At 41.2% G+C, this 55,047-nt stretch overlaps 2 protein-coding genes across 3 annotated transcripts; both read left to right on the top strand.

The window, feature by feature from the left end:
• Positions 1-388: 388 nt before the first annotated feature.
• edem3 (ER degradation enhancer, mannosidase alpha-like 3) lies at positions 389-16,650 on the top strand. Of its 2 annotated transcripts, XM_079245433.1 has the most exons (21): positions 389-1,305; positions 1,425-1,470; positions 1,758-1,858; positions 3,264-3,303; positions 3,678-3,790; positions 3,962-4,115; positions 4,720-4,854; positions 9,656-9,761; positions 9,978-10,075; positions 10,713-10,838; positions 10,930-11,013; positions 11,268-11,351; positions 11,653-11,777; positions 11,918-12,089; positions 12,185-12,330; positions 12,513-12,657; positions 12,845-13,036; positions 13,300-13,465; positions 13,824-14,009; positions 14,398-14,445; positions 15,433-16,650. In XM_079245433.1, exons 1-21 carry the CDS (start codon positions 1,217-1,219, stop codon positions 15,813-15,815), a joined length of 2,739 nt encoding a protein of 912 aa, XP_079101559.1. In that variant the 5' UTR covers positions 389-1,216; the 3' UTR covers positions 15,816-16,650. The 2 variants fall into 2 exon arrangements, with proteins under 2 accessions (XP_079101559.1, XP_079101560.1); XM_079245434.1 differs by lacking the exon at positions 14,398-14,445.
• A 1,302-nt stretch (positions 16,651-17,952) lies between these two features.
• Positions 17,953-49,285, top strand: LOC306758985 (uncharacterized protein C1orf21 homolog). The gene is made up of 6 exons (XM_079244454.1): positions 17,953-18,089; positions 31,246-31,369; positions 43,677-43,762; positions 44,923-44,990; positions 46,749-46,809; positions 47,840-49,285. The coding sequence occupies exons 2-6, from the start codon at positions 31,279-31,281 to the stop codon at positions 47,885-47,887; spliced, it is 354 nt and encodes a 117-aa protein (XP_079100580.1). The 5' UTR covers positions 17,953-18,089; positions 31,246-31,278; the 3' UTR covers positions 47,888-49,285.
• Positions 49,286-55,047: the final 5,762 nt, after the last annotated feature.

Raw genomic sequence — 55,047 nt, 5'->3', positions numbered from 1 at the left:
AACTGAACCTATGTAATGTGTTAGCACGCGTAAATAAAATACAAACAGTTAATGAAGCGTAATTAAGGTTTGTTTTTCCGGGAAATGACGGCTTAAATGGTATTTATTTCCTGAACACAGACTTACAGGTAACTTTTGCGCTTTGTCAGTGGACTTTAATCTAAATTAAGTTATACAGCTTCGAAAGAAATAAATAAAAAATTTGCTTAATATATATACGTGCTTATCTTGCTTCTTATTCTTATTTTAAGGACACAGCTAAGGAATATGTTGCCTGATAAGTAAAGTTCAGGGCGAAATAGTGTTTGCACAGGAAGCGGATGTTGTTACGTTTTCATCAAAGTGTCATCCGGTTCCTAAGACCGATAGCCTTTCGGCCAAACACAAATATACTTTATTAATTATATAACCTGAAGGACAGAAAAGCTAGTCTAGTACGTCTGATGTTCAACCATGGAGACAGCTGATTTCGACTTGTTTCGTGTTCCTGGTTTGCCTGTTGTTACTAACCGGACAAGTTAGCATAGTTAGCTAATTAAACCCTGACAAGTGCTTGTCTAACTAGCTGACGAAATAGATCTGTCAGGAGAAGGAAATGATGAACTATTTTCAAACAAAGGCTTAGAAAGTGACATCGGCGGGTGGTACGTACAGAAGCTTCAATTAAGTAGTTATTTTATTTTTTATTTCTTTTTAAAACGAGCTGTTTAATGTAAGTAGAGAAAATTGTCAAGACTTAACTTAGCTAAAGGTAAACAGGTGTGACACGCTACAGGACGTGGAACAGTTTGCACTTTAATACCTTGTACATTTTTTGCCAGATGTGAGGCTCCTTGAAGTAACAACATTCCTTTCAAACTATTTGGTTGCACTTTTAGCTGTGTTGGAATACAAATGATGTTTATAAGACACACAAATAATGTTTATAAGTCAAATTTTGACACTTTCTTGTCTCAGTGGAACACAGATTGTGTGTTTGGTAACAAACTTAACAAAGCCTAGATCATCAGCTTGTACCTGGTCAAAGCCATAACAGTGATTTAAAATGATCTCACTGGTATAGATTATAGGAAAAGTGTCCGTTCATGTTGCTTGGCTGTTTTGCAAGTCTGAGCTGTTTTGTTGGGGTAGTAATGGGTAAATATATATGCAGTGACAGACTGGAAGCTGAGGTGTAGTTGTGTGCACATTGCTGCGATCTTTCCCCAAAACCACAATGCCGCCAGTCTTTTACTTATTATTGCTGTTTGGAGCTTTATGTGGCCTTGGACAAGCCATGTCCCGGGAGGAGAAGAACAGGTTGAGGTAAATTTAAAAAAAAAAAAAAAAAAAAATCTCAACATATTAATGTGAGAAAAGTTTTTTTTTTTTAGTTTTTTTTTTAACCCTGGATATCTAATGCTGTTTCTGTACTTTCATCAAAGGAACCAAGTGGTTGAGATGTTTGACCATGCCTATCAGAATTATATGGTAAGTACTCCATTTTTTACTAACCTATGTTTCAGGTTTACAGAGTTGTTTTTTTCTTAAATTGTATTTGTTTCATGAAATTAGAGCTACTTATCCTTGTACAGCAGGGATTTAGAAATACATTGATAGATATAAATACCACACATTGATTCAATGACGAGTGATCCAGTAGCATTGATCCAAATGGAAAATATTAAACGGTGAATGATTATTGAACTGGTGTAATATTGTTGTGCTTAAACAATGTGTGTGGGATTATGTGTCAAAGTGTGTTTGTGTGCCTCTAGGACCATGCATATCCGGCAGACGAGCTGATGCCTCTCACATGTAGAGGAAGAGTGCGTGGACTGGAACCCAGTCGAGGGGATGTTGATGATGCTCTTGGAAAGTAAGTGGTGCATTGCATCGCTGTTTTTTTTTTTTTGACATCTAGCATATTGAAATTACATTGTTGACAATTATCGCACAGGAGGAAGCTGTGTGTTTACATGTGTCAGTGAGCCGAGTGCTGAATTTAAGATACTGCAATATCTCTATATAATGAAAAGGATTGTTGAAAAACATCTTTGTTCAGAGCCAGTTGATCTTGCTTTCAAGTTTTTATTTATTTATTTATCTATCTATCTATCTATCTATCTATCTATCTATCTATCTATCTATCTATCTATGTTCAAGGTAGCTTAATCATATTATAAAATATTATGATATACCTTAGATGGAGTGGCGACCTGCCCAGGTTGTACCCCGCCTTTCGCTCTAAGACTGCCAGGATAGGCACCAGCTACCCTGTGACCCTTAATAAGACAATAAGACTAAGCAGTTCGGACAATGAATGAATCAATATGATATGATATGATATGATATAATATAGGGCTGCATGGTGGCACAGTGGTTAGCACTGTTGCCTCACAGCAAGAAGGTCACTGGTTCGATCCTTTTACTGTTTGGTCAGTGGCCTTTCTGTGTGGAGTTTGCATGTTCTCCCCTTGTATGCGTGGGTTCTCTCTGGGTACTCTGGCTTCCTCCCACCATCCCAAGACATGCACTTTAGGTTAATTGGTTACTCTAAATTGCCCTTAGGAGTGAGTGTGAGCACGAGTGGTTGTTCGTCTCTGTGTGGCCCTGCGATGGACTGGCGAGCTGTCCAGGGTGTACCCTGCCTGTCGCCCAAAGACAGCTGGGATAGGCTCCAGCTTCCCCGCGACCCTGAATTGGATTAAGCGGTTCAGAAAATGAATGAATGAATGAATAATATAATATAATAGTCAAGAGTATTAATCCTTGGTGGTCTGGATTTAGAATTATTTTAAAAATAAGTGTCGTTCTTAAACTATGTGTAATGGATTATGTGTCAAAGTGATCAGATCACAGGCTGACTTCTGTGAGGTTCAGGAGTGTGTGTGGCCTCCAAGTGCCTGAAGGCACTCCCTACAGCGTAAGTTGTAAGTTTTATGTTTTAGGTTGTTGGTAAGTCACACCTGTGTTTTGACCCAAAGTTAACTGGTTGTGACGTGAATTGCAGGATTGTCGCTTAAAAACAGCCGTAATGCAATCTGTACTTATTTACAATAATCTAGATAAAAGCATGAATTATTTAGTCTAAATCTTGTTTGGACATGAGACTCATTGCCGATGTGACATCGGAGTCAGACCTGTTTGGATGACTGATTTCTATCTTTGGTTTTCATCTGTACAATTCTTTAATCTACCTAAACTTTGACTTTTATTCATTTTGACAAATATAAATGATCAGTGTGAATATACATTTAACAATGTCTATTTCTTTGTGCCAGGTTTTCTCTGACACTCATAGACACCCTTGACACTTTGGTGGTAAGTATGGTTTCTATTTGCTCTTCATATTTGCTTTTGTCTCTGTAACAGTGAAGATAAAATTATGTAAATGTCATATACGTGCTGAATGGCAGGGTTATTCATCTTGGTACCACGAGGGCCACAGTCCTGCAGGTTCTCAGTGTTGCTCTTCTCCAACACACCTGACTGAAACAATGAATACTTTAGCAGATTTTTATAGGTTGTGAGAACCATTTAAGTGAATACATTAAAAACCTGCAGGCCTTTGTGAAACTGAGCTGAATAGCCCAGTGGTGTGTAGAAACACATTCATACAGTAAAAGCCAAAAAGTGCTTTAATTAAATGAGAACCTACATTATTCAGCCTCCTCTTTGCTGTTTCTGCCTGACAGCTTTTAAATAAGACGACAGAGTTTGAGGCTGCAGTGAGGAGAGTCCTGGCAGATGTACGGCTGGACAATGACATTGTGGTGTCAGTGTTTGAAACCAACATTCGAGTCCTTGGGTGAGACTGGGCCGGACTGGTAACATCTAGTTATTATGAAGAAAAAAACAACTCTAGTAGTTTTTCATACAAACATTATGTGAAAGGAAAGCTTCTTTACTGACAAATGGACAAAAGACAGAAGAAGTCAGTGAATTATATTGAACTTAATTTTGTTTTGGGTGTTTTCAGAGGTTTGCTGGGGGGCCACTCCATGGCTGTGATGCTGAAGGATGGAGGGCAACATATGCAGTGGTACCAGGATGAACTTCTTCACATGGCCAAAGACATCGGACTCCGACTTCTACCGGCCTTTAACACCAGCAGCGGCCTGCCGTATCCCAGGGTGAGACAGACACACTGGAAGTTATGTGCACTGTAAAATAAAGTTTTGCAATTCAGCTGTCTAAAGCCAAAAAAATGTAGATTTTCCTAATTTTATACTTAAATTTGCAAACGTTTTTAGCACCATTTGGTGGTGCTAAAAATATGCTGCCAAATGGCTGCCATTGGTTGGCAGCATATTTTTATATACAGATTTCCTATTAAAGTTTTAGGAAATATCTGAAATGCAGTAAATATATACTTTGCATTTAAAGCTATTACCGTGATTATTGGACCATAAATCCTCCCCCAGCTGTTGAAACAGTTGATTAGTTGGATGAATAACTGAGGAAATTAGTAATTTATATGGCAATCAAACTTTTATTATGTCAGGATTAAACTTTTTTTGACATGACAAAATTTTTATCTAGATTTTCTGATGGAATTATTTCAGATTATGAGCAAATATTTCCATTGTCTGCTTCACTGCTCTCCTCACAGCCTTTACATGCTGGTGTTTTCATGGCTGACTTGTTTTCTTACAAACTCACTTGTAAATCTAATGTGACTATCTAAATACATATATTTAATGTTTTATTAATTTATTTTTTATTTCTTTGTTTAAGGTAAACTTGAAATATGGTGTCAGGGGTCCTGAGACTCGAACGGGCACAGAAACAGACACCTGTACGGCATGTGCAGGAACCATCATCCTGGAGTTTGCTGCGTTAAGTCGCTTCACTGGGGACCCTGTGTTTGAGGTATCTTTTAATCCGATCCTGTATTGTAAATATAGCCTACATTAAGTAAAGTGAGTAAGTAACTAATTATTTGGGACACAACTACTTTATTGAACTAAACCAAACGAAACTAATTGTAGTAACCACATAAAAAGAGCAAAGAATTTCTGAATATGTCAGCATATTAGCAATCATATTAGAAATCCTCTAAAAAACAACAACAAAAAGGAATAATGATAGGAAAAACTAAAAACTGTCAGTAGGCTGACAAGGATATATTGTAAGAGACCCCTTCTTTCTTTTAGTTTATAGCCAATTTTCCTCATTTATCCATATTTTCTGTGTAGGAATAAAAATTTCCATGTTTTTCAAACAACTCTTAAAATACGCAGGTGATGGATTCTTCTGTTCTATCAAGACTTATGTATATGTCACTACCATATTGAGTTTCATATTAGCTAGAAAACACATTGATATTTGTACAGGCAGAACCAACCTGCCACACCCTACAACAACTCCGGTTCCTTTTGGATCACATTGCAGATATTTGCTTTGTGAAACCACCCTGTTATGTGATGAGAGGTAAATACTGCATCTGCCAAGTAACAAATGTTCACGCTGGCATCTCATTCTTTTCTTTTTATAACTGAACCTGTCACACTGCTTATATCACAGGTACGGTAGGTAGGTATAGTATTCTAATAAATCTGAAGAAAAATTCTGCAGCAACATTGGCAAGAGTTAGGGTTATGTGTTAACCCTATGTTCTATTGGACATGGTTAGGGTGTGTGTCCAAATAGAAGAATTACGCTGACCTACTGCTACCATACTCAGTATGTGGTTAACTAGGTTGAAAACTGATAATCTTTTGCAACTTCAATGCAGCTTTTTCTACGACCCACTCCGATCAACACAGACGTAAGATGAAATATTGCAAATTTCAGATAGTTTTGTGAAAGGAAATATTTAACGAATAAGTCTCAAGTCAAACAATGATCTTACTGGGTTTTATTATGAAGCTGATAAGTTGTTTGGAATTGTATATGACAGAAAGCAGTTTAGTATTTCTGGCTTGAAGTATCTTCAGTCTGTCGCATTTCTAACACAATAAATGAAGACCTCGGCATTCACACAAATGGTTATCATCATTTATCAGTAGTTACGTAATCAGCTAAGCATTCTTCTTCTATCTATTACTCACTGGCCTTAATTATTATCCTGAGCCAAACTGAGACAACCTTGCAATGAGGATCATAATTGAGTATGCGTTGTATTTACATAGTAGAAAGTATCATCATTCACATCATATCTAAGTAAAAATCATATGAACTGAAAATGAAATCACCCTCAATATGTTCAAATAATCAATCCACCAGCAACTTATTTGTCTGTGCATGGATTATTAATAAAAGATATGAAAAAGTTATTTTTAAAAATACTTTTTATGCATTTTATGCTGCAGGGTTAAGCTTTGTAATACTTAACTGGGACCTTCACAGTGTAAAGATTGTAATTTCCTCACCTGTAACAGACTTAATGAGCGAGTTTGTGTTGCTTGCGTTGTGGCTATTACATCTGTGAAATCTGACTTGATGAGTGTCAGCGTTATATCTATTTTTTTTCACAAAATTATTTTGATTTTCAACTAAAAAGCTTGTCAGGGGTTCACACTCCAACAGCTTTCCCTTTGTCGCCTAATAAACACTGCTCCAGCTGACTGCTTATCTTAGCAATAATGAGATATTAGTCTGGTAATGCTTCTCCTCTAGGTGGCACAGTGGTGCTATGGTTAGCAGTTAGTAACAATCATCTAACAATAAGTAGTGGTGTACTGAACCTGCTGACTAACTGGGACCTTTCTGTGTGGAGTTGGCCCAATTTAACCATGATGAATTTGACCGGTCTCAAAGCATAGGGGATGAATGGATGGATGGTATTTTCTCCATGCTGGTGTAACCCATGATTAAAAATGGGTAAAGATGAAGAACAAATAGAAATCCAGTAGCTAATTTTAATTAAAATTAAGTTGATATGACATCATGCAAATATTTATTTGTGCGTATTTCATACTTCAATCTTGATTACAAATAAACAAATGAATGTCTTCATTTGTTTCTGTAAGCTTTCATAACTAACTTGTGCCAGATATCTCTTTCTGTTTGTAATAGACCTGTGATGGAGATGAAACTATTTTTTTTCTGATTAGTTTAATTAAGAATAAACATCAGGTAAAAATTGCAAATTAATACAGATATTTAGCTCATTTCTTTCTGGAGTCTCTGGCATCTGACAGCACATAAAAATATATATATAAACTATTTACACATTCTAGATACTGGTGAATGAAACATTCCAGTTGAAAATCTGTACTCATTACTGACTGGAATGAGTTCAGTACAAAATAACATAAGAATAAACTGAAATAACAGAGAAAACTCCGCCCTATATCCTACATGCAGGCTGCGTCTGATTGGTTAACTGCTAGGAGTAGTTATACTGACCAGTGAAGGTGGGTGTGGCTTTCTTCTCATGAACACTCACAACCTAGAGAAGATGACCAATCACTGAGTCCCTCCCCCAGGACGCCATGAAACTTTCAGAGTTGAAAAAACTCTCTAAAACTAATTATTTGTTATTTCAGTCGCCATGCCAGAGTGCTGGAAAACTCAAGCATGCATTTAGGTGATTAAAAAACGATGCCACTCATGTCTGATGAGTATTCAACACTATATCACTGTAGAAAGCTCAGAAAACTAGAAATAGCATAATAGAGCCCCTTTAAGACGATTGCAAATGATGGTCAGGTGTGTGTGTGTGTGTGGGTGTGGGTGTGGGGCAGGCATCCACATGCCTGTACGCCCTCCCTACAATGTCTGGGCATGCTCTTGTTAAGATAACAAATGTTCTCTTAAGTGATCTCCCAGACTTGAATCAGGACACTAGTCTACCCTGGACAGTCTGATGGGGTGTGCTGGCGAGACATGGTGCTCCAGTGACTTGACTGGATTCAGGTCTGGTGAATGGGCAGTCCAGTCCATAGAATCATTGTTTTAATCATCCAGGAACTGCTGAGACACTCGAGCCACATGAGGGCGAGCATCGTAATGCAACAGGAGAAACCCAGTTCCCACTGCACCAGCATTTGATCTGGCACATGGAGGCCCATGCATCCCTCCAAGGAAATGTCTCCGCAGACCATCTCTGAACCACTGCCAAGCTGATCATGCTGAAGAATGTTTTAGGAAGCAGAATGTTCTCCACCTTGTCTCCTGACTCACACATCTGTCATATGTGCTCAGTGTGAACCTGCTTTCATCCATGAAGAGCACAGGATGCCAGAGGCGAATCTGCCAATCCTGGTGTTCTCTGGCAAATGCAAGTCTGTCTGCATGGTGTTGGGCTGTGAAAACAGGTCCAGCTTATAGACATCAGGCCTCATGGAGCCTCTGTCTGACAGTCTGAGCAGAAACATGCACATTAATTGCCTGCTTGAGGTAATTTAGTAGGTGCACTGGCAGTACTCATCTCGGTTCTCTTTCCACAAAAGAGCAGATAACAGTTCTGCTGCTCGGCTGTTGTCCTCCTCCAGCTTCCTCTACATCTCCTGGCATACTGGTCTGTTTCCTGGTATCGCCTCTATGCTCTCCGCATAATGCTCAAAGATACAGCAAATCTTCGTGCCTCAGCTTGCATTGATGTGTCATCCTGGATGAGATGCACAATTTGAGCAATTTGTGTAGTTTGCAGGCATGACTCATGCTACCTGTAGTGGTGAAAGCACTGGTCAAATGCAAACATGACCAAAAATCAGACAAAAGATGAAGCCAGGGAAATGGAAACCTACTTGCAGGACCGTTTCTTTTATAGCAGTTGTCTTGCTAGTTGCCTTTCATCTCTACTTGTTGTTTCTTCCATGTGTACAAATGCAGATGAAATTGATTTACAATCAGTCTTACTGGACAGATTAATTTGCCAGAAATGTCATAGACTTTGAGTCACACCATAATGATTATATGTTCCTTTTTTTTTTTTTTCCCAACGGTGTAAAAAAAAAAAAAATCTAAAGCATTTAAATAGAGAAAAACTCATAAAAGCTAAAGCAAAAAAGGGTAATATTAAATGTAAAGAACTTTAACAGAAGCATGAGGGCATACAGAAATAGGTAAAGATGAGCTGATTTTAGGTAGAATATGATGCAGTTTTTTCTAAGCTAAAATTAGCTGTGTTCACTGGTGTCCTGTCCAGGGTGTATCCTGCCTCTCGCCCATGATTACTGGGATCTGCTCCAGCTTCCGCCAACCCTGAATTGGTCTAAGCCATTAAGAAAATGGATGGATGGAACTAATTGTGGTTGTAGTTATATTTCCCTTAAAGTTCAAATTTCATCACAGCCAACATTAGATGTGCTACATTGTGATGGTTAAAGCTACTGTGCTGTTAATTATGCTTACTATGAGAGCATAACTCATGCGATAGTCAAACAACATGCACTTTATAGGACCCTGGCACCGGAGTCATCCTCCATTATTAACTTTCTTTCTGTGGCCTGCCTTTGTGGAAAAATGCTATATAATGAAGTTTAAATAAGGACATCTGATTGACTTCTTAACCAAGCTGTCTCCAGGGTTAAGAACAAAAGAGAAAGGTTGGGTATTTCTGCTCGAGTCTGAAACGAGTGGTTAGAATCCTGGCAGCAGGAAACTGCTGAGCAAGCACAGAGTCAATACTGTAATCATTTAAGCAGAGAAGAGCAACAGCAGATTGATTTTTACTTTTTTTTTTTTTAAAATCAATAATGCATCTGTCTTCACACTCACACAGGACCATGCCCGGAGAGCCCTGGACTTTCTGTGGGAGAAGAGGCAGAGAAACAGCAATCTGGTGGGAACCACCATCAACATTCACTCAGGAGAGTGGGTCAGAAGAGGTGAGCGAAGAAGAGGAGGGTTTGGTTGGGACTGAGTCACGGGGATCAACGGGGAAAGGACATCAGATTAGTGGCTGGTAAATGGGAGAAGTTTGAAGTGCGTTGGTTCAGTCAGAGAGTAGAGGAGTACAGACAGAACACTGTTTGTCTCCGCTGGTTTCTATTGTTCTATAAGGCAATGGATTATGGATTACAGATTATTTTGTTTGTTTCCAGATAGTGGAGTTGGAGCTGGAATTGACTCGTACTATGAATACCTGCTGAAGGCCTACGTCCTCTTGGGAGATGACCTGTTTCTGCAACGGTTCAATATTGTAAGGACACACACTTCAGACTCATACACACAGTTCCAGTGTAATTAGATGCCTCTTTGTGTGCATGATGACATTTATCACAACAACATGCTGCAGTTGTTAACGCAGATTAAAATACTGTTGGATTTATAAACTTTCATGAAGTTTTTATAAAAGAAGCTGAGTTTTACCATTCTTTTCCGAGCTAAATACTTTTTAAGGCCTTGCAGGATTATTTCTTTATATGCTTACTGTGATGCTTATTATAATATAATAAGTTTATTTATATTTATTAACTGTTTGTTTTTTTTCTTTTGCTTCTCACTGTCAGAATGAGAAAAATATAATTTGTAATGTTTTTGTTTAAATCTAATAGGATGTGAATGTTTTTTTCAATTCAAGTCATCTCAGATTTCTGATGTTAATCTCTTTATGAATAATGTACTTTTATTGATTATTTCTTACTTTGCCATAAATATTTAATGATATAAAAATACTGTTAAGGCTTGATGTCAAGTTTTCAGAACATTATGTCTTCTGGCTCATATGTGCAATTTCAAACACCATGTATGTACTTTTTTTTTTTTTTTTTTTGTATTCCACCCTCACCTTGAGTTAGTTACACGCTCATTATGTCAACTGTTTATGTCCCATTTAGCACTATGCATCTATAATGAAATACATCAGCCAGCCTCCTTTGCTGCTGGATGTCCACATCCACAAACCTCTGCTTCCTGCTCGCACCTGGATGGATTCTCTCCTGGCTTTCTTTCCTGGTCTGCAGGTCTGATTGGATCATTTAATCAGCCAGATTTGCTGCTTTGATGAAATCTTTGACCATTTATTTCACTTCTTACATATTGTTTCTGCTTCAGGTGTTGAAAGGAGATATCCGCCCTGCAATTGAGACTCATGAGATGTTGTACCAAGTTACAAAAAAGCACAACTTTCTCCCAGAGGTACTCTGCCTTTCTGTGTGTGACTTAAAAGTGTGAAAACTTTGGCTTTCATTGCAGCTTCAAGTACAAACTCTGTCACTTGGCTGTAGAATCAGATTACCACATAAGGCTTGTGTTTCCAGACAAAACTTTTTTTTGGAAATAAGCAAGCTTGTAATTCATGTGACACGGTTGCACGCAAATTTCCGTGGTTGGGTTTCATTGCAACTTGGGATGGGTGTGTTCACCCCTTTGTCCTTCCCTTCTGTCCTCAGGCCTTCACTACTGATTTCAGGGTACACTGGGCTCAACATCCCCTGAGGCCCGAGTTTGCAGAGAGCACCTATTTCCTTTATAAGGTAATTTACTGAGACGCAGACATAAATCATATAGTCTTGATTCACAGACACAACAGAGGGACAAAAGTTTGTATCTTACATTGCTTTTTAGCAGTTTTAACTTTCCCCCATCGTCTTCCATCAGCTTGTAAGAAAAACATTTCAACTGCAGTCAAGCAGCTTACAAAATGCTAAACACTGGTTGCTTATTATCTGATCAAAACAACATAAATCTTTGAAGTATTTTTGAAATACTCGACGTATCTGTACTGTCCTTTCCTTTGTTGCTCATAATCACCTCATTGCACTCTTCTTTCTCCAGGCCACAGGAGACCCTTACTACCTGGAGGCAGGTCGCACCATTATGGAGAACCTCAATCGCTTTGCTCGTGTCCCCTGCGGCTTTGCTGCCATGAAGGACGTCCGCACAGGGAGCCACGAGGACCGGTCAGTGTACAGTGATTGATTGAACAATGATGGTAGATGTACACGGATTAAACTGGAAAAAAATGCCCATAATGATTAATTACAGAAAGAAGTTGAATAAAATTTGACTCCATGTTTTGACATGTCTTCTTTTCTGTCAGAATGGACTCTTTCTTCCTTGCTGAGATGTTTAAATATCTCTTCCTGCTGTTCGCTGAGGCGGACGAACTTCCATTTGATGTGGAAGACTACGTCTTCACGACTGAGGCACACCTGCTGCCTCTGTCTCTTTCCACGGTCCCGCTCTCCTCATCCTCTTCCTTAAACAAAACAGTAATATGTTTGACTCATTATAACTCATATATTTCAATTGATCAAAGTGTTTATGTGGATTCCTTGTAACAACCTAATCTGTCCTTCTGTTATAGACAGAGGACGAGCTGGATGACTCCAACTTTGACTGGACGTGTCCGAACACTCGCCTGCTTTTTCCTGACCCTGCCTTCCCTCGTAACCTGAGAGAACCAATCCGTAGCGCCGTTGACAAGAGTTGTCCGCGTCCTGCTCCTTACAGGTGTGTAAACCTCCATGTTCAACCTGGTCATCAGTCTTGTTTAGTCTGTTTTCTTTAACAGCTGTTAACATTATAACTTATTATTTTCCATCGAGCTTCATTTAAAATCTAAGGTTTAAATGTGCTATAGAGGGACAGACAGGATATTTAACGTTTAAGATTCACCATCTCTTTCCTCTCAGGGAACCCGGTATGGGTCATCCTCCTCTGAGAGCTCAGGATTTTATGGCAAACAACCCTGAACATCTGGAGCTGCTCAGGCGGATGGGAGTCAGTCTCATCCACCTAAAAGACGGCAGAGTGCAGCTGGTCCAGCATGCTACACAGGTGAGCTCTGCAACAAGAACACAGCAAGTAGCAGACTGAATAAAAATACATGCATAGCTGAAGTCTTTTTTTTTTTTTTAACAGTTTGTTCATCCTGGTAAATTGGCAGATAGAGTGTTTATTTCTGGTTTTCTTCCATCTCTATAAAATGCTTTCTCCTCTCCCATTCTGTCACACCTACATCTAGGCGGTGAGCGCGGTAGCAGCAGAGGATGGGGTGCGTTTCATGCAGGAGATGATGGAGCTGTCCAGCCAACAGCAGAAAGAGCAGCTGCCTCCCAGAGCCATTCAGATCGTCTCACATCCATTCTTTGGCAGGGTTGTGCTGACTGCAGGTCCAGCACAGTTTGGCACAGACCTGTCCAAAAGTTCCACTGGGGTGAGTCTGTTTTAGCTTTGCCAAAAAGATATAAATGAATCCTCAAATCTCCTCCTGTGTTGTTTTCCTAAGAGAGAAACTGTCCTTTTCCATGTATTTTTGATCAGAAACTCTCCAGGAATAATGTGTTGTTTTTTTTGTTACTGGAACTGAAGAAAATAGAACAGTTTTTCTGAAAGCTCCTGAAGCAAACATGTTGAATCAAACTGCAATGCTGTGTGTCGTTACAAACGCTAATTCTGCCTTTTTCCTCCCACACACAGGTCCGAGGCTTTGTGACTGTGGCTGAACCTTACGGCGGCTGCAGTGAGATCACCAATGCTGAGTACGTCCAGGGCCACATCGCTCTGCTCCAGAGGGGTCAGTGTATGTTTGCAGAGAAAGCCCGGCACATCCAGAAGGCTGGCGCCATCGGTGGCATAGTCATCGGTCAGTGCTCACAGCAAGCGACACAACACAGAACATCACTTCTCAGTGACTAGATTATTATTCAATAACTAGATTATATAGAAATGTATTTGTCCAGTAGAGCCTTGCTTACTAAATCATGGCTCAGAACATCTCATATGCATATATGGATGACTTCTTTAGTTAGAGTTACACATTCCCTTTAAATAAACTCTGGACAAATTCCTTTTTCACTTTATTAACAGTGTTCCAGGATGTCCAAAATGTATCTGAGGCAATGATATGAAACAATTCACATTCTGCTTTAGTTCTTCTGACAGTGATGAAGTTGTAGTCTGTTAACTGTTATTTTCTCCTTTCTCCCCTCTGGTCCATCCAGATGATAACGAGGGCAGCAGCAGCGACACGGCTCCTCTTTTTCAGATGGCCGGAGATGGCCGCAGCACAGATGACATCACCTTGCCACTCCTCTTCCTCTTCCACAAGGAGGGCAACATCCTGTTGGAGGCGCTGAAGGAGTACAGGGAGGTGGAGGTGCTGCTGAGCGACAAAGCCAGAGACAGAGGTTTGATGGTTTTCCTTTAGTCCACACCCCATCATGTCAAATGGCCATGAGAGAGCCTCTCTTCACTCCACTCTTCTCTCCTCACAAGATTGATGACGTTTGTTTTCATATCTCTCCACTGGCTCAGTCTCATTATATGCTTGGCTTCATAAAATAAAGATTGGGTGTTGTCGTTACTTGAAGCCACCCACCACCTGTGGTTATAATGGGGTATGATGAAGGTGGACACCCTCATTGACATTTCATCCACATACTTTTCCTATTTTTTTCCTTATTTGCCATATCCCTCTATTCCCTGTAACCATACCTTTCTCTCCTCTCTTTCTTGGTTTCTTTCTTTTTTTTTCCCCCTTTTTCTTTTGTGACCCTGTCCCCTTTGGATGAGCAGCAGCCATATTCAAAGGTAAACCTCTTCCAGGAAGCCTAATTGAAGACAGTAAGTATTCTCTTCTTTTCCCTCCTCCTTTTAATGTTACCCTTCCTTTGTCTTAATCTTTGTACTAATATCTGCATCCTACATCCTTCCTCCTCACTCCTGCTTCTAATTACAAGATTTTGTTTGGATTTTACTTGCAAAGCTTAATATAGTCAGATTATTATTTCATTGATTCCTCCCCTCATAAAAAGCTTTTGGAATAGCAGCGCTTTGTCTTTTGTCAAGGGACAAACTGGGAGTTACAGCACTGGATTGGACCATGTGTGCAACCATGTGTTTACATGGTTTTTGGTTTTAATATATAATGCTAATATATATGCCTAGACAGAAGCTAAGTATCTTCTGCATAACAGCACAGTCAGAGCTGTAAAGGATCCCTCTGCTCTGGATTCTTCTTGCTGCAGCAGACGTTAGACCACAGAACCTTTTGATTAATGGGCAGTTTCTGTAACCTTAAAGCCATCATTACAGCACGGAGACCAGACAGCCAGTACCCATCTGTACATGAATTATGAAAGCCTTGAAGTTACAGGCTTACTGTGGTAATTATAGCAGCCCTGGATGTATTCCCTTGGTTGTGTAATAAAATGTGCAAACTCCTCCCTAAACTCATTTACAGTCTGCAACTACATTTTTAGAAATGGCTCAAATATGCTTTCTCTCCTGCCAGATCTGTGCACAATTCACAGTCCAGTTTTTTTTAATGCCAGAGTCCTTTTGTCAGTTTGTTCTGCAGCGATGTGTTTCCTGTGGGAAACATGACTCACAGTCGGCACCATGCTGTTATAGTTGACAGCCTCTCGATGAAAACCGTTCTCTTTTTTTTTTTTTTTATTATTATACTTGAATGACCAACAAGAGATAAGTGTAGATTACTGGCTGAGAAGGAGGAAAAGAGTGTTTTCCATGTGTGTGTGTCCTTTGTGGTTTTTTTTTTTTTTTTTTACATAAAACTCTTTCGGTCTCACACCCCTGCTTCTTTTTCAGGTGTGGACATGCAAGAAACGGAGGAGGACTGTCAAACTGAGGCGACGACTCCCACTTCATCCGAACCTGTCAGCCAGTCACAGATGAGCACGGTGGAACTTGATGAATCTGCTCCCAAGGATGTGTCTCCTGCACAGGAGGAAGTCAGTCCTGTAGACGAAGACACTAGTCCTGCAGGGGAGGAAGTTAGTCTGCTACAAGAGGAAGTTAGTCCCAAAGAGCTACAGTCTGACGTGGTTCAGACTAAAGAGGAGAGAGACTCTGTGAAGAATAAAGAGCCCAAAGGCAGCACAGACTCAAGCAGTCAGTCAGTGGATGAGCTGCTAGCTGATTGGCAGGAAGACTTGGAGGCATTCAAGCAGATGGAGAAGGACGAGCTCTGACAGTAGTGAGACACTTCACGCTCTGTGACTGTGGGATTACCCCATCTTGGGCAGGGAGCTGGATCTGAGGTGTGTCTCCACATTTCCAGTCTCCATCTGATGAACTCTGGGGAAGCAGTCATGGTCGTTTGTCCTCTTGTCCTTGTGCTCTGTTAAAGGTATCACTTGCAAAGGCAGCCTGCATACTGCATTTCTGGACCACAAGGGAGACATCCTTAGGTAAATGACTGATGAGACAGCGGGGTTATTACCTCACCCTGACATCCAGTCTCTGTCTGATCATAACAACCCTTACTGAATGACTTGGACCAGCCTGGTTGTAACCATGGTTTGCTTTACATCTCATACTGTTTTAATCTCTATGCATTTCTGACTTTAGCGCAATCAATGCTGGTTCAATGATTTCTTTCTCTCTCACTAATCCATTGACCAACTGATTTTATTATAATGTGAAAATTTGTAATGGTAAATTAATGTTTTGATGGTCTTGGATCATATGAGGGTTGTTGGTAAAAAAAAATGTCTTCATTGCTTTTAAGGTGGATGAAGTCAACACCAAACTTAATCAGTCTGGAAGATCATTTGTAAATATGTATTTGTTCAGATATGTTGACTGAAATTATATCGAGATGTTTGCTCAGGTTCTGGCTTCCATCACAGTCTCCAGACCACATCGGGACAGACACACCCTCACTGAGCAAAGGGCTGTGTTGCACATCCACAGGCTGCCACGTGGGGGTGCTGTACGATCTGTTTATTATACTGTGGTCGCTGACTGGCTGGAAGGAGCAGAAACCAGCCAATGAATGAACAGGATGAGAACCAATAAAGATTGGAAGGGGAGTCAGGAAGAAGACTTTCTTAATTATTTTGGTTTATAACATTTGGATGACTTTAGTTTATTTGGACGTTGCGCTTAAAAATGAAACCAGACATCCGGAGGAACACTTGGTAAATTTAAAAAAAAAAAAAAAAAAGTAGTGAATGAAGATGGAAAAGCTGTAAGACTTCAAATTGTAAGTGAACATTAAACGGGTGTTAACTTGTATAAGAAAGGAAAATGTTTGAGTGAAAAGTCAAGATTTTGAAATGGTCTCTTTTCAAACACAGTGGGTGGATACCCACATCAGGGCTCTTGAGTCACCATGTCAGATCTGTTACTGGAACATTCTCAGAAAACGCCATAGTATTACTGTATAGGAACATGTTACTAAGTCACAGCATAGCTTTTGAAGCTGAATTTACTCCTACTTGTTTGAGGTGAAATTGATAACTGCAGAGTAGAGGTGCATTTCTACCTCTAAAGTTATATCAAGCGTTTGGAAAACATATAAGTGAACAGAACGAATAGTAAATAGAACATGCACATTTTAAAGGTATTTGCTAATACATATAGGAGCTTCACAGCTCCAAAATAATACCTTAAGCGACAAATCATGAATACTGTCAGTGGGCAGTAATGGTAGTTGGGTTTACATTTCTTATGTTAAAAACTTTGTGACAAAGCAGCTTGATATAATTAGAAAAACATTTGATCATGTAATAGTTTCACTGGAAATGATGTTTTGATTTAGCAGTTTTTATGTAGATCTTTATAGCAACATTTTTGTCACGACAAAGGGTTTTCTTTATCCTTTGTTTGAATTGATAAATATTTGCAATAAGTGCTGATTTTTATTTTTTACAGGGTCACCACCGCGGGCAAAAACTAACACACTGCTGCAGTTCCCTTTGTTGCAGAATAAAGTAATGGGAATTCGATTTTATCAGCTAAAAATGTTCAATATAAAAATGCTTTGTATTTGCACAAAAAAATGCTATTGTGCTAATTATGCACAAGTTTATTGTGATGTGATCTAAAGAAAGCAACAAGTATTTCCATTATACTCTCACTCTTCTTGTAAGTGGATGCATTTTGTCACTGTTTACAAAAAAAAAAAAAAAAAAAAGAGCATGTGATTGAGCAGCTACGTGGGAAAGTCTGATCCAGCCCTGCAGACTGGATCACTGTCACTGCTGGGCTCAAAATACTTCCAGCAGTTCTGATCCAGCACTGATTGGTGAGCTGCTGGGGCACTCCTCAGCAAGATGGCTGCATTGCTACGCGCAATAGTGGCATCCTGTTGAAATGACGCAAGCCACAGTTTACGTTCAGTCCTCGAGGCTCTGAGCTCTCCAGTCTCCATAGCTCAGATCCCGCCCGGCATACAGCCCGGAAGACCGACCTGGACCTGCTATCCTCCAGTGGACCGAAGGGGAAAGCGGTTCATCTGAGTAAGTACTAGCATGGATCACTTTCCCTGTCGGTTCTTGTAAAGGTGCCGTTTATCTTCGAGGTAGATCCACGTCCCTGCTCGCGTCTTTACTCGCTGTTTTCCTGCGTGACTAACCCGGCGGTCTCCCTCCAGCTTCACGGGGTTCGCATCTGTCGAGGTTTTGTTGTCGGGTGAGGCTCGCTGCGGCCATACCGCAGCTTTTCTTTTTTCTTTTTTTCTTTCTTTCTTTAATTAATTCCTGTTAGAAACGCAAGTGGAGTGGAAAAAGTGAGACGTGTTCGTGTCTGCCGTGGACCGTGTTAGTGTGCTGAGCTGGCTCGGCTTGGACAGCCTTGGCTCAGCGCGTTTCAAATGTTCCACACATCCTGGATGGCTGTGCCACCCTGTCCTGTCTGAGGCCGTTTGTCTCTGGAGAAACGGTCCATTGAGGGAGGACCAAGGCCACAGACCGTTCACCTTTTCTTTCTTTCTTTTTTTTTTTTTTTTTTTTTTTTTTTGAGGAAATCAAAACTATGTTTGTGCACACAGAGACGGTTTGCGCACCCTGTGCCCCACTGCTTTACCTTTCCCCCTGTGGGGAAACAAAGCGCCGAGTGTCTCCCTGGAACGCAGCTGGACCCAGCTGTTGGGAGGTGGTGGTGGGGCTTGAGCCTCCTGGACAGGACAGGACAGGACTGCGTGGGGCTTCCTGCAACTCCTGCTGCTGCTTGCACAGACCATGTCACTACAACTTCTGTGGAGGCTTTTTTTTTTTTTTTTTTTTTGGCATGAAGTCAGAAACTGCTGTCTTTGTTCCTCATTCTGGTTGTTGCATTTATGTGTCCCAGAGGAAAGACTAAAGCTGCTGGATACTGTTAACAAAGTCTCAACAGCCACAATTAGATTTGATGCACTTATTATTAGCAGAATTCCTACTTTAAAAGGTATACTTCTGTTACACACTCCGTATTGCCTCAGAGTTTCCCAAGTCTACCTCACAGCTGCCTTTTTACATGTGCAGTTATGGTCATGAGCTGCTGTAGATTCCAGCATGTGATGAACTTCACCTGACCTACACGTTTATTTGTTGACCGTGCTGCTCTGTGGTGTTCGACTAGGCTGGTGTGGACAGCATGTTGGCTCGCATAGCCTTCTGTCACCAGCAGCTTACATCAGGGTTATATAGGTTAACAGCAATCCTGTGGGTGGATGTTGCAAGCCCCCCTACTTAAAGCTTTATTTATCTATCTGTCCTCATCCATCTGCTTCCATCTGCCTACCTCTCACAGCCTCCCTAACCTGCTTATCACATGCATTTGCTGTGTTTATTGCTCTCATATGGCCTTTTGATCTAGTGGCTTGCAGAAATGACTGAGACACGAATCTCACTCCTCCTCTTTCTCTTTCTCCAAGGCAAGCTGGTCAATTTTATTCCCTTTTCCTTCTTCCTCACCCTCTCAGTCGTCACCATTATGTAGCCTGTGCCCTCTTAACCCTCAGCTGATGACAAGCAGTTTAGATGAGCATCTGGTCCCTGTCAGGGTCGTCATTTGAAACACCTGTAATGTCACTGTGTGAAGAGGTGGAGGGTTTCCATGGTTACCAGGATGTCTTCCCTGTCTGCGGGCGTGGGAGGGAGTTCCCATGGCTGTCTCTTGCATCCACCTTGTGTTTGCTTTGCAGCCTCTGTGCTCGGTGCTGCCAGGTGTCATGAGGTTGTCTGTATTGCGGTGCAGAGAGCGTGAAGCCAGCGCAACACGATCCTTCCAGGTTCTGTTTGTCTGTCAGCTTCTTTGAGAGCACGGCTGGGCGATCGGACTGTCTGCATGACCCCCAACAATAACTGGAGCTTGAGGAGCAAATATTGCAGCGCCAGATGTGAAAAGGTGCACTTGCTTTCTCCTTGCTGGTGTTGTGCATCACTGACGTGAGTGTGAGCCATTTTTTGGCCCTTTTGCAGATTCTGCCTTCGAATGCTCGCTTTTTGATTCAGCAATGATTGGCCGCGAAGTTTGCATGCATGCTGTGTGCGTGTCGGTCACATGATGAGCAGCATCTCTGTGTCCCTGACCGTGTTTACATTTGGGCTCTTGTTCAGAGTCCATTTGGAGTCAGAGACAGAGACTGAATGCAGTAATAGAGCTTTTTTTTTTTTTTTTTTCTTTCTTTTTTCTTCTTTATTCCTAATCTTCATTCATGTTCTACCTCTGAGTTGGCAGATTGCATCTCTTTTCAATCTTAGCTGCGGATAAAACTATGTGATGTGATCATTACTGGCCTATACCTTGATAATAACAACATTGTTGTAAAATCAAATGCTCCAAAAGAAAAAGAGACTTCTCAGCATGTTTAAATACACAACTTTGATTGGAGTTAAGATATCTTCAAAACTGAAAAATGTGGTATAATGTGCTGATGCTTCCTTTTAACAAGCTCCATTTCTCACTGGAATGTTTATACACGGTGTGTATAGAAACACCAGTACAAAGTGTATCACTACTGGTAAAAAAAAAAAAAAAATGATGTGAAGAAAATGAACCAAAGAAGAGGCAAAAAAACACCAAAACAAAAAGAATAACAAGAGCGCACGAAGACAATAAATAAATAAATAAATATTGTGCAGCTCTACCAAAAACCAAACATCATGGTATAGTTGTGAAGATGAACATGGTGTGGATCTTCTTCCTTCTGACAGCCAGCAAGATATTCAAAGTCGTGTTTCAGTGGGAGGTTTATTTTGCGTTTGTATTTACATCTGGCAGGTGGGGCAGGATTCTTCACCCACTGAGGCCAGAAAAGGACATTTCTGACATGAAGTAATTTCACCGACACGCCTCCAGCTTTTGAATGCAAACGTTCTAACCTGTAAAAACTGGTAAACACCCCTTACCGGTTGTATGACTGCTCCCAGGTGGAGAAAGTCCAAGAGCATAAATCAAGAGATAATGTTTGGACAGTTTTAAAAGCTGCCGTGAAGCTGCGATATGGACGTGGTTATTAAGCACATCTCATAGGCAGAAACTATATGCTGTATTTGAGTAATGGCAGTATGATAACTAAATTCATGACAGGAAGAGTTGTGTATGGATTTTTGTGGGAGGTGATTTCCTTCTTTGCCGATGTGTGGCTTATGATGGATCACTGCATCCACGGTGAGCCACGTCTAATATTAAATTCTTTCTTTCATCATCCTTGTCTCCATACATCGCTTCTCTTTTCCCGTGTACAAACTGCATGCTACGTGTTATTAGGACAACGCGTTGAATGAAAGGTTTTGTTGCTCTACAGGGAAGAGCAGCGATTTGCATGTGAAAAGAATAACACAGTGCATATCACAGCAGCCGTGTTCAGATGTGAGACACAGGCTGATCTGCAGCTTCTTAAGCGAGGAGCTAGAACGGGGAAACACTTGGTGTGTTTTTCCTTCGCACACATCATCTGAAATGGCTTTGCCAGTCATCCTGCAGCATGCTTCTCAGATGCACATAAACTGATATTTATTTTCTTCAGTTGTGTTAATCACTCATGAATATTAATGTGGGCATCCTCTTATTTTACAGCTTGTGGGCTGGTTTGTTTGCAATTCAGATGGATCTGGGTGAGAAAACGTAAACAGGTTTGACCTTGCCTTTCTGCTGTCTTAAAGCAGTCCCACGCTGTCGACCATGCAGCTGTTTCTTAGTAAACATGATAAGCATGCGCACCCACGCTAAGAGTAATTGTATATGTAAAGACGATATAAAGATGGCTGCTTGGCTGAAAGTTGACTTTTAATGACTCTCCTCAGGCTTTATATTATTAATCTTACCAATTTGACATCACTGTAGCAATTCCTGCTCATCACTCCACTCAGTTGCCTTGTACTCTGACCTTCTTCTTCTTTTTTTTTTTTTTTTTTTTTTTACCTCTGTTAACATTAGAATCAGCAGAACAAAATACTATCTGAAGGAATAAAACAGCCGTGACTACGAGCCCTTCGCGCTTTTGGAGAATCTGTCTCGCTCTCGAGAATTCAGTGGTGCAAATGCCAGCCATTAATAGGCCTCAAAGGACATATTTTATCCTCTACTCTTGCCTGCATTAGATGGAACAATCCATTTTTGTATGTTTTGGTTCTACCTGCACCAAAATGTAGCCCATTACAGCTCAGATTTCTATTTGGCTGCTATACTGGTCCCTGGGGTTAAGCTGCTAATGGTATTCTAGAAAGGTCCCCTTTCACCACTTTCTGCTTTCACTTTTGTGACAAAAATCTGTCTGTTTTAGTGTTTTTAGCTGGTTTTTAACCTACAGTTGTGTAAGGTTTTGGTAATGGCCATGGCGATTGCACAACTGCAGCTCTACTGGTTTTATAGACATGAATGTGTGCATCAGCTTGTCTCAAACCTGCTGAGTTTCTTTAGCAGAACATTATTTAGTTACATGCAGCGTGCCTCTTACTGTTAGCCACAAGGCCAGGCTGAGGTCTCATTTGAAAGAACAGAGGCGCTCCTGTTCAAGATCCGTCTCCTCCTCCTTCCCTTTGTTTTAACATTAACCATACCCCCCCCGACAGCTTATCATCTCATTACAACAGTGGAAAAGAAGAAAGAGACACTCAACAGCAGACAACAGGGAGAGAGTGTGGACGAGGAGACTGAGCGCACCACTCGAAGGAAACCTTTACTGTCCATCGGCCATGTGTGTGTTGGCGTGGCTGCCCTGGCTTGTCAGGCTGATGAAGTGGTTAAACTGGAATAAGAGGGGAGGTGAAGCATTTGCTGCCTTGCTTAAGTAAATATTATGTTATATTTGTCCAGGACTTGTACTGAAACGCTTTTCTGTCAAAGAGATGCAGAACGACATGAGGCAGCCACATCAGAAAGCAGCCTAGATTCCATATATGCCGTTGTAGCCCTGTAGTCCTGCGCCGTTTGAAACCGATTTTTCTGTAGTTTTGTTTTTCAAAGCTAATAATATATTTGCTTTAATATGATACGTATGCACGGTCAGTTTGAAGTGTCGTTTGTGCGTGTCCTTGCTAACCGAAGCTATGTGTTCAGAAGCAGCAGTATATGCGTAACCAGCAGGGGCCAGTTTGACCAGACGTGAGATCAGAGGGCCAACGGTGGTCAAAATCACAGAAAGTTTATGGCAAAACATGCCATGCTTGGTTTAGGGGCCTGACAGTATAAACCGAAGGCGAACCTCCTCTATTTTCCCCGTTTGTGTAGTTTTGCCAAAGTCCTACAAATTTAACTCTTATCTGTTCTGACTCCAAGGTGCCCCCAAGTTGAATCTTAGGATAGTAAACGAGCAAATATGGCTTCCATTAAATCCATTAAATGCATCCGACAGCCAAATAAGTTCCATACAATGAGAGATTAGTTTGAGTCAGGTGTGTTGGAGCAGGGATACATGGAAGGAACCTGCAGGATTGTGGTCCTCGAGGACCGGAGCTGAACACACCTGGTTAAAACTCACAATATACCTTGTTTCCTGTGTGAACACAAGTTTTTTAACCAAGTATGTCCTCGGCCCAAGCTGTGTCTACAGTGCAGTATACAGTAGATTTAGTCGACCTCAGTGTTGGACTGATGCAGCATTTTTAGTTAAGCATTAATCGTTGAAAAGACGCATGTGGTAACTTCTCATGACCTGTACTTTGTAGCCGCCTCTGGTGGCTTCTGTAATTGTAATGACAATGAAGGGGGAAAAAGCGTTAGGGGGAAACGTTAGCTTTAACGTTGTGGATTTCAGGCTTACTGGTGTGCAATTTTCACCACCGATAGTCAGAGCACATAGTTTACAAAAACTCCACAAAGTTCTCACAATTCATGGTTTTGCTTTGCATCAAATAAAAACTGGGTCCGAATAGCTGGCCCGCAGATTCTCCCAGGTGTTGACATTTTTGTCCCGGTAGTTGACGAGAGTGCATCTGAGCTAACTGTATTGTCTTCCTGGTAAACCGCGTGTCTGCTCCTTCCTCTTGACCACATGTGGAAATAAAGTCTGATTGGATCTTCTCTGGGCTGTGACGACATGCTTTTGTCCCGATTCGATTCTGATTTTTTTGGTTGCTGATTTGATTTAAATTGTGATTCTCACAATTCTTCGATATTGCTGATTTTCGTAGATTAAAAACAAAACAAAAAAAAAAAGCACAATTTCTTTTTGCTCATTATTTTTCTTGATTTCAATTAGGAAACACAACACAGACCATCATTCTGCTGCTTCATGCCCAAGAAGACAAGTAAAAAGATCAATAAAAATGACCAAAATTTTATCACAGGTTATTTTTATTGATTGAAAAATAAATCCTTTTTTTTTTTTAAATAAAAAATGTTTTTTTAAATTGTGAAGCAAGAAATCCCAATATTCGAATTTTCGATTAGATTTTCCCACTTTAACCTTTCCCCAACTTGTCTTGCTAGTCTTTCAACGCAACTAGAAAAAAGTCATTAAGTCGTAGAGTGAGGCAGTTTTTCCATCTACAAGGACCAAGTACATTGATTCCACCAAGTATTACAGTATGTTAAAATATATTCTACATCACAGCATGAAAAGATTAAATCGATTGTAAAGAACTAAAAATGTACACCAGTTGTATTTTTTTTTTTGGATTACATAGATTCTTTTTCTAAAAACAACACATTCACACATCATGTTACTTTTACTATCGGAGCCCTGATATCACCTTCAAAATTGTAATACTTTAAACTTGTAAGTCAATGGATAGTTTCTGCCTGGATTTCATTAGAGGACATCAGATCCCCCAAAACTGCTGTTTTGTAGATCTTCCTCCTCATGTTCTCAGTAAGAGTTAGGCCAGGGTGATGATAGTGACCACACCAGAAGTTTTTCTCCCTTTTATACCCATAGCAGCCAAAGATTGAGTTGAAAGCTTTGCATTTATCTTGTGTGGTTTCGTTGTAAGGTGTAGTTCTTCCTTATCTACCATGGCAGGAAGCGGTCTGCTAGAAACGGCTTGTTTTACTGGTTATTGTGACACTCTGACTGCCCAAAGAAGCTTAGCTTCTCACTTCCCATATTCCAACCCAAAGCATCACTTCACCACACTGCTGACGTCACAGCCTTATTGGGACATAGTGGCCATCCTCCATCCATCTGAACCACCAGTAGGATGATCTTTCTCAAGTTTTTGTGTTTTTATTCCTTTCATTGCATTATTTCCCACTTTCCATTTGTGTTTAGAATCCTTCTTTTCCCTTATACTGTGGCTTGTTTAATAATGTGGAACAACCTCTGCAAGTAGTTTTCCTTTTAATTCGGCTCACCTGGGGAACTAATTATCAAACTTTTCTGGGATTGAAAATCTAAATGTACCATAACTTAGACGACCGTGTCTTGTGATCTTTTAGCAGTTCCCTGCTCAATATACCAATAAACACACCGTCCCAGTCCCAATTCCTCTCGGGCTCATCCTCTGATTTGCATTTTGATAAGTGTTCCTTTTTCTTCTCCCACTTGCCCCCAAAAAACCTCTGAAATAATGCAGATGACCTCTATAACTGTACTCCTGTATGGAGAGGTCTTACCTTTTAGTATCATGGATGTTTCAGGCCATCGCCAACCTCACACACAACAGGATGTCGGTAGTCTGTTACATCTCTGAAATCCTTCTGTCGCTTTAATATTCCAGTTGATTCAGGCATTAGCACCTTTCATATCAGGTCAAGTTGCATTAAAGGCTAACATTTCAGCTGGCTTGTTGTGTAATATATTAAAATGAAAGTCAAGGGAGTGTTACATGACAGATTAATTATGTTGCAGAGGTCCATCTCAACACACCGCTGACGACTAAAGACAAACACAATTAAGCTTTTAAACCCTGCAGTTTTTCTTCTGTTTTGATTCTTTGCTCACCTCTGCAAAACTGTTTTTATTTCTTTTGGAAAGTCAAATTAATTGAATAAATTAAATCATGGAACTGCTTCATATGTCTGATTCAGTGTTCGTGTGATGTTTCATGCATTTTTCAGCTTTAACACTAGCATAAAAATCTAATATTCACACCAAACATGATATAAATATTGCATCAGGATAAAGTTTACGACTTTCCTCATTCACCTTGCACACAATTTCTTTTGCTTCTTTTTTTTCTTGACAATTCTGTAGATTTGGCAAAACTCTACGGAGTTGCTGTTTTCTGTGAATGCTAGCATAGCATAATGCACTGACCCGCTCAGTGCACTTCAGTTTATTATAGAGGAGTGCAGAGAGTAAGGCTCAGCACTCAGTTTTGCAGCATGATGAGGCAGAGAATTAATCTGTGCTCTGTCACAGGTCGGCTCTCTGAGAGACCTGCCCTGGAGTTACCAATCTCCCTAACAGCTGAAGTCCTCCCTTCTCCATCACAGTGAGGCTCTACTCTTAAAGGACCCTTGCGGAAAATGACAACAACAACAAAAATCCCAAACATTTTCAACAATTTTCACAGGAACCTCCATTTATGACTCCTCTCTGGTTTACTTCTGCTCAGCCTGTTTTTCAGGCTCGGTGGTTGCTCACTCTGCCTCTGGCACAACTCTGTGTTTGAGAAACCTTTACGCTGCACACTGCTCTGTCTGTGAGCACAGAGCATGTTTATGCAAGCGTGTACACATACATCTCCCTCCTTGGTCCTTTTTAGAGTTCCTCCTTTGACAAACTGGCTTGTAAAAGTGCCTTATTCACAGAAATGAGAACCATGTCACCTCCCACCTCTTGGTAGGCAAGCATGGACATTTGCCCCAACTTAAACTTTTGCTCTGTGCTAAGGATGCCACTCGGTCTGAGCCTGCATTTAAGAATTGTTGGGAGTATTTTGCAAGCATCACCAGCTGACATCGTGCCATTCTGTTGGCCAAACTTAAAAATTTTGTACTACTTTTAGGCAAACATATGCTGCAAATGTAAAGCATCTAGATTTGGCTGCATGTACCGGGACATGGTTGTGTGCCATGTAAGACCCTTTATCCCTTTCACATATAGCATGTTTATCAGATCACGTTGGCTTTAGCTTATGTGTGAGGGAGGAGGTTGGATAGTGTGAGCATCTTTGCTGAGTCGCCAAAGAAAAAGTGACCCATTGACACACTTCGGCTCAGAGGAGCAGGCGAGCTCCGAGAAGCAGAGTCCAGCTGTCCTGTGGGTTAAATCATCACTGAGCAATGCCCCACTGTGGTCTTGCTTGTGGCAGAGAGTCGCTTGCTTGGTGGAGCTCAGTACTATCACAGAGTGGATCCAACTGGAGTCACCAAGTCTAAAAGCGTATGTACTGATCTCATTGTACAGTGAAATACATGCAAAAGGAGGATGCAAAAACGTGTTCATCACCGGCTCAGTACAATGTCCTTATCCTTTCCTTGCTGATGTTCTAGTTGTTCCTCCTTGCTTACATTTTCCTTTACTATACACTGTATACTTGTTGCATGTCTTTACATATGTGAAACTTTTCTGCTATGAATATGTATGGAGCCCTGAAAAACAAGTGTTGTGGCAGCCAACCCGCATGAAGAGCTCTCAAAATGAAGCAGATTCATATTTTGACACTTGTTAGTTGTACTTTGTTGGATTTGATTATTGAAGCCTGAACAAACAAGACATATAAGCAGTTTAACAGTTTATTTGTTGAACAAACACCGTAGCATATGGAGGGATCATGCACAGCCAAAGGTTTGGTCACATTCTATCATGGGAAGACATCCAATTCAACCATTATCTATCTGTTGCAAGTCAGCCTATATGGCTGTGTTTATCACGCTGGCACGAACAACACACCCAAGCTTATTGCACAAGTGTTCAGCAGGGTTAAAATCAAGACTGCAGGCATGTCATTCCATCATCTCCTCTTGGAAGATAGTTTACAACACTGTGAAGATAATGGGAGTGCCACTGGTTGCAGAATCTCATCTCTATATCTCTCTGCCTTCAGATAACGCACAATGATGACATGCGTTGCTTTTTCCAGTGAATGCTATAGCCCTATCAGTGCAACAATCTGCTTAGCCTTCTCTGTATCTTCTCCACATCTTTGACCCTATGACCCCAAACTGACCGCTGTTAACACCTGGGGTGCCAGAAGCTCAAAACAAAAGTTAATAGCATATTTAACTGTTTGGCATTGGTAACCTGCATACTCAACACTCCTCCTCATACCACAAATGCCACATTTCTTAAAAGTTTGGCTCTGTTTAAAATAAACATGAACAGGCTGTTCAACAGTATAGGAGGTATTGCTAAGAGGCCTTGTCAGGACAGAGAAATATTCATCCAAACACAGATTTTCCTCAACCGTCCGGTCAGAGCAGAGCAATGAAAAAGAAAAGTGAGAATTTGAAAGGAGAGGGAGAATTCCCACAATCTTTCCCCTGTCTTCTATTGGTTCATTTTGATCATGTATTTATTTATTTCACAGCCCTAACTACAGTGTATTTATAGTTGTGTTTGGCTCTAATAGTCCGCCTACTAGCTGTAACCCAAGTAATAGCTGCTTACACGTCCACAGGGCCTAGCATTATCCCTGCACACAACAGCAGCTCTGGGTCTGCCCGGTCTATTTTTATCCTACTTCTATTCACAATTTGATGTTTCAATACACACATATCAAAGCCCTTCAACAGATGTTACCCACACACTGGGGACCCTTTGAAATTTCAGATCGATCAAGGCTGCTCACAGCCTTCCCCAACACACCTCCTCCAGTGGTTCTCAGAAGGGAGTTTGTGTTTTTTTAGTCTAATATTCACTTCAGTCCCACATTAATAGCCCAAAGTGAAGAGAGACTTCAGTGTTCCCCCACTGGATCCTCTCTCTAGCTGGATTTATTTGCTTTTTAACCCCCCTCCCCTTTTTTTCCCCAACCCTATAGCTGTAGCTCTGTCTGGGTTTAGCTCCTCTGCTTCACTGTGCCACTGTTCTCTGACGGGTTAAATGCACCCATGTGTGACAGTGTGTTAATGGGTGCACAGCGGGCGCTCGGCACAGCATTCTCATTTATATGACTCGTTTGATAGAGGCAGATTATGCTTTATGAGGTCATTTTTGTGTCTTTCCGACAACGCCCCTCAGACTGCTGGAAGATCTTCCAGCTGTGTGGCTGCTGGTTTAGAAGTGTTAGTGTGAAACATAATTGAGCGGTTTCAGAGTTGTAGCTGTGAGAGGCGTCCCAGGCTGCCTGGGACAGCTGATAAGTTCCTGTCCAGACTAGGCCTCTACTCATGCTCATGCCAGAGGTGATACCAAGCACAGCTTTTCTCTCTCTCTTTCTCTCTCTAACACAGAGAGAGAGTCTTGATTCTTACTCCCTTGGTACGACTCTGTCTCGCCTGCACGCCCTTTAAGAAATTCATGGAGGCTCTGCTAAGGCTCCAGAGATTCCCACCTCTTCACCTGGAGATCTAGGAAAGATGTCTAAATGAAAACCCTCCTCCCTCACTAAGCACCCAGACCCCTCACCTCGGCCTTTCTCTGAAGAAGTTCACAACGAATTCAAGCTTCGTTTGCCTGCATGGATTGACGTGTCCCTGGCTCTCTGCACACCTGGCGCTTTGTGCCTCGTCCGTGTCCAGGGAGGTGCAGGCCGGTTGGCCACAGTCTAAACACAGGAGTAAACACGACCTCCTGTCAACTTCAAACGCTCTGAAGGATGGAGGAGGTGCGGGCGGCTCTCTTTTGAAGATATGCACTCGTCTTTCTCCCAGGCTTCACTCTGTCCCACTCATTGTCCATCATTTCCTTGACCCTTATTTGCTTTTGTCTCAAGCTAACCTTCAAAAGCCCTCCGCTTCTCCTCCTCTCACTTATCTCCCAGTGTGGCAGATTTAATTGTGTTTCTGTGTAATCGTCGTCTGATCCTGTGTGTGTGTGTGCATGTGCGTTTCTGTGCAACGCTGCAGTCAGATGGGCTCTGTCAATCGCACCAAAAAGGTATGTGTGACTGACACGGACCACCTATGATGTAATGTGTCTGTGTGTGTGTGTTTGTGTGTGTGTGAGAGAGAGAGAGAGAGAGACAGACTGAGTGACAGCCATGTTCACGGCTTTCTGTCTGTCGTCTGGCTGGAAAGGCTTTTACTGTCAGTATTTCTAAATAAAAATGAAAAATTTTTGCCTCTTGTTTTTACCCTCACAAGGAGCTTGAAGGTGTTGTATCATTTTATTTTTATTTACGATTAATTAATTTACAGTAAAATTGCATGTAAATGATATTTTCTGTTTTTTAGACTTTAAGGAAAAATAATTGAATCCACATTTTTGCACATTTCACTGCACCTTTTTAAGCTACTGTGTCTTTTCATGTGTTTAAAAGAGGTTGTTTACTGAAGTCAACATAACAAATCATGTCATTTCTGAGCAGCTTGTAGCTCTGGTGACGGAGAAGTTGTTGCTGGTGCAGTCGCCAGCGTCTCCAGTCTATATTTTGCTATATCCTTGGCCAAGACACTGAACATCACATTGCCCATTTTGTGCTCCTCAAAATTGCTACTGAGACAAATCACCTGCTTCATGAATCTAATTGCCTTTTTTCTTCTTCTTCTTCTTTTTTAAAAAATATGTATATTTAATATGATTAATTTACGCTCTTACACTCCTGCTGCTCCGGCTCACTGCTTATATTAGCAGTGGTCACATTTAAATCTGAAAGAAACTCAAGGCTGAAATAATAATTTCCAACATCCTCTAAAGATACTCATTTCCATCTTTTCCGAGCCCGTTAGTGGTTCTTAACATCAGTTAATATCCTGCTTCAAGGCCAAACAGGGATTGGCTTGGATATTATGTAATGCATATTATATTCTTAAGAAGTTACAGTCAAACACCGCCCTTGTAAGTGTGCAACACTAGATGTGAAGGTTTGGGACTTCTGTATGAGGGGAAAAGCAGATGCAATAAGCTGTTGCACTTGCTACTATTGATCCCAGTCATAACAGAAAACACTGCACACCACTTTCTTGGTTATAATTAGAATATAATCCTGGCTATGTGCTGCTTTCTGTTTACCAGAAATCTGATGCTTATCTTATTCAGATTCCCAAGCACCAAGATCACCTGCTGAACTATTGGGAAGTAAGACACAGCTGTACACAGGGAAATCTTCCCTTGAAACGACACATCCGGAACACAATCAAAGCCCGAGTGAGACCGCGTCACTGGGACTGAATGTAAAAGGTCTCCTTTCTGTCTCTGCCCAGGTGCGATGTGGAGAGGCTTCAGAGAGTGAGGCCATGGGCTGCACCTCGGCCAAGCAGGTGTCGGCCGTGCCCAACGACGAGGAGGGACGCGGCAAGGCCTACAGCAATGGAGACCTATTAACTGGTCAGTTCGCAGACGCTCGCAGCTCCATTTCACTCTGCTGACTGCAGAGCCGTGGCCTCATCTGCCCCCACAGTGTGTTCGTCTCAATATAGCTCTGATTCCTCCGGCAGAGTGTTAAGTTCTCCATTTCTGAAAATAACGGTCTCCAACAGCAGTTTTATTGGACTCATCCGATGCTGACGCTTCATGCCGGAGAGAGGAAGTGACCTGTGGGTGATGAGGATGTTGTTTGGGATGAATATCTTAGTTTTATATGGGATGAGAAGAAACTGAGAATTGTGAGGATGAGTGTGAGTGGGATGGTGGGGAGGAAAAAGGAGAGTGCTGATAAATGATAAACAGGAATACTTTTACTTTGATGTGATTAAAGGTTGTTTAAACCCTGAAAACCTGATTTTGTTAAGATTTTTGTTAGTTTTAATTTTTAAATTTTTTTGCAAAATTGCCCTTGTTCTGTATAAATTTTGAGATAAGATGAAATTACATCAATAGTCCAAGGAGAGAATGGGGGGGCTCTTATAACGGATTAAAAATGTCATTGTGATTGGGTAAAACAATAGAAAGAAAAGCCACTAAAACTACTAAAATTAGGGAGAAAACTAAGACCTCACTGTTAGAAACGAAGCAGGTAAACGGTCTCTAAATGGTTCTTATGGACTCTCCTTTAAGCCACAAGGCCAAAAGTTTGGAAGCGACCTCATTAGTTATTGGTCTGACTCTTTTTAAAGGGGGGGGGTTATGTGGGAAGGGAGAAAGTAAAAGTTTCATACTGGATTTCAGATCGCAGCAGCTCAGGATGTGCTGGGCTGTGGTTTTGTCTCATAAATGGTTTTTGGTGAGTCGTGCTGGGCAGTGTGACTAAACTCACATATCATGCTATGTTTAAACATGATGCTGCTTTTACTGTATTTGAGTGAACCACCTTTTAAATCATCACTAATTGTACATTTTACATTAACTCCCCGACATTTTAACGTCCACAGTGTTGTGATTTCAGCGCTGAGCCGCCTTTCTCCAAAGTTAGCAGAAACCATGTGTATGGATTGTGACGCCGTCGGTCATCTCGATCCACCGCATGCTCTTCTTCTCCTAAACGGCTCGTCCTCCAACTTTTTTCAGCTTTTTCCCGAAGTTGTTAAATTCGCTCCCATAAACCTTTGGTAATCCTAAACATGTTTGCAGTTAGTGTTGGATGTCATTTTTATTTTTTCATCATCTGGCCTTTAAAAACCAAAATATCTCCTTTTCCTTTATGTCATAATGTTCAAGTTGAACGTCTAGCAAAGCTTCACATCCAGAACCTTCTTCGTTCATTTTCACTGCTCGATTTATGCAATCATCAGATCATCTGCTGCATGCATATTTGATGATGCTGCAGCGCAAAAGAACAATTTCCAAACAATTTGCAATATATTCCAAAATTGTTTAGGTTGTTTTAAACTATAGCAGTATAGGACAAATTCTTACATCAAAAATAAAAGCTGGTCATGAACCAATATACTGTCCAATGAGTGAAGGGGCTGTTCAGCGTGTGTGTGTGTGTGTGTGTATATATATATATATATATATATATATATATATATATATATATATATATTTATATGTATATATACACATATATATATATATATACACATATATATATATATATATATATAAGATATGTATCTTTACTGCAGAGCTAAGCTGTTGTAACGCACACAGAATGGGATTTGACATTGTAAGCAAGGCCTTCAGAGTTGCTGTTGAGACGACATCTGGTTGCACATGTTGGCTCCAGAACTTGTTATATTGTTTAGCATTAATGATGCCTTCACAGATGTGCAAGTTACCCATGCCATGTGGTGTAATGCATCCCTACATCATCATCTGTGCTGAGAAGTTAGACACTTCTTTTTAACCTAGAGGATGCATCTTCCAATATTACTAAAAGGAATTTCCCAATTTGATTCATAAGACATCATAACATTTTTCCAATGATGCAGATCTTAAGTCTGATGCAGCATCAGTGTCTCATCAGGTGGTTTTTTTTTCCCACTTTGCATTGGAAGGTTTTGGCCTGAACTTTTGGACACAGAAACAAACTGTTTATTCGCAGAGATTTTTAGAAGTGTTCTTGCGCCCATGAGTGATTTTTACTCCAGAACTGCGAGTGCTTTGAACACATTTCTGCCTAAGGCCCAGTCGATCACTGCTGATCTGTATTGGTTTTCAGCTTCATTTCATGTTGCATTTATTTGCCCTCGACCTGCAATTTTAATGACTTGAAGTGCTATAAACTATGAAGTCACAACTTTCTGTTGCAAGAAGCGTGTTTGTTAAATTGTCGAGTCATTTGCCCACCCAGTTTTGCCTCTGATTGTTGAATCCCTTCAGGTCTGAAAGAGCCAGCCTCTCTGGGATGCTGCTTTTGCATCAAAATGTGTTACTTTTTTCTCCTTCTTCTTATTTTGCCCGTAACGACATTAGCTGTAAGATGCCCGTTGTCTGGCATCAGTCAGAATGAACGTGCAATTTTTAAGAAATATCTGTTGTCTCCTGCTACTGTGTACTTGTTTTCGAGCAAATTTAGGTTTTAACTGTGCAGAAATTGGTGTGTGTATTTGTCTTTGTATTTATATAAATGTGCTGCCCCATAAATGAGGTTTTCTACTGTTAACGAGTGACTTGAGACAAAGTTGTCAGCCAAACGGTGCTTCATTTCATAGATTTAATTAATGGGAAAAATTCAGCAACAGATTCATTAGCGATGAACTTAATCGTTGTTGCGGCTCGAGCTTTAATTGCATGTAGCAGGCTGTTGTGTAATGTGGGATGGGAATGAGAGCCAGAGAACGGGAGATGATGGGTGCAGAGGGATTAACAACGATTAAGAATTAGGAGCAACACTCTGGTGTAACAGCACACGGGCGGATAGATGTGGCAGATGAACGTCCACAGTCCTTGACTTCCACCCCCCTTCCTCGTTTTACTCACAGTTTTTCCGCTCATCTCTTTTTTTCCCTCATACACTCTTCTCGTCTTCCTCCAACCTGCCTGTTGTGTCTTATAAACTGAATGCTGAACATGGCGGGGGATGACAGGGAGAGATGGTGGGAGGAGTGGAGTGTTTTCCTTGAGAGTGGAAGAGTGACGTGCATTTATGCTGCTGCTCATCTTTTTTTCCTTTTCTTCCTCTCATCTCCACTTCTCCGTCTCATTCGGACGGACTCTTCTCTTCCCCTGCTCAAGGCCTCATTCTTCCCTTCCTCTTTCTCTCTGTCACTCTATTTTGGGTCTCTACGCCCACCCTCCTCCCTCCTCCCACTCTTCCTGCCTTCATCTCCCAGCGTTTCTTCTCTTGAGCTCTTTTCCTCTCATCTCTTGCACAACATTAGGTCAAAACCTTCTGTCCTTTCACATCCCTTCCTCCCGCTTCCTCCCAGCCTGTCCCATTCTCATGCTGCTCTGTTGATTAAAGTGCAATCCAGAGCGGCTGTGGCTGGGTTAGACTACTGTTTGAGCTTGTCTGAGAGTGTTTGCGTGGAGGTGGAAGATGGAAGTGACCTGGATTATGTGGATTAGAGTCATCCCAAGACGAAACCCCTGTAATGTGCCTTTTCATTAAGCCCATTTCTTTCTTTCTTCTTCTTCTTCTTCTTCTTCCATCTTTGCCTTGCTCCTCTTCATTTCTCGCTGTAACTGTACATGGCAAGAATTATCGTCACTTACTGAGTTGTCTTTTGTCACTCAGCACGCTGCCCTTTCCAGCTCCAGTTCAGCGTGCTCACTGCATCCGGTTTACTTCTCATGACTGATGTGGAAAAGATTGTTTGCCTCTGGTCAGTCAGCCTGCCTCGCTTACACACATGAATTCTTGCCTACTGGGCTCTGTGTGTGTGTGTGTGTGTGTGTGTGTGTGTGTGTGTGTGTGTGTGTGTATGTGTAAGAGAGAGAGAGAGAGTGTTGTATATCAGTGTATTTAGTTACCCTGCAAGACCCCTTCTTTCTCAATCTGATCCGCCTTCAACAGATTTCAGTGTGTGTGCTTCGTACACACCACTGTATATGTGTGCCCCAGATATTTGGGCAGCCCGATCTGCCAGACTCCAGCTACTAACCTTAACACCCCTCCACCCCCCCTCGGTTGCTCTAACAATAACCGGAAAAGGCTGAGCTCCATTACACAAACACTGAGGGACGATGAGGGAAAATAGCAACACTCAGCCTCCACAACATCACGCTGCTGATGTCTGTAATAATCCCAGTGACAGGAGATGGGAGTAGCAATAGCATATGAAGTGCTGCATGTGTTTCATGATTTCATCGTGGGGCTCGCCAGCATTCATCCAGAGCACGGTGGTGTACAGATTTCGCTGTTATTTTAAGGGTGTGAGTTGTGTCAGAGTGGTGAAGGACTAGTCTGTTCTTCTAATACTAATTCTAATACCGTGTTTCTAACGCTCCCTGTCAGAATGAGTGCAAAGTTATGTCAGGAAGAAGGTATTTGGTTTGATTTCTCTACCATTTACAAGCCCAACATGTCTGCTAGAGAAAGTTATTCTCCCACAGAGTTATTCTTCCTGCTTTTTCCATCATGCTGATGTCTAAATCAGATGAGAAACTCAACCTTAATGAGTGTTTTACGCCACCTGCCATCAGACAGCTCTCCCTAGGAGAATGCTAAAACATAAATGGAATTTCGAAATGGGAACGAATAGTTTCTGTGTCCAATGAAAACGATTCCTGGTTGGGGCAGTACTTAGAAATAAAGACGCATGCTGGTGACCTGAAGGTCAGTGGCTCAATACCTGCTCTGGCAGGATAAATATGGCACCATAAACTGAGTGCAGCACTTGTATATTCCACGTTATCACTGCTGCGATGCCCTTTGACAAGGTGGCTCGGCTCAGAGATTAACAGAGGTTAACTGTGGCTGTGATGGGAAGCTGTCAGGTGTGACTGTGGAGCTTAGCTTGTTTAAAAAAGATTAAATGGACATGTTTGGTCTACATCTAAAGAAGGAGTAAAAGTGATGGGACTAAAAGGATGATGTCCACACTCATATGGACTGATACATTTGTTCACATCTTTCCCCTCTACTTGTTAAAGACAGATGTTTCAAACTTCATTGCTTTATTTGTAAAGTATCAGATTTGAACTGGGCAGAAAATTGATGCATCTCTGAACTTTTTATTTTATATATAATTTGTATTTTATTGTCATTTTCACAATGTCAACTTTCCATCAAGTACATTTGCAAGATTAACCATTTGCATTTTCTAAGAACAAAAAATGAACAACCATTCAACAACAAATAAATGAATAAAAGAAAACTCTTAAACAAATAATATCAAATAAATACATATACAAAATAAGATAAGTTTAGCATCAAACCAGGATGGGATGTGTTTATCTCCCTCCTTAATGTCTAATGGGTTCCCATCTCTTCACATAGCAAAATCTACAATGTAGTTCAGTTGTCTCAAACAAAATCAGGTCTCTGCCGTCCAATATACATTAACTAACCGCTCCAGATGTAGTGAAGTCATCGAGCTCTAGTTTCATTGACGCAGTTATTTGCATTTCTGAGCTCTTATGTGTTGTTTTTTTTTTTTTTTTTTTTTTACACAAAGATCAAATAAAACTTTATTTGTATAGCACTTTTCATACCAAAGCATATCAAAGTGCTTAACGACATAAAATTAAAAACAGTTTCATCATAAAACACACACACACATCCCAACCCTTCCCCTGACCATTAATGCCAAAAAACCCCCCCCAAAAAACCAATAACTTCAGGATTCTGTCATCTGCATCTGGTTTGACACTGTTTGTTGCTGTTTGTTTCGTATGAACGTGTTACTGCGGCATAATGAAGATATGTTCTTAGCAACCACTTACTAGAAAATGGCACTGGCTACACAAGTGAGTCAGACCGTTACAGAGATGGCAGCTTTCATGAGTGGTTCCCAGTGTGATGATGTACCTGCAGAAGCGGCCTGAGGAGGGCAAGCGGGTGAAGTGGCAACAGAGCTGAGAGGATGCAGGTCTGACGGCTGGCTGGTGCCGTCTCATCCTAGAACCTCTCATGATCACATCTAGTTCTGTGCTCTGGAACACAAGAATTGATCCCTCTATCTGGGTGTTTCTCAGTCCTGGTCCTCGGGGACCACTGACCTGCATGTTTTAGTTCTTTCCAACTGCAGCATATGTGATTCACATTCACTGGACTGCTTGTCAAATTCTTTGCAAGTCTGCTATTGACACATTTATTTGAATAAAGTGTGTTGTAGTATGAAAACACGCAGGGTAGGGGTGCCAGAGGAACAGGACTGAGAAATGCGGCTCTGTATTCATTGTGTGTTTCAGCATAAATATTAAATTGAGTTTTGATTGTCTAGTTGACATATTATCTCCTGGCCTTATTAGCACGTTATATTTATCGGTCCAAGTTCAGCTTCTTGATTGTACCTCCCTCAAGACTGAGAACAAGAGGAAACTGTTCAACTGCTCAAGGTCCCAGATGTGAAACAGCCTCCCTATGAGAGTCGGATCAGAAAACTGTTACGGGTCTAACTATAATTTGTGAGCATTTTTATTCTGTTAGTAAGTACTCTTTTACAGTTTGTAGTTTTTCTTTGTGGTTTTTACTTTTCTTTGTGCAAAGCATTTTCTACCTTGACATATAAATGTGGAAATGAAAACTAGAAAAGCACTCGGACAGCACAAACCGCCGCTAAGAGCCAGTGACCCAATGTCACAATGTTAAAGAATCCTTTAAATAACTCAAAAAGTTATGGACACATTTTCATGAGATTTTCAGGAGCTGGAGAACTGATTTAATTTTGGTGCTGATCCAGATCACCGTTTGGATCCAGGAAATTTTTAAAGGATTCTTTAACATTGTGAGGTAGGGCCATTGGCCATTGGTGGAGGATTTCGCTCTCCGAGTGCTTTTCTAGAATTAGGTTAGGTTTTAGGATGGCACTCCAAACGGTGATCTGGATCAGCACCTAAATTTAAATCAGTTCTCCCTTTTCACATTTCCAACACCTCCTGAAAATTTCATGAAATTCTGTCCATAACTTTTTGAGTTATCTTGAACACAAACAGATAAACGGCAGGTAAAACACAACCTCCTTAGCAGATGTAATAAATTCCCTTTTTTACTCTAGAATCTTACTTGATAACAGTGCCGGCGTTCGTCATTAAATAGAAGAAGGATGGTTAGCCTGTGTTGCACAAATTTATGCCATCTAAAGGAGTCTTGGTGACACAGACATACACTAACACTATAAAGTGTGATTAATGGAAGCAACAGCTTTGTAACATCTCTGATATTTTGTGTTATAACCCCCCCCCCCCCCCCCCCCCATGTAAACAGTTTACATATAGCAGCTACTTTATGGTAGATTTGGGGGGGCATCATTAGCAGTCAGACACTATACGGACTCCCGAACCTTTTCCGACACATCCCGTCTCTGAAGGTGAAGAAGAGTTCATGCGCTGCCGTCCCCCACCCCACACTTGTTCATTAATGCGACTGAAGAAGCCACTGGTAAGACATCAGAGTTAGAACAACAAAAACCAGCATGATGGTTATTTTTCCATCATAAATCCTCTTAATTCAACAGAGTTTCATTCACATTTTTCCCCTGCTCGCCTTTGTCCTGATCCTATTCCCATGGCAGTAGCTCTGTGTTTTCCTGCAGCCCCCCCCCCCCCCCCCCCACACACACACACACACACACACACACACATCCCACACACCCCTCTCAGTTTGAGACCCGCTTCACAAAGCTAATGATGACTGCTGCTGTGGCCAATTGATTTTACAGGCAAATGCATAACGCGCCATTTCATCTCATGCAGCCTCACGAAGGATCATCAACATGGTGATGTTAATGTGTTAAAACTAACACACCATCACCACCACAAAAGTCATTATTATCTATTTCATATATTAAACACAGTGGAAAATTTCTGTCATGTATCCTGCTTGGTGCGTATGGTTGTGTGTGTTTCTGTTTGTCGAGAGGTGGTGTTCAGGTGTAAATGTCATGGCTAGGCTGGCGAGGGCCCGCAGCCAGACCAACCGGGAGGTGGGGGCACGCAGCAGGAAGGACGGAGTGACATAGCCACAGGACAGGCAGGCCAACAAGGGTAGCAAGCGCATACTTTCATGCATATGAAACGCACACGCAACCAAATAAGGATGTTTAAATGACTCATACAGACGCTGCAGTTTGGATGTAACGACAAACATTCTGATTCACGGCTTTATCTGAAATAGACACATATGTTGGCGCGCTGGCGGCGGCTTGTCAGAGCCTTAAGGTCAGCGCGGAGCTTCGCTCTCTAATCAGAGACGGAAAAAGATGTCCACATCACAAAATCGCAGCTTCTCAAAATAGTTCTTCCCTTTCATTTTTTTTTTTTCCCTCGCTGACGGTTTCCCCCTCCCTCCCACCCGAAGCAAGCCCGGCAACGGCGTGACGAAACACCCATGTCATTCCTTCTGACAATGACTGCCACGCACACACCAATGCTACTCACCAGTTTCTGCTTCTGTCTAACTGGAGCCATGTCTGTGATGTGATGAGTCCTGATTGGTGTAAGCTGGGTCACTTTGATCTATCTGTAATTGTCACATTAAGCTCAGTCACCATCCTGTGACAGGAACTCAGATGGTTTTTAGATTATATAATGATATTTTTAACGCAATTCCTGCAGGAAAATACCCTTTCAGATTACTTTATTGAGCCAGCAGCAGCTAATTTTCCTCCCATCTGTATCCACCTTAAATATCCAAACTAAATAGCTTCACTTTCACGTCGACTGTCCCTGGGCCGTGCAGCAGTTCAGAGGAAATGGCTCTTAATTCTGTTTCCTGCAGCTGTACTGTGTATGCTGGGTCCTCTCTGAGCACATCTAAGCTTGGCGAGCCTGCGTTGTGTTACTAAACTGTTTGTGTGTGTGGCGGCATGTTCAGACAGGAGCAGCTTTGCTCCGACTTGTTTACATTCCTGCGATAAACAGCAGAAAAGCAGTCGGCTTTTTGTCTCCCGTCTCCGTCCCTCAAACCTGCGGCTGCTTCGCTGCGCGCATCTTCTACAAACTATTTCAACCAAACGGCGTTTATCTGACACACGCGTGCTGCTTTTGACTCACACATCGTCGCACGTGTCCAGATAGAGAAACGCATGTGATCGCGCTCAGACGCACACTTGCAGACACACACACACACACACACACACAGGTGAGCCAGGTGTGGGCAGACTGTGAGCAGAAGGGATGGGTGAGCCTCATCAGCTGGGTACAAAGGGGCACAGACAGACACACAGACATAAACACACTGCTGATAGACAGAGGGCAAAATACAAGGTGTGTCAGATAGAAGCCAGCGTTCAGAGTTTTCCTGTGTGCGCTCATCACCACGTTGGCAGCTTTATCAGTCAAATCTCCAACCAACAGGCAGTCGGCAGAAATGCCTTCCTGCTTTTGTTCGGCTCCTGGTTTTGACTCACAGTTAAGTGAAAAAGAAAGTACACTATCATTCCAATCGAGGGTTTACTTTGCTCCTGACAAGGGCTTAAAGTCATGCAAGTACAAACTCACTACATATCGTATTAGACCAAGTCATTATTTGTTTAATCAAAACTTAATTGAAAGCAGAAGCAGTGTGGGGTAAAAACACTGCTTGACATGATGGCTTATAGAGGAACTTTGAGCAACAATAACTTTTATTTTTGTGGGGTTTTTTTCTAGCGTGGTCTTTTGTCAAGTCCAAAAACTGTTCCTGAAAACATTTCAGGAAGGTTTAAGTCTGGGTCATTCCAACATAATGGGTTTTTTTTTCTGATCACAAAATAAAGCTGCGCTGCCATCTTCCTTTTTATAGAAGAAACCCCCCCCCCAAGCATCTCTTGTGCTTTGTTCTTATTTTACATTGTACTCATTTTCTGGTTGACTTATTTTCAGAATAATATGAGGGGGGAAAAAAACATGCAAAAAATAAAATAAATCATTGTTTGAAGTGAAAGTTACATAATCTAATATGGCTGCCAACTTTTGATGTCACAATATAAAAATGACTTCCATCATAAACTCATTTCAACATTTTTCCCCTATACTGTACTCCTTTATCTCTAACCACTTCCACGCTACGACCTTTTGAACTCTTGATGTCAAAGTTTAAGATTTTGTCTCTCTGGTGTCGAAAGGGTAAACATGCTAACTGAGGCATGTGGAGTCCGAGATGGAGCCCTTGGGTGCTCTGAACTTGGTGAGCTTGCATGGAGTCCACTTCTTTGAAGGTCAGAGGTTGTCTTGAAAGTTTTTCATGTTTGAAGACTCATTATAAATAATTTGTTTGTAAATAACATAACTCTTCCCTTATTGGTGTTCGCCAACTTTTCCTTCTGTTTGTGTTAACGGTCAGTTTATTGTATTTGATTGGCAGCATCTGGGTGTCTCTTAGCGCCTGTGCTTCAGTCCACTTCAGCTCTCAACAATAGTTGTGTTCCAACAACACAACATTCAACAACAGCGTTTGCTCGTGGCTGAGACAAAGAGGAAGCTTATGCAAGGAAATGGTGATGGTGGATGTCAGCTGCTTGTTGATCATTTTCACATAGTTTGCTTAAAGTTTTTTGGTGATCTTTGAATTAATATATTCACTGGCTGGAGGTGTTTCTTCGACTTTAACAACACTTTCAGTTTCAAACTAGAACGGCTCATTCAGATGCTGAAAAAAAAGAAACACTGCTGTCTTTTCTCATATTATCAGGGCCACTAAACACTAAGTGGATTTTTTTATTTTTTTTAAGAAGATCCTTTAAACACTAGATTTTCTATGCTTTTAATATTATTTAGATTTTTGTGACATTTTAATGGATAATGTCAAACTTTGAGAGTGAAATAATGAAAATGGCATAAAACATTACAAACCAGAGGGCAAAAACAGCATAGAGATGTTGGTACCATGTGTCCAAAAATACATTTAAATGAAAATGTTAAATCCTGGCTGTAATATTTATTTTTAAATGAAAGATATGAATTCTAACTTTCAGCGTTGACTAAAAATTTTGTTTTTCCTGATCAAGGAGATGGATATATCGGTTCTTCTGTACCGAGGACCAGGAGGGTCTGTGAAATAGTAAATCAGCATTTTGATGATCGGTATTTCATTCTAAGATAAAAATGTAAATAGCTAAATATAGTTTCAGTTTCGACAAGCAATTAATAACAATCATCAAAGTGTTTTGTTGTTTTGTGTTTTTGCAACCGAATTTCTTTAATAGATAACCCTCTCCATTTAGCTTCTGCATGATACCTTTAGGCTCTGAAACCCAAGTTGAACCAATCACAGCGGCTGTTTGAATGTAACCAGCTCTCTCATTGGTTTGACAAAACACTTTGCAATTTTCTTTTTTGTATTAATTGTTGAATTGTTGAATTTGAAATTATATTTAACAATATATATATATATATATATTTTTTTTTTACAATTAACTGCTCATCAACAAAATGCTGGATTGCTATTTTAAAGACCCTCCTGATCCTCCACACTTCTGTGTTTTGACACTCCCACTGAACCGTTAAATGCTTTTAGATTCCAGTTATTCTTAGCCTAAATACATGGATACGAGTGCAACGAGTGTAATCTTAGATAAGGGAGATAATGTGAGGTTTATGCTCCTAATTTCTAGCTGTGGCGGGGAGTGAGGACGGACAGCGCTGGGTATGGTGGCTGTTACCACTCTCACCACCACAGAGCTTGTCTTAACTGTCTTAACTGTCTAAGCTGTCCATGTAGTCTGGAAGCTCTTCAGCTGGCCTTTAATCCCCTCCAACTCGCTGCATCTTATCACTGCACCATTTTTTCCCCACTCGTGTCTCTCCTGTCTCTCTCTGTCCATTTACACGCACCGTATGTGTTTGTTCTCGCTGCCTCTGTTACCGCTTCAGATGCTTTTCTGTAGCTAAAATGGAAAGACTCATGATGATTATACCTCAGCTGTCATGTCCACTTTCTGAAGCACTCTTGTCAGGTCTTAGTTATCAGATTACTTTGGCAAATTACAGCTAGAATCGATGAAATAGTCACCAATCATGTTGATACAAAGCTAAGACAGCCCAGTATAGCTGATATGACACCGCTGAACTATGTTGGCCTTTGATTTGATACAGATCAGGACGAATGAAAGGAATTTGCTCTGCGAGATGTCTCTGAAATGTCCATGTTTTTGTTAATTCTCCTCCTTTAATCAAGCTCTCTCTCTCTCTCTCTCTCTCTCGCTCTCTCCAAAACCTCTATTCTCAGATGAATACAAGATGAAGGGAGTGGAGGAGGTGAAGTACATGAGAGGGGAAGAAAATCGAGTGAATGCACGCAATCAGGAGAACCTGGTGAGAGACTTACGGCAACACACACTTTAACACACACACACACACACCAGCCAGTCTTCTGACAGTCCGTCATCAGCACACAGACTCGGACCTTTTTCCTGGCAGTCCATCAGCTCAAGCGAGCAGGCCTGTGTTTGCAGCCAAAGGCAACTCTGTCAGCTTCCACAGAAAAAGTCATTGTTTCGTGCGCATGCACAAACACACAAAAAGGTGCCTTCACACAGGTGGAGACAACAGATGGGCGTGTGTGGAATGTGTGGGCTGATCGCTTGGTTGGTTTAACTCCCCTCTGCTGAAACCTTTGTAGAGCATTTCTGTCACTATTAAAGTAAAGTTACTTAATACACAGCAGTGGAATTAATGACTTAGTTTAGGCACATTAACCCCGCAGTATAGATTTGCATCATGATTGGCTTATTTGAATGGGATGGATACTGTGATATTAAGTCAATCCCGGAGTCAGATTTGATTTCTTTTCTTCTCTTGCCCTTCCACAGATCAACTGTATGGCTTCCTGGCAAGAGTTTAAACAATGACCAGCATAATAAATCCTGATTATAAAACAGAAGCAGGATCACACTGCACAAATTACATTAACATAGCTGGAAAAAACCCCCAGCTTTATCAAAGTAATTGGCTCCAACCAGTGGAGATCCTCTGAAGCTCCCACCATGATGCTCGGATGAATGCTTCCTGCAGGAAAGATGCCGACTGATACATTTAATTACTAATCTCAAATGAAATTATTAAAACACAAGACTTTTTCCGTTTGGATTTACCAGAAACTCAGCTTTACTGATCTTGTTAGAAATGTGTTATTGTTCTGTCTTGATGGAGCAGAAATGGGGGAGATTTTAGGTTGTTGCAGTAGGAAATGACACGTCTCTGCACGCAGAAACGTGGCAGAAACCCTGCACAAGGTGACCAACCTTCTCCAGGAGCTGAAAAAACTGTTTTATCAGACCTCCAGACAATTATATCTGTGACCCATGTTCTCTGGCTTCCGTGCTGTGCCAGCTGGGTGAGGGTGTAATTGGATTATTCAGATTTAATGTGTCGTTTGCTTGGGTGTGGCTACTTTGCAGAAATGACTTGTTTGGTTTTTAACCTGCTTTATCGCTGATGATGAGAACTAATAGCATGTGCACATGTGTTTTCAGGAGAAGAGTAATGCACAGTACAGAGGCAAGCAGCAGAAAGAAGCAGCTGCGACTAACATCAAGTCGAAGTAAGTGGTCCGCAGCAGCCTTTAATGTGGTTGCAGATATGCAGATTTAAGTGGTGAAAATGTGTTTTGTTCGAACAAAAAGTAAAGAAATTTGCGTTTAGTTGATTGTTAGAACTTTTTTAAGGCCAACTGGTATTGTGTGTTACATAATCAGATAACCTGATTGGTCACCTTTACACTGGGTAGGACTGGTAAAGATTGTGCTTCTGTGGAATGAACAAGTCGCTGCTTATTGGGTAGTGCCCCTCCCAAAAAAGTCAAAGTCCTCTGCCATGTTCTCCAGTTGATTTTCACTGTTTTGAGTTGCTTGTTAGATTAGAAAATTGCACTTTCCCACAGTAACAGAGGGAGAAAAAAAACACATATTGTCCTTTTTTTATGCATTGTTCATGTAACCCTGATGGGGATCTCGGTACATGTAGCCACAACAGCTTGGTACCTCCTCTCCACGCTGATCTTCCTGGTTACATTTTGCCATGCGATGAAATCACATCCAGGAGTTGTTGAGAGTCAACCAGCATGGTTAGTGTGGCATGTGCAGTATGACCAAGCTGATTCCACATACATTCAATTGGGTTAAGGTCTGGACTCAGGTCAGGTTATTCCATCCTCTTCTAAATTCTGCAGGTACTTGTTGACCCTGGCTCAGTGGGGAGAGGTGTTGTTATCCTGCATGATGGCAGTAGGTCCCAGATTGTGGAGATAGGGGGATCACTACTGGCTCCAGAATCCCATTCAGATATATTGTCTATAAGTCAGGCACCAATCATACATACAGTATATAACAGCCACATACCTGGCAGCAGAGCAGAGGAAACACCAACAGGTGAATATTGCAGGGAATTTCGGCTACATTTTCTGCTGTCTCTACCCACATGTTTAGTTGTGTTGCTCAGTCCACAGAAACATGATCCTGACAAAAACATTGCTGTAAAGGTGGCTGGCCCGGATTTCCCACGATGTATAACACATCGGTTGTTATTAAAGGAGAGAAATAATCAACCAGACACAAGTGTGCTTACCTCTAGAGCTAGGTTTAATTATAATATTAATCCAACTCCGACTACAGCATCGCTCTACCATTCATGAACCATAAACCATGTTAGCAAGTTAGCAACAACTGATCACAAAAATTGTTAAAGGGCTTGATATCTTAATACAAATAAGGAAATGTCCTCTTTTCCTGCTGAGGTGATCATTACAGAAGTTTTAGATTTTCTAAAACTACGAGTTGGAGTTGTCGAAATAAAAAAAATTAAAAAAAGACTGAAATTAAATGTAATTTAACTGTGTTGTGTTGTGGCTTAACTAGACCTTTTAATACGCTGTTACAATATGATTCCTTTAAAGTAAATCTGATGATTTGATATTTTGTATCTGACCTTTATGACGCTCACTGCGTCTTATCCAGCATCCCAGGTTTTCATGCTGGAGGATGGAAATTATTTGGCCTTTTAATGAGCAACACAGACAATACTTCATAGAATATCACCTAAAATCTTCCTGTAGCCTCTCCAACCAACAGTTTCTCACACTGCAGGGAGGATCACTTGCGTGTGTGTCTGTGTGTGTGTGTGTGTGTGTGTGTGTGTGTGTGTGTGTGTGTTTTGTTTGTGGTGGGGAGGGGATGTAATGGAAAATTCTCATGATGTATTTGTTGCCTCCCTTCTCCTCCTCATCTCCTACCTCCAACTTCCTCTTTTACTCTCGCATACTTTTCCTTTTTTTTTTCTCCCTCCCTCGCTCTGTCCCTCTCAGTATTCACACGTCCGAGAGCCAGCAGGAATTTTTTAGGATGCTGGACGAGAAGATTGAGAAGGTAAGGGGGAGAGAGTATGTGCGGGGAGGGTGGGGAGGTGGGAGGGTAGGGAATGGGCCTCTGAACGTTTAGGGAACAGCTGAGTCTGAAAAATTTAAAGGGACAGGTTGCATGGTAACGACATCCATTAGTTCACATTGTCATTCTGCTTACCAGCACAACGCCAAACTCCAAATGCGAGAGGGGGAGGAACAGCTGATTGCTACAGTCGATGAGCACTTGCATCTCTTTGTCTGCCACTTAAATTACACTGAAAGCTCATGCTCACTCAGTCGCATCCACAGCAAAATGAGTAATGATCCACTTTTCATCCTTTTTTTTTTTTTTTTTTTTTTTTTAAAAAGTGTCTGCATTTTCAGCCGAGGTTGGAGAAAAAAGGCAGGTCCTTTTGTCTGACTGAGTGTAACAGTACAACTATACAAATGGTAAAAGTGGAAGATTAACTGGAAGCAGATGCATTTAAAGTATCTATGCTGGGGTTCTTGGTATCACGCAGTGTGTCATGCACGGAAAAAGCTGAAGTTTAAAAGGTCTGGAGGTCTGCAGATTGCACTTTGAAGAAGTTTTATTTTGCTCTTTTCAAGAAAAGAAAATGACTGGTGATTTTTATACACTGCAATGTTGATGTGGCTGAAGTCATCATTGTTGATGTGCTCATAGACCAGGTTTGTGGAAGCAAAGACTGAAGCGACTTGTGGGTTAAACCTGTGCTGAGTAGAGTGAAACTGTCGACTCGGACAGGCTGTTAGAGAAGCTTTGAAGAGGAAAGTAAAGCAGCCATCTACTCGTCTTCAGGGAGGAAACACAACAGCATAACTGCCCACCTGTCAGCACTTCAGCATGTCAGCCGGTATCTTCTGTTCCAGCACCTGCTGTTGCATAGTTTATTCACATGTGGCTGCTGTAACAGGTGCGGTGAAGGGGGGGGGCGAGTTGGCTGTAAGCAGACAATTCAGAGCCATTCAGTGCAGGTTAAAAGTGGTTATAAGTTCTTATTTATAGTATTTTACCTCCAACTTTGTCTTTGCAGGGGCGAGACTACTGTTCGGAGGAGGAGGAGGAGGAAGATGGGACATAGCACAAAGGCCCCCCGAAAGTCATCCCCACTGAGAGCCTCACTGTGTGTGTGTGTGTGTGTGTGTGTGTGTTTGTGAATGCGTGAATGTGCTTATGTGTGCCTAAGAGTGCAAATGAGACGGAGTTAAATCAGTGTTTTACCAACGAGACGTTGTTGTGAGAAGACCCTGTTGGGGAGTGTGAGATTTTGAAGCTGTTTGAGTTCTTTTGGCGAAGAAAATGTCCAAGAGTGAGGAATGCTTGAGAGACGGGGAGAGATTGGGATAAAGACTACTTGTCTTCAGAGACTACAACCCTCCTCTTAGCGCCTCAACCCCGTCTGGCCCCCGAGCAGACAGATGGAGGCGATGAAGAGATGACAGGATAGACGGATGAAAAGAGGAGGAGATGGAGGAGAGACGAGGAATGTGAGCATGTCACGTGCACAGTTAAGGACCTGCCACCATCGGCTCGAACTGAGTTATCCCTTCAGTGGGACAGTGGCAAGTCTCCATCTGCCCCCCTATCTGTCAGTCTCTTCCTCTGCGGGCTGATCCTAATATTTGACCCTCGCAGTTGGACAAAGGAACTGGCAAACATGGAGGCCCAGGAAGGATGAACACGAGGAAGCCATGGGAGGAAAAGACGCTGAAGGTAGAGGAATTGCGTACCTCTGGATCCACACTGAACTTTTTGGCTGCAGCTTTGGGCCACGCTAGACTGAGAGATTGCTTGAGAAAGGTGTGTGTTGGGGGCGGGGGGATTTTATTAAGAGACAATAGGAGTGAGCTGGTGGTTTAACTCTAAACTCCTCCTGCCTTCTTAAATCAAGGACCTTTTTTTTTAATGTTTCGTTCAGTGCTGCAGCCACACATTTGATCATATTTCCCTGCTGGTTTTTTTTTCCCCCATTTTGTTTTTTTGCTGATTTTAATTTTAATGTATTATCATCATCAATCTCATCATCATCATCATCAGCACAACAGCAGGCAGACGGAAACTTAAATTCAGCGAATCTGTGTCTCAACCCAAACCATCGCTCCTCGTTACGATCCATGCTCATATACGCATATACATAGTCTGTTTTTTTTGTTTTTTTTGTCACATAAAGCAACATGCTGTCACTGCAACACACATCTGTATTTATGTACAAGATGCCCACACACATACACACACACATTATATGCATCATGTGCAACAACAATAAAAAAAAAATAAAAAAAAAATTCCACAAAGCTCTACATTTCTGCTTTGGCTCAGTATTCACACACATTAATACACTCTGAAGCAGCAAACTGGGCTGAGCTTGAGGGGAGGGTGCTTGGTTGCCGTGGAGACACAGACCTGGTCACATTTTTTGTTGTCATCTACTGGATACGTCCTGTTGTATTATTTTGAATACTTTTTTTTCTATTAAAAATGGAAAAAAAACCCACAAAGTCTTGATGTGTGTTTGCATCTTTAAATGTGTGTGTGTGTGTGTGTGTGTGTGTGTGTGTGTGTGAGTGGGTGTTTTGATGCAAGCTGAGTAATGGAGTGCTGTCCTGCTTACAGGATGCTGAAGAGTGTGAAGTCGGTCTGTTTTTCTGTGGTCATGCTGCCTGAAGCTGTGCAGTCAGAGTTGATCCAGTCAGACCAGTAAAGGTTTGCTCTGCCCCCTGCTGGCACCGGCTCAGTACTGCATTCTAGTAGCTTCACCGGTTTCTATAAATAGATAATAAGAAGGGGGTTTGGATAGGTGATGGTATGAAAATTTAAGGGTCACATTTGAGAGAAAAAAAAGTTTGTCCTTAATTTGATCATCACCAGGTTGCTTTTTCCAGATAGTGGGATTTCAAAATCATCCCCATTTTTCCTCTAAAGAAACATTGCAAGTTTTTAGTTGGTTGAATGTTTAATTGGTGAGTGTTTGCTCAGATATTCCTACTGTCAAGGGGACCAAAAGAGAAATCATTTCAGGTGTAAAGTGTAAACTAAGGTGGTGTAAATTCCAAATACTAATAAAAACAATAATTTATTGCTCTTCATGAGAAGTTTCTTACAAGTGTGCAACAGAAATAACCGAGTTCAGTAGCCAGCTGATATAACTATTGATCCGTTGCTTTTACACTGAACAATCAGGTTCTATTTATAGCTCAATGCCAACTGGCCTTTTGATCATAAATAGCTCTATGTGTATAAATTCCTGAAATGCTAAATCAATATCTGCTCCGATGTTCGCCCTGATGTACCTACACCCTGTGGGGTTGGATGTGATGATGCTTTTAGTGAGTAACAGTGGTGGAGCTGATCTCCGCCTGGCTGTTTCTGTAATAGCTGCATGCTGCCATCCCTGTGTGACACACACTCCTTCTTTACCTTTTGTGACTCAGCGGCAGGACTACATAAGGTTACAATCAGCAGCCACTGAAGGGGTCTCTGTGGGCCAACGTTAACGGCAAAGCTCTCCCACACAGAGAAAAGTGTTGAGGCAGAGCAGAGAGGAAGGCCTGAGCGAGAAATTAAGACAAGGGAGTCGTGAAAGTGGGAATGAGGGAGGGAGAGAGGAAGAGACGGATGTTGCCCGTTAACCTCAGACAGGAATATGGGCAAGAAAATGTTCTTTCCACCCTGACGTAAGCACCAATAAAATGCTCTCTCCTCCCAGCTCTCTGAGTTTGTGTGTGTGGGTCTTTATTGAGGTACAACATGTTCTTGGCTGCTGTGTGATTGTGTCTTAGAAATATGTTAACAAAATTCACATTCATAAGAAAAACCTTAGAAAATCAGTAGTTTGACATGAATATTACTGCTGCGTTTCAATCTGTTGTCCAGCTCCAGTTGGAGCCAAAGGGATTCAACCCCCACTGAAAATTAGATTTACTGGCTAAATGTACAAACTAGCAGCTGTTTGCAATAAACAAAATAAGAACCTTTTAAATAGCTCAACACAATCAGTGTCATAAATGGTTTCTCCAAATTCAACAGAAAATGTCACTTTTAGTGACTAGTGCAGTGTCAAAATGATCCAGCTGCTTCTTGACAGAAATTTTTAGTGTTAACACCCTTCTGCTTTTATGACCTGCTGCAAATGTGATGCATAACCAGACAGCGTCTTCTGGCAACGTTCCTGTGGAATCTTATTCCATTCCTCATGGGCAAAGGTCTCCAGTTCACTAATGTTTTTGCGTTTGAGTGCTGCAGAAGCCTTTTTCAAATCCCACCAAATATTTTCAGTGAGTTCAAGTCAGGCGACTGTGATGGCCACTTCAATATCTTCCAGGACTTCTTCTGAAACCGAGCCTTGGTGGAATTTGAGGTATGCTTGGGATCATTGTGCTATTGGAAGGTCCAGTGATGCTCAAACCTCAGCTTCCTTGCAGATGACATAACATTTTCTATTTCCCGCTAATTGATTGAATCCACCTTCCACACACTGCAGGGTTCCACTGCCAGAGGACGCAAAGCAGCCCCAGAGCATCACTGATCCACCGTCATCCTTCACTGCAGTGTGCGTGTTCTTGTCATTACATGCTTCATTCTTTCTCTTCCAAACATGCCGTTGGAGTTCTGCATGGAGACTTCCAGTGTGTAGCGTAGTAGCCACTGTTCTTTGAACATGAAACTGTAAGACTGTGCTTCCAACTGGGAGCATTCATTCATTCATTCCATCTCTTTGTATCCTTTTTGCAAAGCAATGATCTCTCCTGATTGGACATTTCTCTTGGTTTTATTCACAACAGCAATAATAGTTCCCATTTTAGTTATCCTAAACCAGTTTTTCACAATCTTTGTAGAGGCAATCATTTGGCTCAAAGATGCCCAACTCTGGTCCTGAGATCTACCGTTCTGCAACTTTTAGATGCAACGCTTGTCCAGCACACCTGGATTAAATGAATTTCCTGTCATCGTTCCTCTGCCAAGCTGGAGGACGCAAAAGATGGAATTCGGCTGTTTGATTCAGATGTGAATGGTGACCTGTCCAGGATGTACCCTGCCTTTTGCCCAAAGGCTGCTGGGATAGGCTCCAGCTTCCCTGGGACCCTTCATTGGACTAAGCGGTTAGGAAAATGGATGGTTGGATTCAGGTATGTTGGAGAAAGGATACATCCAAAAGCTGCGGGATGATAGATCTTGAGAACTGGACTGGACTTGAGCTACCCTGACTTAGCTTAAAAACACCCTGGATCAAAAACAGACACTATTCGTACTCCATGCATTTTTTTTTTTTTTATTTTATTTAAGTTTAGATTGTATTAATTTACTATTAAAAGTGTTATTAAATTTAGGAAAAAGATAAACAAATGGTGAATTATTTATTGACAATGTAAATACCTTTCCATCACCTGCTGATCAATTCAAAATAATTTTGAATTGATCAGCAATTGATCTTCATTTTTTTTGTCTTTAATTTCTTGTTTCATAAAAACCAGACTCTTTAAGTTAAAATCTTTTCAGTGATAACAGATTAGCAGAAGTTATCATAAACAAACAATTTACTTACCAACATACAGTACAGGAAGTAAATATGCATAAATCATATAAAAGTAACGAATTAGCCAATAGACACATTAAAACTACAATGACTGAAGTGAAAAATGCTGATTCTTTTATTGTATGTCATCTGATCTAAATCTGAGTAATCCTGCAAGTGCCGTCATATGTAAAACACAGTAAAGCATCTTTCAATGCTAATTCTATTTTTTATTTTGCAACATAAAGAAGTCACATGGTCTGCATCAGGTGTTCATCTAAGATTTGGTTCGGGCCAGATTATCTCTTTCATTTCATCTTGATGTGTTAAACCATCAAATTTGTGTTTTCTTGTTCACATTATTGTGGAGGGAAGATTTTATTTTGCATTTGTGAACATCACAAATTGTGTTTGGTGGGCAAATTAGACCAGACCACCTGATAAGGTGAACATTCAGATTAGATCACCGTATCATTAGAATAAACATAGCTGCTAATATGCAGGATTGGTTCTTAGGAACACCTATAGTCACATCATGGTAAACAGTAGATACCAGCATGTGTCTGCCTGGTTTTTTAAACCATACCATGCTAACTTTAATCCGTCTTACACTGATGACTCAGCTTTAATTCTGTGTGATCCACTGTTTTAGCTTTCACAGCATTCAGTAAAATTATTTCGTACTTTAAGGGCTGCCTTTGTTGCATTGTGCCTTTTTCAAAAGCCTGGTTGAAAGATTGTTCAGTTATTATTAGCAAATGGAAGTTCCTATTATTCATTCAGGAGGGTTTACAAAGACAGACAGCCTGCAGATGGGCGTATTTTCTTTCAGCATCTTAACTGATTTGAATGAGGAAAGAAAAGAAGGAGATTCATCCCTTTGAAAAAGCTGGATTCTTGCTAAATTTGAGACATATCTCTTCTACCAGAATACACATCCTGTCATGCTCCAAGTTTGTGGCTGAAACTCAAAAATCAGAACAAACCGGCTTCTCCTAAGCTTACAGGTTTTGGGTGTAACCAGTAGACAACCACAGGTCATATTTGCTGAGTGGTTTTATTTCCTTGAGGCTTTGTAATCAATAATAATTACATCAATTATGTATGATATAGCCCACATTCTCCAAAACAGTTAATGTAAGATTTTTTTCCCAACCAGGGGTACCTCAGGGGGTGCACCTGCAGTAGACAGAGGGTAAATAGTGTGTTTTTAGATTTATTTTTACAAAGCTCTGTGTTTTATTATTCATCCATTCACACACACACAGACACAAACACACAAATACAGCAGCATTAAAAACAAAACAAAAAAACCCCCCCAACTTTCTTTACACATCGATGAACACATCTGCAGTAATGTGTAGTTCAGTGTCCTTGTAAAATACAATGAGCAATGTCACTGTGGAACAAAACACTGACCTTTTGATTATAAAGCTACCACTCTACCAGCTGAGCCACAGCCACCACAAATGTATTTATAGAACTGTGATATCAAATGAAATGACTGCCATCATGGATAGATATTTGCAATGGAAATAAATAGCTGGATATTATAATAAAATAAAATGCGGCTAGCTGTTGTTACATAGGGAATAACAGGTGATATAGAGTAAAACATACAGCTGAAAGAAGAATGACAATGGACGAGAGAAGTAAGGAAGACTAACTGGTGTGGACAAACAAAAAGAAAAGTCAACTGTTAGCATAAAAAGTGATTAAATTGCCTGTTAACAGATAAATAGTGACTTGATTCAGGCGGGTTGCTTTTTATAGAGACTTTGAAAACTTAATATACGTCACACAACTCCTGTGCCCTGTGCATAATCATTTAAAAATGTGCCAGTGGGAATGTGCAGGAAGAAAGATTGCAGATTTCACTTGAACCAAATTGGAAACACAAATTATGCCAGTCTCTGTTAGTGTGTGTGTGTGTGTGTGTGTGTAGACATTGCCCACATTGACAGTATGAGTCAGCTGTGAGAGGCAAAGGGATGGCTTCCTGCCTAGATACCCAGCAGGGCTTTGCTCAGTGTCTCAACTATCTCCAGTAGTTTCTGGCTGCCTGTAATACCCACCGTGGAGTGGAATGCCTCTATCAGCTCTAAATAAATCTAAATGCATTGTCTGTCTCTCGAACACCTTGTTCACATTTATTGTGGAAATGAATGAGTTTTCCATCCATTTACAGAGTAAACTAACACCATTAACACCATTCAGGGATGTGTTGCTCTCTATCCTCCCTGATTCATTTGGATGTAAAGCCTCTCCATGCAGATCTATTCTCTGGATTACGCTGGCAGAGATGCAACTCGCAGGGGGAGGCTAAGGTTTTACTAAGGTAGAATTGGACACATTTGGATTCACACTGCACACCCACAAGAAGTGACCTACTTAAATCTCAGGAAGCTAATTGTTGAGAGCGTACACACCCATGAACAATTATGTAACCATCTGAATGCATTTACTTAATGTCAACATGAAAATTTGAGGGCTCAGCTGCAATGAAAAGGCATTTTCCTGAATTCTCCAGCATCACTGCATCAGGTGACCAGCGGTGTAGGAAAGACTGAAATGGATAGCCAGGGAGACTGATTGACTTACACTTCTGCACTTGTATTGTATTTTGCTGCAGTCCGCCAAAGTCCCATCAGCTGAGTCAGCAGTCAAACGCTGGAGCAGGACTTCTGACTTAGGTGGTGATACTGAGGGAACTGTGTGTCAGGAGAAGG

The sequence above is a fragment of the Telmatherina bonti genome (genome assembly GCF_933228915.1).
Source record: "Telmatherina bonti genome assembly, chromosome: 8".
NCBI classification, from domain to species: domain Eukaryota; kingdom Metazoa; phylum Chordata; class Actinopteri; order Atheriniformes; family Telmatherinidae; genus Telmatherina; species Telmatherina bonti.
This window is presented reverse-complemented; position numbering and strand designations above follow the sequence as displayed.

Excerpts from the sequence above, each read along its gene's own strand:
- edem3 (XM_079245433.1), top strand. The coding sequence starts at position 1,217 with ATGCCGCCAGTCTTTTACTTATTATTGCTGTTTGGAGCTTTATGTGGC. Across the intron at positions 10,839-10,929 it reads CTTTCTTTCCTGGTCTGCAG|GTGTTGAAAGGAGATATCCG; the intron begins GTCTGATTGGAT and ends TTTCTGCTTCAG. Across the intron at positions 13,037-13,299 it reads TGTCCAAAAGTTCCACTGGG|GTCCGAGGCTTTGTGACTGT; the intron begins GTGAGTCTGTTT and ends TCCCACACACAG.
- LOC306758985 (XM_079244454.1), top strand. The coding sequence starts at position 31,279 with ATGGGCTGCACCTCGGCCAAGCAGGTGTCGGCCGTGCCCAACGACGAG. Across the intron at positions 43,763-44,922 it reads CACGCAATCAGGAGAACCTG|GAGAAGAGTAATGCACAGTA; the intron begins GTGAGAGACTTA and ends ATGTGTTTTCAG. Across the intron at positions 46,810-47,839 it reads TGGACGAGAAGATTGAGAAG|GGGCGAGACTACTGTTCGGA; the intron begins GTAAGGGGGAGA and ends TTGTCTTTGCAG.